This window comes from Diadema antillarum, unplaced genomic scaffold (genome assembly GCF_040938485.1).
Source record: "Diadema antillarum isolate AM-2024a unplaced genomic scaffold, OU_Dant_1.0 scf00000162, whole genome shotgun sequence".
NCBI lineage: Eukaryota > Metazoa > Echinodermata > Echinoidea > Diadematoida > Diadematidae > Diadema > Diadema antillarum.
The window spans coordinates 141,103-213,191 of record NW_027271051.1 but is presented as its reverse complement, the minus strand read 5'-3'; the positions used below and the strand labels follow the sequence as shown (position 1 = coordinate 213,191).

Here is a 72,089-nt window from a genome sequence, read left to right as displayed (position 1 = left end):
AGGACGCAAGGCGTAATTAGAAATGAGACATCACGACTGGTAGGTGAATTGTTGATTTTTTTTTTGGCGGCCGAAAAAATAGTAAATATCAAAAAAGTCGATGCGGCAACTGAAAATCGATGCGGGCGGGGAGCGGGCTGGGACGAGAATTATGAATTTCTTGGTTTTTTCAGCGCCATTTTGAAAATAGTAAATAGTAAACAAAATTGATGCGGCGGCCAAAATCGATGCGCGCGAGGACGAGAAACTGGTTTCTTTTTTTACTTGGCCTTAGTCTTGCCCTCACACAGTATTGAATATGTACTCGTCAAAAGACAAAAGACAGACCAACATACAACAGCAACATTAACGTTAGAACTTCAACAATGTGAGGTGTGGAATAATAACCTGAGGCATGGTACAGAAAAACGCAATTTCTTTCGCTTTTGCCAGATTAACAAAACAGCACATATCATGCACATCACACCATCAGCTCTTTTTCCTCAGAGAGGCACAGCCAACCGACACACTGTTGACACTGCCACTATCGCATTACTTTACTAGTCTCCAATGTCTTGGTTTAGGAGTACATGTACAATTGTAGGTCCTACCCCAAGCCCAATGCAATGACATACAAGCTACAGACAGCTCCATATCATGGGCATGGCTCACCGCAGCAGCGACCCCAATACGTACCCAGCGCCCCATGCCGGGGTTAGGGCATGGCATATAACCCATACCTGTAAAGTGTAATGTGGTAAATGGAAATATGCGGTATGTTATTGTTGCGTCAATGCGTTGAGGCGCGTTGTGTCCATGCCAATGGCGCAATGTGCGTGTGGTTGGCATGGGCACAACGCAACTTTTGTTTTCATGAGATAAGATGACGCAGATTTAATTGATTCTGGACTTTGACTTTTACTTGTGAGACAAACGGACGTGGACATAGTCTCTGCGAGCTCTTTGATGTCGAATAATCAAAAGTTCGACTATATTTGTTATTCTGTATAGAGTCTAGTTATCCTGGCGCATTGGATGTACGCATGAGGATAATACGGAGTAACGGAGTTTATACATGTATCAGCAGACCGAGACTGTTTGATTTGTTCAATAAAATCTATGCAACGTCAACTGGAGACTGCCAGCGTCATCATTAACCCGGCTTACAACAAATGGTGTCAGGAGTGGGATGATGACAGTCTGACGACGCTCATCGAGTTGAAGAACCCTGAGGAATAACAGCCTCGAGTCTGACGGAACAATGGTCCACGTTTCGCTCCGAGGAGTCAAGGCCTGCTGTTTTGACTACACTTTGATAGCGGACAGGAGTATGCAGGAGTGATCTTGATGGTGTAGACCCTACGTTGATCAGACCTGGTAGAGCAACGCTACTCAGTGAGGCAACTTCAAGATGATCAGGCTCGTCGGTAGCAGATTGAAGACTGGAGCAAATGGTGCATCGAGAGTTTGCCGTAGATGTCTATTGATCAGCGCGAGTGTACCACAGGAGCAGCAGAGTGTATACCGCAGGAGCAGCTGGACATCGATAAGGATGTGACGGTTGGAGCTGATGGCATCTCACGCACTGAACAAGACGGTATTTGATAACTTTCGTTTAAACCGAATGGACTTCAGGCAGATTTTGACCTATGATGCCATTTGGGCATTACGTTTCATGTTTGAAAATGACGTGTCTTAATTGGTCAGTTTAACTGCGTAATTATTCATGTGTGAACAGTTTCTTTATAAGGATGTGCAAATTGATAATTTCTCTTCGACATCATTTGGACAGGCAATGAAAGAGTTGTGTGTAAATCTCGCTCTAGGCCATGCACTAATTGAAAAGTTTAGTGGGTATTGTGAAGATGGCACTGAAACACCTTTTTCTAACTGGATGGAAGGATTCAATTTTATTATTGAACCTTTCCATTTCAGTAATGAGGAGAAGGCTTGGGTTTTGGTGAGTAACCTTACGGGGCCAGCAAGAGAGGAGATTCTTTATTGTCTGTCTGACGAGAAGCGGAGGAGTTTCACAGAGATTGTAAAAGCTCTCCGTCTGTGTTTTAGTCGAGAGAATTCTCACTATTTGCGATGTTTGCTCTATAATCGTGTTCAACATGATAATGAAGACTTGGCAGACTTCAGTAGGGATCTCATGCGTCTTTATGCAAAATTGGTAGATGCTGCAGACGATGAGAAGGAAGCTGCGACTTTGAGGCAGCTTAGAGACGAAGCTCTGTCAAGCCAGTTTGTCAGTGGAACACGGGATGAGAGGGAACGAATTTTGTTGAGGCGTTTGCACATGAAAAATAGGGGAGGCCGATTTGAAGTGCTTAGGAGAGAAGCACTGTTAGTTCTCTGTGAAGATTGTATGCTAGAGGGAGATGGGCTGAAAATTGGGAGTGCTGATGCTGGAACACAAGGAGTGTTCACTGACCCGGTTGCTCAGCAGCTAGATCTTTCCTCAGATACAGCTGGACAGGAGAAGGAGGATGCCATATCTACAGTACTCTTTTGGATGGGGGATCGCAGATTCTGGGTTGCGTTGATGTAGATGAGGGTGGTGCAGAAATTGATGCTGGGGGATATGGACATGAGTCATGTGATGAACAGGTTGATGCAAAGGATTTAGATGCTGGGGTGCTTCTAATTGCAAAACCTGTAGGAGAGGGTACCAAGAGGGTTCCCGAATTATCACTTGAAGGTCAGGATGTCCAAAAGCATGCAAAAGTGCAGCCACAAAGAACTAACGTAGCGCCAAAGGAGCGGTCAATTCCAAAAGGGAAGAATATTTCTCATGGTGACATTGTTGTCGATAATGTAACAAGGGAGGCATGCATACCCAACTGTAACATGTGGAAGCATGGATGTCATGTTCAGGGAACGGTATGGGGGCCCTGGGAGTCAAATTGGAGACCGGATTTGGGGTTGGTCGCTGCAGGTTAGAAATCCGCTGTCCGTTAATGGAATTTGTTGTGAGTTGATTCGCTTACAGTGTATACGTTCATGACTGCAGCTGAAACTTGTGTACCATCTCAAGTAGCAATGGATTTAGGAACTATGCGCATTTAGAGATGCAATATCAATGCGAGAAATGATTATCAAGATATGGTTGTTTTAATTGATATGTGATTGAAAAGAAGTTTTTAATGAGATATTGGAATAGTGATATGAAAGTATTTTAAATCACTATTACGTGGAAAAACGAAGGAACTATATAATAGCTATTGTTTTAATTGTTTTGTTGGCAGCTGAACAACATGGCATTCTGACAATATTAGTGGTTGTTCAGTGAGTCAGAAACTTTTGATAATGAGAATAGTTGGTCAAAAATTCATGCTTTGAATGATCCCTTAATTTGTGTGAAGTTTTGTCAATGAGCAAATTGTCGACTGTGACGATATGACACATAAAGCAGTGAAGTTATCTTTATCATTCGCTTGCTAAAGCGGGGAAGCTCATATTTGTTATTATAAAATGGGTTCAAGAATGTAGCCAATAGGAAGCGCTGAAATGAGACACACCTCCTTCCTTTACTTCAGTACAACTGCACTGCCTGTAATCCTATGGTAGATTGCCGATCGTCTGTGCGCGCGGCGGCTCCTTTGATGAATGGCATGCATACGCGTACGCGCTGTCAATCCTGTAAACAACTTCTAGTTCGGGCCGAGCGGCCGGCCTGTCTTCCCTTGTGCATAACATATGTGGCGTACGTACGTATACTGTACTATACGTACACTTTGTACAGTACAGTAGACCAAGCGTTATGGGACCGGACGCGTACATGGAGTCACTTTGAAGAGCAAATCCAACGATTTAGCAGGTTAATTCTCACGCCGTTTTCAGAGTATGTTGTCTAGTAGGCCTATATGAGGAGTCTCTATCAAGTCTTTAAGGTAAAGGGTGCATATTCTATGTAAAATAAGTAAGTTTTCATGCGGGTGTCCGGAAACCCAACCCCCCATTATACTTATACTGTATGTGCGGGACTTCCGCGAGTGCGACGTGCGTAAAAGTTTGGGACGAACATCTTCGGACGTCTTGACCCACAAAGGTACGTGAAAAACGCTGAAAAATGATGTTAGTTTTCGAATTTTCGACCCATTTTATAAAACAAATGATGCACAGGATTATTTCGTGGCGTTAGTGTAGGCGTAGCTCACTCTCGGGTATTTACAATGTAGTGCAACATGCACTCGGCTTCGCCTCGTGCATGTTTCACAATTGTAAATACCCTCGAGTGCACTACGCCTACACTAACGCACTCTATCCTGTGCATCATTTGTATAGTAGTGAATTCTAACATTCCGTGACTTCACTTTGTTTTAACTGTTGCATTTCCTGATATGTGTTATATTGAGTAATTGAGAAATATTACTCTTAGAAAATAGATTATTATCATACGGGTCGTATGATATAATCGCGGGGAAGTTGTCGTGTTGTACAATTTGCATATGTATTAAGAGACCTGTCTATGTTGTGCCTCGATATAAATCTTAATTGATACAGACATTAATGTATGGTTTTATATACGACGCAGAACATGTTCTGTTACGGCACGTTTGACGTTATTCTGGGCTTATATAGACCATTTTCTCGGAGAATCTGTACATAACTGACAATGTGCAACAGCTGAGCTTTACATTGAAGCGGAACTGAAGATAACGTATTGATGTGTTATTCTCTTGGCCCGAACCTTTATGCTATGTATCTGAGTTTGTATGATTTACTGTAAATTTGGAAGGTTCAAGAGTTTCAGCATTTGGCAGATTTCAAAAATAATGTTCGATTTTGTGGTATTAATATTCCGCGTTTGTATATTTGACTGGAAAAGCGGGGAACACACGCTTTCCTGAAATATATTTTTGTAATTATCTACTGTTAATCCGCTCTGTATGGAATTGCTGTAAAGTGTAATGATTTGATGTGAAGAGCGGGGAATTTTTCGTTATGTATTATTGTGTGTAATGGTATGAAAATAATATGATGTAATTGGGATTATATAACACATGGTTGTGTTATATAATCGCGGGGAAGTCTGTGGTAAATGGAAATATGCGGTATGTTATTGTTGCGTCAATGCGTTGAGGCGCGTTGTGTCCATGCCAATGGCGCAATGTGCGTGTGGTTGGCATGGGCACAACGCAACTTTTGTTTTCATGAGATAAGATGACGCAGATTTAATTGATTCTGGACTTTGACTTTTACTTGTGAGACAAACGGACGTGGACATAGTCTCTGCGAGCTCTTTGATGTCGAATAATCAAAAGTTCGACTATATTTGTTATTCTGTATAGAGTCTAGTTATCCTGGCGCATTGGATGTACGCATGAGGATAATACGGAGTAACGGAGTTTATACATGTATCAGCAGACCGAGACTGTTTGATTTGTTCAATAAAATCTATGCAACGTCAACTGGAGACTGTCAGCGTCATCATTAACCCGGCTTACAACAGTAATAGGCCCTATATGGCTACTATATGGCTACATATGGATACACTACAGTACCATCATGACTGTTGTGGACGTGGAGTCCCGGTAGGTAAATCGCACATCCACAATATGTACTTACCCATTTGTGATTGTCCTTCACTCCCTGATACTAGTGATAACAGTAATATAGACCTAGTTGAGTTAGCACTGGTAGTTTGTCCGTATCAAAACTGCATAACCTTTCATCATCAAAACCCGAGCACCAACTGCAGATGCCGGAAAATATGCCCCCTTATATACGGGTAGGCTCCCGTAAGGGGTCTATGGGAAGCCACAGCGGGTGTATGATTAGACAGAAAGATCCGTCTGTCCGAAGGACTCTTTTTATATTTTGCCATTAACGCTGTCCACCGTAGACAGACGGAAGGTACCAGTACCCATTGCTGTGTGGATGTTCTTAACCACTGTCTCTATGGAAAATTGGGTGAGGTACCTCACCCTTCTCGATTGCGTCTAATTCACGGCCCTAGGTCGGCAAATTTAATCTTGTATGATGAAATTAGCTTTTTAAGAATACGTTCCACTCACCAGATTAATGAATAATCCAACATTTTAGGAGAATTTTCTAACGTAAAACACAGCCTGTCATGTCGTCACATTCAAACTGCAGAAACATACACTATGAATCTATTAGCCAATCACATGCGAGGTAGTTTCTACGTGTTTGTTGTACTAAAACACGTACCTCGCATGTGATTGGCTTACAGATTCAAAATGGCAACTTACTGCTCGCGAACGGTGACGTTGCGATATCGATAAAATTTCTGCGATATAACCGAGGTTATGTGAGTATTTCGATTGCATAATGTGAGAAATTTATCCCAAATACTGCTGCATAATGTGTCATGTCATGTCAAACTTGTTTGAATGTAAAAAAGCTGTCTGAAATTTGGTTTATCGTAAAGTTTGATCTGTGCGCGACTGCTCCACACAGGATCCGCAATCATTGACTTCGGTCTGTATACGGAGGGGATCCGTGAAGCCAGACGCAGTCTCCGCAGAACATTCCCCGACGGACAGATACAGACCGATCTTTCGGTCAAGTGTATGATGTGCCCCGCTATAGCTATAGCGGGTGTATGGTACGCCCCGCTATTCCCCACAGGGGTGCTCCTACTACATGACTACCTACTCTAGCTCTGTCATAGATGCCAAGTTCAAAACATTTTTATGAGTGAGATTTTCATGATTCAGCATCTCGGCGCGCGAGCATGTGCGTGAGCGAGTGAGTGAAGCGACTGAGTGATGGGAGGGTGTGGGAGGAGGGTGTCTGCCCTCTCACCACGGTTGCCCGGTTGGGAGCTTTTTCAATTTTTAGCTCTTAATGTTGACCGAAAGATCGGTCTGTATCTGTCCGTCGGGGAATGTTCCGCGGAGACTGCGTCTGGCTTCACGGATCCCCTCCGTATACAGACCGAAGTCAATGATTGCGGCTCCTGTGTGGAGCAGTCGCGCACAGATCAAACGTTACGATAAACCAAATTTCAGACAGCTTTTTTACATTCAAACAAGTATGACATGACATGACACATTATGCAGCAATATTTGGGATAAATTTCTCACATTGTGCAATCGAAATACTCACATAACCTCGGTTATAATGCAGAAATTTTATCGATATCACAACATCGCCGTTCGCGAGCAGTAAGTCGCCATTTTGAATCTGTAACAATTGCTAAGCCAATCACATGCGAGGTACTTGTTTTAATAAAACAAACACGTAGAAGCTAGCTCGCATGTGATTGGCTAATAGATTCATAGTGTATGTTTCTGCAGTTTGAATGTGACGACGCGACAGGCTGTGTTTTACGTTGAAAATTCTCCTAAAATGTTGGATTATTCATTAATCTGGTGAGTGTAACGTTTTTTTAAAAAAATAATTTCACCATACAAGCTTAAATTTGCCGACCTAGGGTCGTGAATTAGACGCAATCGAGAAGGGTGAGGTACCTCACCCAATTTTCCATAGAGACAGTGGTTAAGAACATCCACACAGCAATGGGTACTGCAACCTTCCGTCTGTCTACGGAGGACAGCGTTAATGGCAAAATATAAAAGAGTCCTCCGGACAGACGGATCTTTCTGTCTACTCTTAATGGTGCAAGCTGATGCATACTTAGGGGACTATTTTTTACTTATTTTAAAAAGAAAAGGGAAATATGCCAATTAATTGAATTGCAACTCTCACTAGCTTTATCCTTTATAGTTTAAGCTATGCTCCCAATACGTGAGCAAAATGGGTGTCATGCGTGAGAGAGACCCTAAATGCTTGAGTCTCACTCATAATGCGTGAGACTTGGTAGCTCTGCTCTGTACTATACCACACCAGTAAATTTTCAGACAGCACTCAACACTCACTCCAGTCTCCGTCTAATACTCCAGTGCAGCTCTCAATGCTCATACACGCAGTAGATCTCTCCAATACCATGTCTACATAAATGCAACATCGTCCGGCGGCACACGCAAGGAGGTATCGCTCGATGATACAGTCAAACCTGCCTTAGCGGCCACCTGTCTATAGCGGCCACCTGTCTATTGCGGCCACTGAAAAATCCCCCCGAGAGAAAAGCCCTGTTAAAGACCCTGTGTATAGCGGCCACCTGTCTAACGCGGTCAGCGGCCACAAATTTTGTTTCCCGCGGTAGATTTGAACCTGTCTATAGCGGCCAAAAAACCAATGGAACCGTAGCCGAGCCGATAATTCAGCATGTTTTCTGCTTTGTAGCCGTGCGGGCAACGTTCAGTGACCGCCACCGCTGCATTCATCCCCCATTCAGTCATAATAATGCACTGGTGTTAAGTTATCTTCACGACAATACACATACTACTGTGTAACAATTTCATATACACCGGCATGGTTAAATGCACGAAACACACAGTGTGTGCATACGTACACACATACATGAATATGTAAGGATACACCGATGATACATGTACATGTAAGCAATGCACACAAAGTTGGATTACCTGTCTATAGCGGCCACCTGTCTATAGCGGCCACTTTTTCCGTCTCCCTTGGGTGGCCGCTATAGACAGGTTTGACTGTACCTCCTTGCTTGGTCCACGCAACAGCATCCCAGTCATCCTAATTACTAGTAATTAGTACTCAGTACATTGTATTTCATTTCGTTTTGAGGTGCATCTGCATCTATGTGTTTTCATCTAGCCGTTAGGGCCCTACCGGAGCGGTAACCGCACCAGACCAGCAACCCCAGAAAGACGTTGATACAGCACCCGGAGGTACTAGGGTCTAGGTACCGGCGAGGCGGCAGCGCAGCTCAAGCTGCATCACTGTTTTAGCATTAGCTCTAGAAACTCACCCACGGCCAAAAAGGGCAAGGCGATGATTATCAGTCGACTCACCGCTCAACATGAAAATGGTAGTACTAGTATTTGGTAGAGACCAAACGACTGTTAGTGCGCTGTCATCTGAAATGTCCTCTTTAGATTGTTACGTAAGATTGCCGCCTCGCAGAGTGACATCGGTCAGTTCACACCGATCTTCCACGCTCTTAGAATCACACTTGATCACAACTGACCCATGCCGCGAGCGTGTTCTTCGGTCTTTCGTAACAGCACACGTGGTGTGCGTTCATATCACATACAATCAGCGAGCTAGCTCGATCCCGCGCTGCCGATGGATCCCACGTGACGCGTCCTCTTCCGTCTACAGAATCGAGCTTCAATGTATACTTAGATATTTTGAGTATTCAGAAGATTTATCAAGCGCTTCCAATTGGTTGGAAAAGGAATGCAGAGAACACAGAGGTAGAGAATGATTCAAGTGTTGATGAAATGATTTTTGTAAGAAACGGGAAGAAAATTCCTTAAGAAAAGATTACCTCTAAATATATCATATTGAATTGGTGAAGAAAATAAGTGATGATTCGTTGGTGAAAGATAAAATGAGAAATTTATATCTTTGTGATTTTTCTAATAAATATATGATATATATTTTTAGTAGGATAAGAAGTAGCACTTTGAGTTCTGTTTTGAGGGATTTTCAATTTAGACTATTGCATGGAGCAGTGTACACAAATCATAATTTATTGAAGTTTAAGTTCTTAAATGATAATTTATGTTCCTTTTGTCATAAACAGAAAGAGACGTATAAACATTTATTTTATACATGCGAATTCGCTAGGAATGTTTGGGAAAAATGTAGAAGATTTTTTTTTTTTTTTTTTTTTTTTTTTGGTTAATTTGCAACAGTTGAGTTGGGTAGAGATTTTTTTTTCCGGTATAGAGTTACCAGATAAAGGAAAAGCTCAGTTATAGTTAACCATGTTATAATTTTGGTGAAGAAATTGCCTTTTTTTAGGAAGGAAAAATAAGACACTCCCAACGGAATATTTCATTAAAAGGTCTATAGAGCAGGATAGGTTAGAAGAAGAAAAATTAGCAATTATACGTAATACGTTGTCAATACATTTGCAACTCAAGTGGGAAAACTGGAAAGAATTGAGAATTTGTTTTGCGTTTATTTAATAGAGTATGGTCTGCTGCACATCCACCAGGAAATGCCTTTTCCACGCACTCGTACTAAGTGTTATAATGTAAGTCAGAACACACAGGTTTCAGTTGCTTTTGAGGTTTTGTTGTGATGGGGGTTTTGGAAGGGGGAGGGGGATGGGGTGGGGTAGTAAGAGGGAGAATGGACGGGGGTATTGAGTGGTGGGGGGGGGGTTGCGAGGGGGGTTGTTTTGTTTTGTTTTTTAACAAAAAACTTCAATCAATGGATATTGATATTTTAGGTTGGATTGAATGAAAGCTGAAAAGAAATTATTTTTGGGTAAGTGATTCAGTTAATAGAATTTATTATGTAATGAAAGAATAAAATTGTTAAGAGATTGAGGAATTAGTCATGTAAAAGTAGAAAAGAAGAGATGTTTATATATGGATTGTGTATATGGATTGTGAAAAAAAATGTACCAGAGTGTATCAAAACATGTTAAACCGATGTAAAGTTTTGGTATCAGTTTTGCATTCATTGATGTAAAGGACTATAAAATTGGTCCGGAGATTTTTGTATCAATTTATTTGTATATTACGTTTCCATTGATGAAGAATAAAATATTCTTTAAAAAAAATATATAGATATTTTGAGTATTCAGAAAATTTATCAAGCGCTTCCAATTGGTTGGAAAAGGAATGCAGAGAACACAGAGGTAGAGAATGATATAAGTGTTGATGAAATGATTTTTGTAAGAAACGGGAAGAAAAATTCCTTAAGAAAAGATTACCTCTAAATATATCTATATTGAATTGGTGAAGAAAATAAGTGATGATTCGTTGGTGAAAGATAAAATGAGAAATTTATATCTTTGTGATTTTTCTAATAAATATATTATATATATTTTTAGTAGGATAAGAAGTAGCACTTTGAGTTCTGTTTTGAGGGATTTTCAATTTAGACTATTGCATGGAGCAGTGTACACAAATCATAATTTATTGAAGTTTAAGTTCGTAAATGATAATTTATGTTCCTTTTGTCATAAAGAGAAAGAGACGTATAAACATTTATTTTATACATGTGAATTCGTTAGGAATGTTTGGGAAAAATGTAGAAGTTTTCCTCTTTTTTTTTTGTTAATTTGCAACAGTTGAGTTGGGAAGAGATTTTTTTTTTTCGGTATAGAGTTACCAGATAAAGGAAAAGCTCAGTTATAGTTAACCATGTTATAATTTTGGTGAAGAAATTGCTTTTTTTAGGAAGGAAAAATAGGACATCCCCAACGGAACATTTCATTAAAAGCTTTGTTGAGCAGGATAACTTAGAAGAAGAAAAGTTAGCAGTTATACATAATAACGTTGTCATTACATTTGCAAAAGTGGGAAAACTGGAAAAAGAATTGAGAATTTGTTTTGTTTTTGTTTAATAGAGTAGGGCCTACTGCAAATCCACCAGGAAATGCCTTTTCCACGCACTCGTATTGAAATATGTTTTATAATGTATGTCAGGTCATATGTGTTTTAGTTGTTTTTGAGGTTTTGTTGTGAGGGGGATCAAGTTGGAAGGGGGAGGGGAATGGGGTAGGGTATAATAAAAGGGAGAATGGACGGGGGTGAGGGTGGTCGGGGTGGTTTGTGTTTGTTTGTTGGTGTGGTTTTTTTTTTTTAGAATAAACTTCAATCAATGGATATTGATATTTAAAGTAGGATCAAATGAATGTTGAAAAAAAGTATTTTTGGGTTAGTGATTTGTTTAATAGAATTTGTAATGTCATGAAGGAATAGAATTAAAAAGAGAAAGAAGGATTAGTAGTGTAAAGATAATAAAAAAAAAGATGCGCATATGGATTGTGAAAAAAAAATGTATTAAAATGTATCAAAATGTATTAATTGATGTTAAGTTTCGGTATAAATTTCGTTTCCATTGATGAAAACGATTATGAAACTGGTGCAGAGAGTTTTGTATGAATTTGTTTGTACATTGTGATTTCCATTGATGAAGAATAAAATATTCTTTAAAACAAAAAAAAATATTTCGTATGCTAGTAATCAGTGACGGCGAATCATAAATGTTCTTTTTATGTTTTGTTTTCATTCTATTACTAGCAGACCTATTATAGTAATTGCTTTTCAGTGCATTCCCCATGAACACTGTAAAGAGGCAATTGAATACTGTATAGTAAGAATTGAGATGAAGTGCATTTGAGGCTTAGACATTGGATTTCAGAAATGTTTCGGGCTGATCCATTCATTTAGATCCATACTGTGCTTTCTGCCTTTTCTTTTCCAAGGCAAAATGATGATGCAGAAATTAGTGGAAAATCCACTGATTTGATGAATGACACCATTATGTTCCTACTGTGCGTGTCTTATGATATGGTTCCTAATAATTTAATGGATTTCTTTGAAGACTGTACTCGTTGACGGTAACCGTATACGTCCCATTTATGAAATCTAGAGCTCCCTCTGATCTCTACTCTCTCTTTCACTTGTTGGTTTAAATAAAATTTTTGTATTCTTCTTGGATGTTGTTTCCTTTTTTTCCGTTTCGGTGCAAACTTGCTCATGTCAAGAAATCCGCTGTCATAAGGAATAACAGTGTTCATAGCAGAGCACTGCTCATATTGCAGGGGCAGATCCAAGAATTCCATAAAGAGGGGGCGGGTTTAAAATTAAAGGGGACGCATGCATCCCTCCCCCATTTTTTTTACTTTTATTTCCTTCGTTTCAACAAAAATTAAAGGGGGGGGGGGGTGCGCCCGGTGCCGTCCTCCCTGGATCCGCCACTGATGCTAGTGGATTGTTAGCCCCATATCATTCACTTGCTGCATATTGTTGACGTTAGATGGCTGTAAGTACATTGTACAGTAATTTCATGAAGACCTACCTTCTTTTTTCTTTTTTTTTTTGAATTGTAAATAGCCCATCAACTGTTGAATGTTGTTTTTTTTCCAATTCTAAACTAAATGTATTTCAGCAACCTGGGATGTTTAGTTTTTTTTTTCAGTCCAGATATATCACATCAATTCAATCAACTTTAAATCAATCCTTGCAATTCAGGAACATATTGATGTGAAGATTGTTGAAGCACAAGTGGGAGACAGATCATTTCCTCTATAATTTGTATTGAATACACTATTGACAAATAGTCCTATCATTATCAATTGACAAATATTCCTATCAATACCACAAAAAAAAATTCCATCAATGCTTGAAATGTCATACAGTAATTTCCTGTCACAAATACATTGTACACTATTTCCTTGTGTTTTATATAATACTTTAAAGGGATCATAGCCCCCTATAGTTTTGGTTGAGACCAAACTTCTGGTTTCTAAAATTTTTTAGGGTGAGAAAATGAGAAACCTCTTATGAAATATGAAAGAGCATGTAATTCCAAGAGGAATTCAACATTAATTTGAAGAAAATTTGTTTTGAAATGGCCATTCCAAAACTGAATTTCATCAATTAAGAGCACTGACCTTCAACATTTGAAGGATGCACAGCTTCTACAGAACAATTCAACATTGAATTCCTCTTAGAATGGTATGCTGTGCACTTATTTCATAAGTGGTTTCTTGATATCTCGCAAAGTTAAAAGCCCAATCCTCATCTCCACCAATACTACACTGAATACTATCCCTTTAAATCCAAGAGCCTATCTATAACAGGGAGCTATACATGACCATCATCTCAATATTATCCAGGAAACTAGAATTCTGATGTCTTCATTGTCTTCATATTTAGGAATTTACAGATTCTCAAAATATCTCTTTGATTTAAGTCACTGAGTTGTCCTTGTAATTCCCATAAATTTTGTTCATTAAATATCATATTTTCACATTCTCACACAAATATAACGATCACTTTACAACTCTGATGAGAAAACAACCAGGTATTTGTGTCCACACAAACTAATTAAGATAGAAAAGTTTATTTCTTCATATTAAATACAGAAAAAAAAAACATACAATTATCATACTCATCTTGTAGTCACATTCTTAATACAACATGAAAAAGATAAATTCAAACACCATCACAGGGTAGAATAAGATATTTATAGGCCCTATGTTTTGGTCCCAAGACAACACTGTTTTAATTGATTTATCCATCAGGATATCATTAGGCTGTATAATTTGTTGGAGAAATACTCATTTTAACTGTGTTCTTATTAAATTAGCAACTCTGAATTAAAATGCATATTCTATATTGGAGAAGGAACACATGGAACTGGTAAAATTAACAAATCAGCACATATTCAGAAAACTAGAAATGTCGCTATTGCGACTGGTATGCCTCTGCCATAATGCATGGTTCTCGTAACAGGTCTATAGTACAATGCCTTGACAATGTGTGATGACAGTTTCACATAATTGGCAAAATATTAGAATGACAGGTTTGTCACAAATGTGTTGAATGTTCACTTTATTTGAACTAGGTTTACAGATAAATGGCTACAAGTATATTGTCTAGGAGTGCAGGTATTCGGGATTTGAGGATTTTTTACTTGACTTTTGACCCTTTTATAAGTTTATGGAAAAAGTGAAATTTAGCACTTGCACTTGTTCTTTGACCTTTTGACCTTAACCTTTTGGCAAGAAACTTCCAAGAGAATCTCTATTGGGTAATACATACATGTAGGCCTATGTACATACTGTAAAAGTGGTTTCTTTCGCGTACAGAAACTTTCGCGGTTTCCATCGGTGACAACTTTTTCGCGTGTGTTTAAATTCGCGGTCGGTAATGATAGCGTTGTAACAAGCGACGAGTTCAAAACATTTTCGTGTGATGTTAAATTCGCGGTTCAACTTCAAAGCGCGAAAATAAAACCACCGCGAAAGAAACCACTTTTACAGTACATTAAGTTTCAAGAAAAATCCTGCAGGCATTGCATGGGATGTGAATGACAATGTGGGCGTGTCTCCAAAGACAACAGCTAAAAACATAATCATTACAAACTTATGCTAATATGGCTAGATTTGCTTTCAATACATGTATTTGTATACATCATTTGTTCATAATTATGAAAGAAACTAAACACAGAATATCCCTGACACTGTTCAGAGCATCAAAACCCTACTTGTACTCTGTATCTGTGAACAGTCACCATTTAAGCCTGATGTAATAAATGTGGGACACTGTTGTTGTTTTTTTCTGATTATGGTAATGTCATACAGGGTGCATTATATTCTCTATAATTTCCACTGTAGTTTTCCAGTACTTTATATTTTGTCCCCCCCCCCCCGTCCTTTTTTGTTGTTGTTGAAAATCCTACGTACCACAGACAAAGTAAGAAGGCAAGCTATCAGATAAAGTGTTGGGAAAATATGTAACTTAGAAGATGAGCCGTAGCCTAGTGAAGCGTACATACAATAAGTCATCAAATAAAGCCATAAGTAAACATAAAACACAACAGATTCCTATTTTACAAAGAACTGAAAGTTTGGAATATGGAACATTCTTAGAATTTGACATTTAGTCAAGAGGCAGTTTTGATCTGCTAATTTCCTGCCTTTCAGCCAGTTTTTCAGCCTTTTGTACTCAGCTTTGATGTTTGTATACTTTATCAGAACATTGCAGCAGTGAATATCAGTAAACTGACTTTTAAAACTAATGGTCAGGTTCCACTGTACCATAAAATATATCATTGACACTGCATGCCAGCACAGTCACACTGATGCCGATTGAAGGCGTTAGCACAAGAAATCCCTGATGCCTGAAGTGAAAGAAACTAAAACTGTTGCTATGGCGACTCTATGCTCCCGCTATAGCGTGTTATTCTTCCCAAAAAGCCTACAGGACATCTTGCCAATGTGGCATGATGGTTTCGCATGATTAGCAAATAACCACTATCTGGAAATACACCTGTGACAATGCTTTGAGTCATTTTCAAAACATGGACAAATATAGCGAAGTTGTAGCATTTTTCTCTTGTTCTTTGACCCCATGACCCGAATCTTTCCCTACAGAATCATAGAACCATAGAACTACAGAACCATTTTAACTTACATCAAAGCTGTATGGAAAAATATTGTAATTTTACCAGTAAGTACAGTGTAGTATAATTTTAGCATTTCAACCTGACCTTTGACCCTTGACCTTATGGCCCAAACTTAGATACCTTGAGTCATTTCTGAAATATGGAAAAACACGTAATTTTGGCATTATCACTTGACCCTTGACATTTGACCCCATGTAAAACTTTTTCTAGAGAATTTTTACCTGGTAATACATACATACATACATAATACATTGTATACAAAGTTTCGTGATATGACCTTTAGGCACTCAAGAGAAATGGGGGGGGGGGGGGGGGGGGGGGGGAGAGGAATAGTGAAATTTTAGAACTTGACCTTCGCGTATGACCTCCAACCCGAAAACATAATGCCTCTAGCGGCACTTCATGGCAGAGGCATATTAAAACAGGTGACCACAATGTCCCATACCATAACATACAATTAGCAACTTATAAACATCTTTAAAGTTTGCAAGTATAATGTACATTGTGATGTATGCATGTGCATGTGTGTGTGTGTCAGTGAGACCGTCCTTGATACTGCTATTCCTAGGCACAATGCATCATTAATATGTATTACAATTTTGCTAAAATATTAATGTTCAAATTCCTGCAACAGCTGAATGTGTGAACACATTACATGTGTACGTTTCTGAATATTATGTCCAATATCACCATATAAGAAAGAAACAACTTTCTACAGCCATTATCCTTTAAGATATTTAGATTCCAAATTACATCCTTACCAACATATATCATGTATGACCAGCATACATTCCGTGCATGCATAAAGCTAACACACTTCTTGGTGATAAGGCATCACAGTGCACAATGGTCTACACAGTGACATGTCCGTCATTTCTCATATCCAAAGGCACAAAAGGACATTCATAGTATCAATTCCATTGTACGACACTGTTAAAACAATATTAGATAGGCAAGAATTTAAATCATTGTCATCATAGCAATAATTACAAGCCAGGAAAATATTACAAAACAGTGATAAACCATCATAACTCTTCAAATACATTAATGTGACATGTTTGACAAAATTTTGAATAATTTCACCAGCAGTTTCATGATACAGTCAAACCTGTCTATACCGGCCCCCTAAGGGAGACAAAAAAGTGGCAATTGTGGACAGGTGGCTGCTAAAAAGGGTTTTTCACATGGCTTTTCTCCTGGGGGAATTGTGTTTTGTGGTCACATACAGCAGGTGGCTGCAGTAGACAGGTGATTGCTATTGAAAACAGGTTTGACTGTATATTGACATTGATGATGCAGTGCATTATTGGTGACTGCCCAGCTCAAAACCCACACAGAGTAGGCCAAAATGAATTTCCACTTTTCTACATAAATGTAGTTCAAAAGATAAACTCTATTCTAAGCTTTAAAACTACTGTATTAAAAACAATGAATGTTTGCATGCATTTTAATTTTGCAAATTTCACGAGAGCAAAGATTCATGAAATTAAAATGCATGCAAAGGCTCTTGCCTACACTATATGCATTGAATGCCAAAAATGTCATGCCATGAAAAAGGCCGTCGACTCCAATTCGCGAAAATTTCATTCGACTAAAATATCATGTTTTACAGTAACTTGTTAAAATTGTACCATCCAACCCATTCAAAAAGTGATTGAAATATCTAAAGACAGAGTTAGGATGTGCAGTTTCATAGAAAGAGGAGAAAAGAGGATTTAAAGATTAGGGTCACTAAGGCAAGCTTGAGGGGACTGCATTTTCCAAACCTCTTGAAAAATTGTTGCAATGGGAGCATTAAAATCTTGAAATGTTACATTACATGTATGTCCACCATAAATGACTCACAGAATGGCAATGTTCACAGGGATATACACTTGCAAACAGCACCACATACCATGGTGAGTGCATACAATTACAAAATCATCACAAATTAATCAGTTGCCTTTGCTAAAAATGTGTTGCCTTTAAAGTCAATTGTGCAAGATATGGCCATAAACAATATTGCTCTGGGATTATCACTCCATCTCTACAGACACAAAAATATTGCACTCTACACTGTATACAGTGCACTCCCGTTACAACGAACACGGTTATAACGAAATTTCGTTATAACTAAGTAAAACTTCTGGTCCCAAAATTATCGCCATTAATGTCTATGGTACAAAATTCGCTTATAACGAACACGGTTATAGCGAAATTTTCGTTATAACGAAGTCTTTTCCGAGCCCCACGGACAAAGAAAAACAAAAGAAATGTGCTCCATTATAACGAAATGCAGATGGCTTTCGAAAATTTGTAGCGGAACAAGCATGGGCGAACGCTTCACATCACAGTGTGTTCGCTCCGTGTGTCACGCACAGTTTCCGTCAATTTTATGCTCTCTTTAATGTAATATCCAAACGAAATTTAAAAGGTACAGTGTATCATTCCGTTTAACATATCTGCACGGTGTAAGATGAGTATTCAACAAACAGAATATGATATATGCGTGGTTTCCTTGTTTTTGTTATATATTGTATTTGTTCGGTTATAACGAAATTTCGTTATAACGAAAGAAAACTGCCGGTCCCGAGCATTTCGTTATAACGGGAGTGCACTGTATCTACAAACTTCACTGACAGAACCCAGCCTTCTTTTGGCAATATGAATCAATATTTCTTGAGCACATCTTTCATTTGTCATGCACATTAGTAAGGTCCAATATGATGAAATGGGTCAAATTCTGCTGAAACCCAATTTATTGTTAAATTCTAACACATCTTTCATTTTGCATTTCAATTTGTATATCTTTGGATTTGCATTACAGTAAATATGGTATTGATTAGCACTGAAACAACAAAAACATGGAGGCAACCCCAACTTTCTACATTTTTTGCGTCTCAAAAGGCTCCGTAAATGGTAGCTATAATTAACCCTGAAATATGGCACAAGTTTGGCAGAATTTTATACTGTTCTTGTTCATACAGATTTTCATTCATTAAGGCATTTGACCATATGATGTCCAACAATACTGACAGATGAACTACCAAGACACTATACACTCATGTCCCTTTCATATCAATGTAATGATTATGCTATCAATCAGTAAATATTGTGTTTAGTGTATTGGTTTTGAAACTGTAATGTAAAATATAATATATATATATTGTATACAAACAGTCAAAACAAGGCACCAGATAGTTAAAACAATATCCTCTGCAATGCCCATTTTCCCCTATTCATGACTGTCAGTGATTTACAATAAAATCATTTTGTGATAAACAATTTTCATTTTACATGGCTAATGTATCACTCTTAAATGCATTTGACTGCCCACTCAGAATAGACCTAGTTGTATACAGACACAACATAAACACAATGTTGCAGATATCCCATCAGTTTCACATTTTAACGCGAACTTTCTCTTTCATGTTTTGTAAAGAGATTGGCAGCATCATAACTGTCAGTTGTTTACAATAAGATCATGTGTGAAAAATAACTTTCATTTTAACATGGTTAATGTATCACTCTTAAATGCATTAACTGCCCACTCAGAATAGATCCTGTTGTATACAAAACATAAACACAATGTTGCAGATATCCCATCAGTTTCACATTTTCAGGGGAACTTTCTGTTTCATGTTTTGTAAAGAGATTGGCAGCATCGCAGAACACACAAGGTGTAAATAGGTAGATTTCTTTCCTGCATCATCTGGAAAAATAGTCACTTGGCTCAAAAAAAAAGAAAAAAGAAAGAAACATTAAAAAAAAAACCTCTTATATGTCCGAGCTCCTTTGTTTCTTGATCAGACAGCTGATGCACTTTAAAGATATGAAATATGCAACTCATATACTGTAACATCTATGCAAATAATAAAAATGAGAGTCAAATGAATGTGACACTTTGAATGTTTTTTCTAAACATTTCCTTAATACACATAAACCCTTATATCTCATTACTGTGGGAAAGAAAGTTTCCAGCGAAGATGCATACTCAATTGCATATGAAGGATTCTGAATACAAGATGACACGGAGTGTGCATAGTGCTATTAAGAAAGGAAACCCCCGAGACAGCTTGACAATCTATCAAAGATGCAGCAAGTTTTAAGTATGATGCCTCTGGCACCAGTCCTCAGACATGAACCCAAATATGAACAGATTGAATAATAAAGCTAAACAAACATAACTATCCCAACCCCCCCCCCCAAAAAAAAAAAAAAAAAGTGGTAAAGCATTAACTTAAGTCTCTCAGATTAGATAGATACTTTCCCATCTGCAATAAAAACATATTGACGAATGCTGAAAGACTGTGACACTACATAATACGTAGTTGCATTTACCCTACATGGCAAACACCTCATGCATGATAAACATTTATACAACACATCCATCCTGGAATGCTGTCAGTTTGTATGTTTTATCTAGTACCAAAAAATAAATATAAACATACAGAGAGTAAGAGAGTTGAAAGACAAGTTGTTCTCCCCATATGGTGTATCAGAGTTGATAATCTCCTGAGAGCTGCAGGATAACACAGAAGAAAGGGAAAATGAGCAAAGTCAGTATCTAGAGACTGCTGTCAAACATTTTCTCTATTGTAAAAGGAATCCCTCTGAAAAAAAAGGAGGAAAAAGGAATGCTTAAAACATCATTTGAAAATCGGATTTACATTACAGAATCCGAGCTAGAGGCTACTGGATTGCTCCTTTCAATTGTTGTATTCATCAGTGATTGGACATAATAATCGTTGATCAACCAACCAGTCAAATGATCACTCAATATAAAGCTTAATCAGTCCAGAGAATGCCGACACATTCATTAAATAGCACTTATTGAAGAAAATACTTCAGAAAAGAGAAGTTCATATCATCATTGGCATGTTTTATCACTTTCTCTTCTCCAGATGGTGCTGCTACTCACGGATTGACTACAGACATAATATGTGACAAGTAATGCAGCATGGCCTCTTTCTGTGTATTGGATGCTTCCTGTGTATTGTCATGCTGTTCTTCCTGTGTAGTGTTAATATGTGCATGTATTAGTATTACACACCTCGTATTGTATACACAGAGTTGAGTACTAGTACATTGTACTGGTACATGTATTATGACATGACGTGCACATGTGTGCATGTATTTGTTCACATACAGGCCACTAGTTTCCTTGTCTTTCATTTGCATCTTCATTTTCAATCACTTTTTAAATCATTCAAAATAAGAAATTTGGTTACATGCCTATGCCCTTGCACAACATGTTTTTAGCCACTACGTCCCTCTCAACCAAAGTGTATACCCAGTACGTGTAAATGGGTACCTGGCATTGGTATCACAATAATAATGGCAGGACCTTGTAAAAAACCATGACAACATTGAAGTGGCTACAGTGGATAAAGAAGACCATACTACTACAATTATTGCAAAACTCACTTGTGAAGAGATGTCCTCAGTTGTCATGTATTCGGCCGCCCAGCACCAGCTCTCTCTCTTGAAAGTTGTGCGTCACGATGTAGTGGAATGCAATGTTGGTTAACACCACCATGTACTCAAAGAAGGCAAACAGAGTGTACACTGAAGGAGAAAATCAAACACGGATGAAAATTTTTTACAAAATTGTCATGATATAAACATATAACTGTTGAAGACCAATATGAAAATGCTGCAAAAGTGATTCTTTTATGCCTGTTTTTACCTTTGTTTATGTCTGTCATCTACACACTGTATCACAAATTAATTCTCTCGCCTGTATCAAAAGGCAATCTTGGCTTTGTCATGCATCGAAAGGCAAAGGGTTCACCCTACCAGAAGTGCTATACAAGAAATCTGGTTTAGGCAGTGACTCTACATTACATGTACCTATGCTTACAATTTCATCAATGTAGCACTAAATGAATATAAAATTAACATTGAATAAAATGTACTCAAAGAGACTCTGATGTCACAAAAAGAGACTCTGCTGCCACACAGGACATCTCTATTAACAGAGTAAACACCCCTTGTCACTTACATACGGACCGGACAGGCTGATTTTGCTACAACAGGCATTTCTCGTAGACACTTGTCTGAGTATACTCAGGACTCCTTAACAAGTTAATTTTTTAATCAATATGAACAGGGATATATAGCTGATTAGTAAATGTCTCATACTCTCAACCACAAATCAAATGTAGTCATGACTATGTAAAACCTGGATGCTATCATTGCCTCGCACGGCATGTCTGCACAGCACACAAAGAAACCATCAATTCTTTTAATCCCATCATGCATCTTGCCACACACAGGCATGCACACTCAGGTGCTCTGCTTCATGCTCCAGTCATTAATCAGGCATGAGCAGTCTGGAGATTCAGAGCACTTGAACTGCAGCCAGGTTCCTCTTTTTCCCCCTTTTTTTTTGCCCCAGGTAAAAGGTGGCTAATAAAATCATTTTTTGCTCCTGTCTGTAAATGTGAGTATTTAAAGCGATGGCTGGACACTTCTTACACTCAGTGTGTGCTGCCCAATATCTCATAGATTGATAACAAAAAAGTGGCTAGGGCAGTAAGTTTGAATGGCCTTTCAGATAATTCAATGTTTGAGGTTTGCCTAAAAAATAGAATGAGAAGGCTATCAAAGATACTAAAAAAGGAAGATAATTTAATCTGACTTACTCCCTGGTTCACAGTGATATTCATGTCTGAAGTAAAAGTAGATGGCAATGAGGAATGATGAAAAATTTGCCGCAAGATATATCTTCAAGTATTTGAGGGTTTTCCGCTCCTGCAACGATGAGAAAGAGAGACAAGCAATGTTAGTGTGAAAAATTGTATACATAATGTAATAGATCTCCACAAGAGGTCATTCCAAGGGCTTGATTAAAGAAAATGTTGGAAGAGTTTTCAAAGCCCACACACAAAATGTGTACCTGAGGACATTCACTTTAATTAAAAAATATTCAGAGTAAAACACATGACAGAGAGACTATAAATCAACACAAACGTAAGACTAAATATGAAGACTGTAAGGCTGTAAAGTTTTGTAGATGAACAACAATGAATTTGCTGAGGAATGTAATTCTACAGCAACATGGCTGTATGTGCACAGAAAATCTTGATGTATGATGTCATACCTTCATTACTCTTTCAGAATAACAAACAAGAGACATTTTGAGAGTTGAAGCCATCTTGAAATGATGCTATATTTAGGTGCAGAAAGATGTACATTGAATTCTACATACATGTCTGATCAAATTATTCATGAGATAAGTTGTAATTCAACAGTATTTACATGGTCATTTAATCTGAATGTAATATTCAAAACAGGTTTTCAGTTCTGCATCTACACTTTTACACACAAAGCTAACAAAGCTACATCTTAGAATGTACAAGAAGTTTTGACCCACTGATTTTGTTGCTGGAAAATTGCTGTTGATGGCAAGATTATGCACATAGCACATCAGCACCATAAACAGCATGGAGCCTCCCTGAAATAGGATGAACATTTTCTCATGGATGGCTGCAAAAAATGGAGAGCACACAGTAAGGAAAATTAGATTAGTTCAGTTTGTATCAAACTTTTAACTATTAGACGCTACATCTTAATTCATAAATTACAAGAAATTAATAATTTGGTCTATAAATTAAAAATGGTCTTTATAATGAAATGGCCTTCCTACTATATACACATAACTCAAGAACCTTGAATGCAAACACAATGAATAAAAAAGTGTACAGTGTAAATGTACTGTGCAGTACTTAAGACCTGGGCGTGCAGAATACTCCGACAATTTCTCTTGCATAGTGTAAAGGTTACAAAGACTGTTTTAATTAATTTTTGAAAGCTATAGAAGCATAGATTCTTCAGACAGCACACTTCCTTTATCTGATAGAGTTTTCTTGCACTGAAAATTAACAGTCAAGGAGAATGAAACCTAATAAAAAATGTGGATTGAGAAATTGCATCAATAAGTAGAACACATGAATGAAGTTTGAGGTAAATCTGTCAAAAAGTTATGAATTTTCATAGTGTTTGTGGTGCTATTGCTGGATGAGAAGACTACAACAGTACAAGACGAAGTCACCACAGTCTCAATTTTCCAGCATAAGAAAAGGGCACTTGGCTTTTACCTCTCCCAGAAAGCAGGGGACATAATATTACCCTTAACATGTCAGTAACAAGCAGACAAGATGTGTACTTTTCATCAAAAAGGAAATTCCGAGGAATTCTCCTTATATGTTCTTTGTATAGTTTTCCGGTAGTAACATCACAAACTGTAGCAGTTTTCTCATCAAACAATAATGGTAGCACTGAACTGTAAAACTGTAAAACTTCATCACTTTTGAACTGCTTGTCTGATTTTCCTCAACTTCCCTGATTCATTATAACTAAACTTTGTTGCATTCACTCGATCCAAATATATCTGGGTATCATTCCCCTTTAAATCCAGCTCACAAGTGTTTTAAAATGTACTCGACAATGATGACCTTCATTATATTTTGTCAACACTATAGCTGCTGGTTGTCCTGCAACACTCCTATGAACAAGTGAAAAAACTGAATGATTTCACTGAAAAAAAAAGAGAGTCATTCAGAATTAGCCTGTTATCTGACCTCTGTATCAGAACTTTTCCAAATCCAATCAATTACTGTGAAAGTGGATATTTTCGTGCAACTAATTTGTTGTGCTTGGCCGGATAAAAAGAGTTTCACGTTTTTTAATTCCGCAGTATCAAGACATCAACTATAGGAACATATGGCAAGCAAAAATATTCGCTGCTTTTATTTTCACGCTAGTTTCTGATTGCGCAAATTGCGCAAAAATTTCAACACCGTGAAAATTTCCACTTTTACAGCATATGCGTATATGTAACTTGTCATATTGTTATTCTATACCAGGTTTGAAGGAGGTATACAGGATCATATGGATCCTTCTTGATTTAACTCATGAACAAGAAGGTGCAAGCCCCATTTCATATGCAGATTATATCACTGACAAACTTCAACAGCTACAAAATCAGCTGCACCATTTACTCACGGAAATTCTCTGATGATGGAATGCAGGTGAGGCCGATGAGAGCAAAATTCTCCAGCATCTCGCTGAGGAAACAAATTTTGCACAGCAGTGGGTAGTAGGACACGGACGTCGTCACACTGGCATAAAACGAGTAATGGAAGGAAACGAGGAAAAGGCGTTGGCCGGCAGAGAGGACGATGACGAAGCGCCACACGTACGAGGATGGCGGGACTGCAACAGCAGCACTGATTGATGGGAGGTAGTTTGGCACCTGTAAAAGTGATGAGGTAACCATACTTTCAATTTCAGTCACAGTTCACAATCAGCATATATCTTTGATATGCCTATATTGCTTGACAGTGTCAAAACTCCACAGTGCACCTTGCAGTTGATTGCATACATATCAAACAATGAAAAAGCCATTATGACAAGCCATCCAATCCTACGAGAATCATGGTGTTTGATAACAAATTCGCTAAAAACATATGAGATGATTGGAGACCAGATACTAGGATCCTAAAAAGAAAGCATGTAAAAAGGCAAGAGCATTCTAAAATGCTAGAAGTCCCGTGGGAAGCATCATTCTTTCACATCACAAAGAGTTAAACCTTTTACAAAAATCTCAGAGGTTACAGTCACAGGCCAAGATGAGCCACATATGGAAAGGACCATGATTGTCAGACACCAGCTTATTTAACTATCATATAAGTGGAGCATTATAGGTAGACAGACCCAAAGGGACAGGTCACGATAGCTTGCAATGAGCGACTAAAAGTAGTGCATAAAGTGATTGACAATGTGGTATTCAGCCTTGTCTGATTCTGGAGATTTGAATACCAGATGTCGAAAAATTGTTACCAAACAAAAATATGTGACCCGCTACAACAAAAGGATCCTAGAGTCGCTACGAGTAAGCTGAAAAAATCGAGTTTGAAGTCAGATTTACAGATTTCTGTTTTTGACATAATTCTGTAATCTAATGTACAACTGTATCTTCTATCATCTGCCGAAATTTCGAAGCTAAATGATCAAAGGAAAGGCAAACCCCCCCCCCCCCCCCATTTTTCTGGGCCATGATTTTCCAACTTTCAACAGAACAGAAATGTGTCCAAAGATTTGGATGTAGCGCCGCAGCTAAACTCCACTCCTAGCAACGAGGAAGTGATCTCATTGGTCAATGCGTGGCATCCTAGTTACTGATTGATACACTGGCACTAAGATTGAACTAACATCGCGGAGGTTGCTAGGAGCGTACCTTCTATTGTCAAACGGTGAAAACTGTCTTGCTTCCCCTTGATCATGATACCTCATTGCGTCAGAAGGAAAACTTTGAAGGCGGTTTTCTCGAAACAATGTTTCTTAAACCAGTTAACATGCCCTAATAAAATCCTCAATATCTCTGCAACCGAGTACTTTTATGAGTCTTGTTATATATGACATTAAAGTAGAAGAGTAAGGGAATAATGTCATGCAATTTTCAGAAAATTATCTTTTCGGATCCTTTTCTTGCAGCGGGTCACATATGTTAAGGATTATATCGAACCCTCACAAGGGGCTTACTGGATTAGAAATCCAGTGAATTTTACAATCATGGATAGATTTCAAGTGGAAAGGCTGATTCAGTCAAGGAGAAAACCCTGAAGCAAATATACGAGGAAGAGACAGTCTACATAATTATGCAATACACAGTGTGTATGTCCCCCACCTCAGGACTGGATTATTCATGATACACATCAGTCATTTGCATTACAAAATAAAATATTTAACTTACACCACAGTGAGTCGATGTAGTTTCATTAAAGCTGTAGATTAGAGCTAATACGATGCTTAAGACAAACCCCAGCACCATAACTGTCATAAGGATGGTGATCAGTCGTGAGACAGCTATACGGACTTCTCGCCCACTGGAGAACCTGCCGTCGATAAGAACCATCTTCCTTTGGCCTCAGATAACTGACCTCTCCTGAATATTACAGCAGCCAATGGACTCCCTGTCGCCCATCAGTCGTAGTGTCTTGAGTTTCCACGAGTTACAGTGTACTTCACTCTCTAAATGAAATCCAAAGATTAGTGAAAAAAGAGAATGCATCCTTTAATTCCAAAAAGTATGGTCCTCAGTCACATAATGTAATGTAGACCTACATGTATCCTCCTTGATGACAAGGCTGCATCTTTCTGCATGCTTCAGTAATTCAATACAGGGACCATTCCAGTAGCAAAGATACGACAAGCACACCCATAGAAAGAGGTGTTGCAATCTTAAAGACCTGCATGCACATCACAATGCAAGCTAGAACTTCAAACTATGAAATCTCTTGATTTCTAGTCTTGGCTGATATAAAAAACAAAACTTTATTTAAAAAAATAGACAGGCGGGCAGTGGGGATGGTAGGCCCCTGTCATGACTCACTACTGTTTCAAGTAGGTGAATAGTACTTAATCCTAATCCTAGGCTAGCTCTTGTTTTAATTAAATAGATCTAGTTATCTACAGTGTTTAATATCAGTTTTCTACTTTTGAAAGGGTACATTTTATTGATTAATATCCATTGCAGCCCACAGGCTGAATTGTGGACATTTTACAGGATTATGCACAATTAATATAATTATAAAACATGTACAAGATTGTATAGGTCTAGATCTATTAGCATTTAAAACAAAACAAACACAAATTATGCATTTACAATTTCTAACTTAACTGTTCTTCTTGTGTTAGGTCTACTTCATTTTCTCTCCTTTGAAATTTCTTTATATATTTTTTAAACTTTACATTCTTCTTCATCCACTCCTCCTACTCCTACTTGAACCTCATTTCATTAATATCCAAAATTAATTATCATTTTCATAACCACATATGTTGCCAATCCTTGATGGAGCTGGCATCAAAGATTGTCGCCCCGTCAAAGATTGTCGTCTGGCGACAATCTTTGACGGGGCGACAATCTTTGTCGCAACAATTTTTTTGCCATCATAAATTGTCGCCATCGAGGTCAAAAATTGGGAACTGCACAAGCGTCAAAGATTGTCGCCAGACGACAATCTTTGACGGGGCGACAATCTTTGACTCCAACTCCGTCAAAGATTGTCGCCCTGACTCCCTGAGCCGGGGGCGACAATCCTTGACGTGATTGTCGCAACACACACATTTAACTTTACATTCTTCTTCATCCATTCCTCTAACCACAGCAGCGACCCCCGGGTTACCATTCCTCCTACTCCTACTTCAACCTCAGTTTCTTAAGTTAAATTATCATTATGACACATGACGTAACCACACATATTCAATGTCATTACAATGAAACCACCATTTACACTTTACAACAATCAATACTGCACCACATTCACCAAGTACTAAAATCATTGGATTGGGTTTATCAATATAAACGTTCAATTGTGACCGTGCACCTCAAAACGAACATAAAGTCGCACACACTGACTTTGCGCGAGGACTGAAAATAAGTGAAATGGGTCAACCTAGCCGAACTTCACTTTTTCATATTTTCTGAAAGAGCAGGTCTTCTTTTACATTATGCTAAAATTTGGTATCATGAAACGGGCAGGAAAGTGTATTTTTTTTAGCAGTTCATCTCGAACATTTTTGGTAGAATAGTGAGATTACGTGTGTCTTTAGAATCCCTTTTTCATTTCTGAAAAACCTTGTCCACACTTTTCACTTTCAACTCTAATAACTTTTGAAAGAATAGTGCTACTGCTTTGAAAGTTAGCATTAATTATGGACAGAATGTGTTAATTAGGCATGCTTAATTTCAGTGTAATTTACTAATATGATAATCTCTTCATTGTTGTTACTCTGGTGGTTTACCCCGTTTTTTGTCTCATTCATCGCACAGCCAGCACGGTTTGGTAAAGATTAAGCGCTTGAATAGACACTGTACTTCAGAGCCTCTTTTTTCAGTTCACACTTTTCCTGAGTTTGTGCTTTCTTTCCTATATTTAGATAGGTTAGGAGAGTCCAATTGATTTGAGTTATACATCATTTTAAAGCTTAAAGTCTGCTCTTTCAGAATATGGTCTTAACTAAAAATTCATGTCTGGCGACTTTTTGTTTGTTTTGAGGTGCAGGGTCACAATTATTCAAACATAAAAATGGAAAACAAAACTGACATAGTCTAAGTCTAGGTGGTCTACCGGTGTTTGAATTTCAAGTGACACAGAAATTCAGAAGAAGTGTAGTGTACAATGTAGTAGGCCTACCACGTAGTACATGCGGAACCATCCATCAGCATTCGTAGATAAAACAATCTTATCAATCATTCCCCATGACGCAAATAAGCGGCATACTAGACTGGACTACGTGAGATGAGATGCGGAACCACCACTCGCTCGCCACTCGCCCCTTCCCCCATAGTAGACCCAGCCCGACTTGTTGAGCCAGTCAGACGTCAGCCGATGAGGCACCGTGCTTCTCTTCACAGTTCTCGCCGACAAGAGTCATGTAACTGACTACAAGCTTACCGTACAGCGTACGTACGCCTCCTACGACTACGTGCATATTTAATCGAAAACATACCATATGCTCATCAGAAATAAACGTGCACTAGCGGAAAAAGTGAAAACAGGCACTTTACTCGTTCTCTTACCATTAAAAATAGTCTTAGATTTGGCGAAATTTTCTGCTCTCAAGCTCTGCTGATCGTGATCTGACTGTAGTGTTAGAACAAGAGGCGATGTACAGTAAATCTATGGTGTCTCTAAGGCAGGAAAAGGTGCTGATAATTATGATTTCCGGGACTGTGTCGACAATTTTTGTCGCGACTCGATGTTTAACCAGAAATCCATTCGTCCATTAGGGAAAAAAAAAAGAAAAGAAAGAAAATGAAGATTGATCCGGATTTCTCGTTGCTCTAATTTCTTAAACACATGGAGCTGCAAGTTTTGTTAACCACATTCCGGAACTTTTGATACGCCGTTTCCTTTTTTATGTCTGTAGGGTGAATCGTTTTTTAAGGGCAGACCTATTATCGAGTCAAAGGGAAAGGGGGCATAAAAAAGAATCTTTGTCGGAGACGAGTTGAAACACAATTGCGGTCTCAGACATAATTTACAACATCATACACTGTAGCAGGTAAACACAACCATGAACTATCCCGGATTTTTTTTTTAATTTTTATTTTTATTTTTAAGGGAACTGAACGATGACATCAATAGTAGACACTCTAAAAACAGCGGGTCAGAAATGACCCCAAAAAGGGTCGTTTGGGATCACACTCCGTTCCAGGTCAAAAAATGACGTGGACTTTGGTCATGAAGACCCGGAATGGGGTCACCCTGACCCAATTCACGACTCTGAATTGGGTCATATCTGATCCCATTCCTTGTCATTTCTGACCCGGAACCCTTTTCCGGGTCCCCTTTTCCGGATCAGACTGACCCAGATGTTTTTAGAGTGGAGAACAAAGTGGGTAACTCGGTTGATTAGGTAGAGTGTTAAAAGCAGGGAACAAATGAGGTGCAGATGGAAGGGGAATAAGAGGAATGGAGTTTGCAAACATAGATCGGCCGAATCCCTTTGATAAGTAAAGAATGAAATCACTGACAAAAAACAAAGTTAAGAAGATTGATGACAGAAGGGGTAATAGTTTTTTGCTTTTTTTTTTGGACAAAAATGATATGTCAATGATTGCTGTTTATGCTGTAAATAATCCCATGAAAAATCACGTTGATTTCATTTTCTTTTTTTTTATGAGAGAAGTGGAAAATAAAACGTGAAACTTTACATTTTGAAACTTCTTGAACAATAAATTCGATGATTTATTAGCTGGTCTCGTCTTCTAATATCATGTTTATTATGCGATAAAAACATGTGGAACTCTAAAATTACAAGAAAACTATCACTATGTTCCCGTTTTATTCAACCTTCTAACAATTTTCTTGGTCTTGTGCATATTCACAGTCAGCATTGTCTGAAACTGCACTAATAACAAGAGCCAAACTTTTAGTAGCGAGTAGCTGCCCGGACAAGGCATTGTGTAAAGGTTCCTTCAGCTAGAATTTCAAATCACCCAGCTAAACCTTGACTGTTTTTATGCCACATTGTGAGGTGTCACACTTCCCAATGGTGAGTGCTTAACTTCTTTGGTCTGAAAGTTGAGATAGAGAATTATTTGATGCAGTGATTTTCCATGGAAGCAATATAGATTATTATGAGAAATAAGATTCATATTTATACACCTATGGTATGAGTGTTTTATAGACAGAAAACACACATAATGAAGACATTTTTTCTTGCTGATTATCACATTTTATTCATGAATAATTCGACTTTGACCAGTCCTTCATGAGCTTATTTACATGATGTTGATTTCGTCAGTGTAAGCGCGCTCTGCGCCCATTGTTGACAACATTTTACTCATTTTTCCTTTACATATGTATCATTGATACACTTGTTAGTTTAGATCGATGCTGCTATCTTTTTTGTATCGACGATGTAAATCTTAACTTTTATGAATGACTTTATTAGTCATTCGTTGCGAGATTTTTAAGAGCCTAAGTTACTTTGCACCATTATCCATCAGGTTTCCGTAGGTTGTAGGTTAACACTGCAACGAATATTCCTATGCTTAAAGGGAAACATCTTTCAGTTGGATAAGAAAAATAAATATCTTTTCAAAGGAAATAAATTACACAACAATAAACATATAAAAGTTGTACAACAATGTTTGCGTCCTATAGATGCACAACAGAGAGTGTCAGTCAAGGTCACTTTGAGAATTTTTGATTATTTGTTTTCAAGCATTGAACATTGATAATAGACATGTATTTATGCAATCACATTATCATCATAACCTTTGGAATAACGTCAATTATCAACCTCTCCTCCCCCTCCCGTTAGAGTAATTAGAGTAATGGACATGCCTTCCCGGTTCCAAGACATTCTGACATTATAATTTGCTCCTGCGACAATTGCTCCGATTGAATATCTGCACGCGATATAAGCCGATCATAAAACCTACCCATACATAACTCTAACCTTAATTCTAATCATCATATCAAACTTAACCTAAACCCCTATAATATAACCCTAAAGAAAAGTCCTTGGAGAAAATGAGATCGAAGCAATTATTGTCGCTAGAGCAAAATTAATGTCATGTCACCTGCCTCATCACTCTCTCATGAATATAACCTGCTGCATCATTATGACAAAGTCATATTGTTATGTGTCCCATGGCATTGAAACGTGACCTTTGATATCAAGACGTCATTCATTTGGAAGTTAGGCTATAGCATAATATGTGATAGAGATCATTTTGTGCGCGACAATGTTTTCTAGGCTTCGCAATATTGGATTATCCTACTGGCTGTTTGGCTGTCCAAAAAGTGGAAACAATGTCCTACTTGGTGATAAAAGTAGCATGTCTTTACAGCTTGGAAAGGGGAGAGTGTCGTCAGTGTGTTCGCCCAGGTAAACATCGCACTGTTTGGCCTTGTGCTTATAACTGTTACAACGAAATACTGGTAAGGCCGACAACTCCGGAACCTTTGAACTGCATTAAGCGGATCTTTATTCATAAGTTGAACGGTGCGATTTTAAGTATTTTCTAGCACGTACACAACGTTCAATTTATGTCCTATATACTTTGGAAGTATGCCATTAAGTTAACCATGTAGGTATTTATGATGATGAATTAGGCCCTAATGATTGTATGCATTATTTGTTATACAGATATACGCTGTGATAACCGTTTGAGAAAATTATGCTCAGTAGAACTGGCTGTTGTCTTGTTACACAAATGCAATGAGAATGTTATCAGAGTCCAAACACTTGACCTCTAAGTGCCCTTGATATTAAACAAAATGTTAATATACGATACTCTGCGTGAATAAAAAAAAAAGAATAACAACACGCTATGGGTGTATCGTTTCTTTCATCCAAGATCACGTGGTTGTCTACCACTATACCATCGCGTTTTCTTTGTGCTCTCCCCCTCTCTCCTTTTCTGTTCCTCCCTTTCTCTCAGCCTCTCTCTCCTTTCTCTCTATCATTTTTTTTTTGTGCTTTTCTGAATTAACAGACTTTGGACCCATTACATATAATTCATTATACGTGCTAGAATGTGGTGTGGGCTGGTATAGTGTGAATTTCTTCAGTGCAATTCATGTTCCTGTCGATCTTAACGTTCTGAATGCAACAGCTCGCTTTACACAAGTGTGAATGTGTTTGTTAGAATTTTTAGTTGTATTGCACAGCCATGCACTATAACGAATACGATGAACGTGACATAATGCGTTTTAATGTATGTAGATTGTACAACGTTACATGTTTCGGCATTGAATTATTATATTGATTTGTGCTAAGCAAATATTTCAGGATTATGAATCACATTTTCGCATCCAATTTGTCAGAACCATTAATGATATCGTATACTGCACTTTGTACTTTGGCACAGCATGTCATTTACTTGCGCATCATCTTTTGGTCAATATAAGTGGACCTTTATCAGAGCTAACTTTCAGAATGAAATGACTCCTCACAGTGTCAGTCTATCTAAAAATACTTAGAGGTAAGGCCAATGACCCGACACATCAAAACAAAGATGGTTCCGCATCACTTGATCTCATGTATTTAGCAGATAATCAGTGGCCTAAAATGCACATCACGAAATCATAAACACATCAAAACCAGCACCACATGAATACCAACGTCTGATAGCAGGACATAAACCAAAGGTAAACAATGCTATTGATAATAATGTTTCTCATATCTTGTACTGTTCATTTTTCTTTTTGATATAATGGTGTGCACAGGCAGTCATTCTTTTTAAGAATTGTTGGCAACAATTTATTGTTGATTTATACTCTTATAATTAGATTGTGTTTTTCATATTGTGTTAAACATTATATTATTATTGTACGATATCCAAATATCGCGTTTCTCCCTGTGTAGTCAATCGCAAAAATTCAAAGATGTAAATCATAATCATTGTGATCTTCCTACCCATTAGTTTAGTAGTGTTTTAAGCAGAATGACGTTCTGTAACAAGGAGTTATTCCTTTCTAGCCCTGAGGAAAGTCCACTAACGGACCGAATAAAGCTCAGTCAATGAAAATGCTGAAATCTAGCTACGCCTACCCCTCCTGCCAACTTCTCATTACGTGCACAAATTTATTCAGCTAGTCCTTATGTATAATCAGTTTATATCACAATTTTGTGTCAATTATTCTTCGTAGCATACGCACCAACATCACTAGCTACGTTAGTGGTCATGCCTTTGATACCAGCGGACCACATTTGATTGGAAAGACAGTCGGCAACACAGTCGATGACGTCACGGAGAAGTTCCACGACGACGAATTTCTCGTCTTTCTGGAGGATGGATGCAGGCTGACGTTTGGTCAGTTTCGAGACGAAGTGAGAATGACCTTCAGTTCTACCACTAACTATTATCGGGGAGAACTTACGATTTATATTTCTCTTTTTTTTTTCTCACAAATACATTAAAAAGTATAAGTCAATCTTGTGTGTGTATCGTTTGATGTTAGACAATCTATCTTCAGCAATAATCATAGCGATACGAATATCAATCAACATGGCCATGAAAAAACCCCAACAAAACAAAACAAAAACCCCCATGAAACTGTAACGATTAGATCCTTCAGAGGTGAAGCTGATTCTTCATGATAATTAGAGATAATCTAAATTCCGTCATGCATGTACATAATGCAGTCCTATTGTATTGTTTGCCATTGGATATACTTGCGTGATTTTTTTTCTTTCAATATAACAATGTGAAAAAAGATAGTATATGATTAACATCACTTTCATTATTGCCATGCTCTTAAAAAGAATTATCACTTTCTCTCTCTCTCTCTCTCTTCTAATTCTCAGATGGATAGATTGGCAGCAGGCTTGGTATCGATAGGTATCGGTCATGGTGATCGAGTAGGCATTTGGGGGCCGAACTCGCTCGAATGGGTGCTGACCATGTTTGCTACGACTCGTATCGGCGCCACCTTGGTTAACCTCAATCCTGCCTATTTGACGAGTGACATCGAATTTGCCATCAAAAAGGTTAAAACCATTTATACAGATCCACCTTAAGTGTAAAACACACACACACACACACACACACACACACACCAAAACATAATCCGGAAACGAACTATTGAGTATGTTTAGCTATCTTTCATCGGAATGTCTATGCATTCAGGTATTCTATTTCATTAGTATTCATGCGCACATCATTATGTCTTCTTCATCTTGAAACAAAAACTTACAACCGCAATAATGTGCATCAGACAACGTTCAGAAGTTAATGGTGCTGTAAAGTCAGAAGGGTTACTACAATTTCGCCTTTGCTCTGTATCTCGCCCACCAGTCTATTGCACATCATTTTGGTCCTTCATATTATAGTTTATACATGAAGTCGGAGTTCTTGACGTGTATTCTGTATAGGTTGAGGCCTCTTCCGATACATTCGGGTTCGTTATTTAATGTTTGATCCAAGGAACCACGCCGGATTCCACTTTTGTAATGATTTTGTATTAAACTTTCGATTTGAATGGACACTGAAAAAATTAGACAAGAACAGCCGGGACCATTCAACAATGCACTGACAAACAACAAATGAACAGAAATGTCGCTCAACAACACAACACAAACATGGACAACAGTGTATCGTAGATATGCTGAGAAAAACAAACAAACAAACAAACAAACAAACATACATAAAAAAACAAATACAACAGGATCACTCCCCTCCTTTTGGACAAGGAGATGTCTGTTGTTTCAATTCTTTATTTCCTTTTTATCTTGTTTGTTTGAGAAGTCATAGTAGTAAAACTAGATATATCGCTGCGGCTACTGATATGCCTCTGCCATAATGCATGGTTCTCCTAATAGTTCTATAGTACAATGTCTTGACAATGTGTGATGACAGTTTCACACAATTGGCAAAATATTAAAATGACAGGTTTGACACAAATGTGCTGAATGTTCACTTTCCTAGAATTAGGTTCAATTGGATGAATGATTAAAATGTCAGAGTGCAGGTATTTGGGGAACTGATGATTTTTACTTGACTTTTGACCCTTTTATAAGTTTATGCATTGAGTAATTTTCAAGGTATTGAGAAAAAGTATAATTTCAGTATCAAATGGGAAAATAGCATTATCTAAACCTGGCCTTTGACCTTTGACCTCACAGTTCCAAAGAGAATCACTGTTAGGTTGAACATGCATAAATATGTAAGTTTCATGATGATACCTTCAGTTACTTTCGAGATATGGAGGAAAAAGTGCAATTTAGCACTTTCACTTGACCTTTTACCTTTTGACCTTTGACCTTTTGGCAAGAAACTTCCCCAAAAATATATATTGGGTAATACATGCCATACATCAAGTTAAAAAAAAAACCTTCAGGCATATTGCATTTTAAGGAAAGTAGTGATATTTTGAGGAGTTGACCTTGACCTTTGACCCCTGACCTTTGACCCATGACCCCCAATTTCCCTAGATAATCACTGCCCATCGGTACAAGCATATATACTAAGTTCCATGAAGATACCTTGAACCATTTGCGAGATATGGAGAAAAACATGAAATTTCAATTTTTTTTCACAAAATAACCTGTGACCTTTGACCTTTGACCCTGTGACCTTTGACCTTTGACCCTGTGACCCTAAAATCCACACAAAGTATTATCTCCCAAGGATATACCCTCATACCAAGTTTGATGTAAAACCACCACACGGTTCTTGAGATATCGACAAAAACAAAACGGGACGGACGGACGGACGGACGGACGGACGGACGGACGACCCGAAAACATAATGCCTCCGGCCACTTCGTTGCGGAGGCATAATGATGATGTTATTGATGGAAAACAGCATTAAATATACGAGGAAGATGGTAATGGTAACGGCATTAATAACATTGACAGTATAATGCTAGGAGCTGAAATAACACTGTTTCTATAGAACAATATTGGATGGTTGTATATTCAGGAATCCTTCATTCACATTCAAAACAGGTTGGGCTGAAAACTATTGTAGCGTCAAAGCCCTTCCGCATGCAGAATTACTACGCGATGCTAGCCGACCTGTGTCCTGAGCTGAAGGACGCAGTGCCTGGACGACTCCGTAGCAAACGGTACGGTAACAGTCGTATTAGTAAGTCTAGGTTCCATGGTACAACATTCACCAGTGATCTGTACTCTTTCCTGCTCCTCCAAGCTCCTACACTATAATGTATCGCAAGGTTGGTGATTCGATCTGTGTCTACGAAATCATGACTCTTTTGATAGGCTTACGATTTCTTCCTGCAGAGCATATAAATTATTACGTTTCCGTATGTTGTCGAGTTTCCTCGTTTTCATGAGATCCCTGTTAAGGAATGTCTCAATGGCAAAAAGAAATCGCTCTCATCAAGAGCTTCTAGGTCATGTATACTATTGGGCGCGCTCACCAGCTACATGTGGAGAGGTTTTTAGACGGATACTAACAGATACAATATCAAATGTAATTCATTATGTCGTCGAATTATTGTCACTCAGCCTATGGTTGCTAACTGAAAAGGTTGCGATAGACGGGTGTTCTGTACAGGGTACGTCACAGGGGATGGGTCTGTCCTCACATGGGTCTATCTTCAGTAGGACCAGACCTCTATCGTTTGATAGGAATGAATATGTATAATGACCTAAAATGCAAAATCAAATAGCATCCACCCACTTTTTCCCAGTTGATGGATGGCGGAACCCGGGGGGAGGGGGGGGGGGGGGGGGGGGCTGAACAGCCAAACTTCATACGTTCGGTTGAAAAAAGACGAAAAACAATGACAATGACGCTCCCCTGAGATTCTTCTCGTGAAAGGGAAGGGGAGGGTGTGAATTCGCATTGACTCTTAACTCAACCCACCAAGAGCACTATCCCCCACCAACCCAGCCCCCTCCCGGCCGGATTGCTCCCCCCCCCCCCTTATTGAAAGCGTTCCGGAGTCCCTGCAATTGTCTTCTGATGACTTTCTCCTCAAGCTTACAGGACCTCATAAGAATTAATTCCCATCTACATAAGAATATAGAAAAGGGCAGATTCCTTGATCACTTTCCCCCCAAATACCCCTCAAAACAGCCTACCTTCACTGCAGTCTGTTATTACAATGGGCAACGAAGGCCATCCGGGAGCCTTGACTTTCGACGACGTACTCTCCTTGGGCAGACAGGAGCATTATGACGTCATCCACCGCTGCAAGAAGACCGTCCAGTTTGATGATGCCGCCCACATCGTCTTTACTTCTGTAAGCATGACATGTCTTAATATTGCTTGAGTTTTACTCTTTTCTTCAACTTTGCAAAACACGAATCTGAATCAATCTCAAACCTGTTTTACGCTTGAGTGTAAATTGAGATAGAGAATGTCAGAACAACTTAAACAAATCTGAATGGGCTATTAAATGTCATTGCTCGGATACAAGGTCCCCATGGAGATGCGTGATACCTATACGTAGATAAACTAAACGAACAATCTGCGATTTTAAACGGGAAATGGGAATAATTTATAGCATGTGTGTGTCCAACGGTTTAATGAGCTACTACTTCGTAACTGATCAAACATTCTTAGTAATACATTGCGATGATGTGTATGTGTCCTTTGTGTGTGCTCTTAGGTGAGATATTTATGCTTGTATATGCCCTGTATAGCTATATATGCGTGCATATGCGGTGAATGTAATGTGTGTATGTGCGTGGGCATGCATGTTTTACTATCTAAACAAGCACCATTTTGATTGACGAAATACAGGGTACAACTGGGGATCATCCGAAAGCAGCGTGTCTAACGCACTTCCACATCCTAAACAACGTGAGAATCCTCAACCATGTACGACGGATTGACGACATTAAAAAGGTTAAAGTGAGAATATTATCCTTGTCTTTGTACACACACACACACATACACACACACACGCACACGCACACGCACACACACACACACACACAACACACACATACACTAACACACAAATACACATAAATGATTACGTCCGCGTTCTTTCAGTGGAAAAACAAAGTTGAGTATAGTGTGTGTATAGTATTATAGTTTGTTTTTGCTTGGTAATACAAAATGTGTGACAGGTCTTAATGCAAGCACCATAATTAGGATAATTATGCAGATACCAGAATCTCATCGGAATCATATTAATCTTGTAATGGCGGAAATAAATGATGATATAACTAGGAAAAAAAAAAGATAAAGAAGAAAGTTTGGACATGGTGACTGAGAAGCCTGGAAATGCGATTACATTATTTTGTGATCGAGAGGTATAGCTATAAAAACCTTAGCACGATTCTACCTGTGTCATTTGGGCTGTGATCTACGTTCAGACTGTGATATCATAACAATTGAAGGGGTCGGTGCAATATAGTGCTGTCAAAATTGAGTTACATACATTTTCATAATCCTTATTCTTCACTCTAACCTCCGTGAAAATGTCATATTTGAATTCAACCAATAAGATGGTAAAAAATGCATGCATTCATGTTTTATAATGTAATGTATATAGACTTTCCAAGCATTCAACAGCCATTATTTAAAAATGACTATTGTGTGGGTTAGCACTATATTGCACCGACCCCTTCAATTATTGCCATCATCATGACGGGCCTCTTATTTCATGGAAAGAATTAAGGCAATGTATAAAATTGCCTTCTATAGTGCAATGCTATTTCCTTTCAGGCGGTTTGTCTACCCGTCCCTCTCTTTCACGTGGCCGGAACATTTGGTCTGTTAACCTGTCTGCTTAGAGGGGATAAGACAGTGTTTCCTTCTGCAGCATTCAACGCAAAGTCTACTCTTAGGGCTTTGGATGGGGAGTGGTAATTACAACATATCCGTTTCTGGTCTCTTCCTTACAGGTTTACCACCACTTTGTTGATCGGCAATCAAATCGATGAAATTGAAATGACAGATCAGAAAACAAGCAAATCAGAATCAAGCTGCTGAAACTTTGTGATGAAAAAAAAAGGCCTCATCCACGCACAGATTTACACAACTCCCAGAGAAGCGCTTGAGTTTACAATACATAATATACGGACATACTTTGTTGTGTGACCATGTTCTAGACGCTAATCAGCCAGTTCGGGTTAGCTCATGGGCACATGGGTACCAATGATCTTTGTTCTTTCTCAGTTGATCAGGCACTCTACTAGTTTTCAAGCGACAGAAGGAAAAAGCTTGCCTGATATGGAATTCATCAGTCATGTTCAAACAAAGGATGAACTTGCGTAGACCAGGTGACCAGAATGATCCATCAATTAGCACTTTGGAAAGCATCCATTTCACTATTTTGCATTTAATGTATTAATATTTTTCTGTTGATATTGTCAAATACCCTTTTTGCTGTTAGGTGGATATGCTGGGAAGCACCACTTATAAGGATCACTTGAATAATCATTACATCACAGATGCTTATCTCAGTGAATTTAAAAGCCAATATTATGCTCTGCTGGTACAGATGACCTCTTTCTGCTCATGCTCAAAGTGGAACCCCGAATTGGCTTAAATGCTGGACATACTTTCCTCGTTGAACACATCCTCTTTTTTTTTCCTCTTCAGCTGCGGAACACTCGCAGCTGTCCCGACCATGCTTATCGACATTCTCAACCAACCCGAGACGCCCTCATACGACTTGTCCAACCTAGAGATCCTCACGGGAGCGAGTCACGTGCCAACAGAGTTACGAGAAAAGCTGATCAAGCGCAAAGCCAGGGTCCACGTAAGTCCGATGAACCCACTCGGTAATACCCCCATTCCACAGAGACTTTTTCTTTGTTCTCATCGCTCACTCATCAGAAGCAAAGATTGTTGCTTCCGGCCACCCACCGAAGTGTATCGGGTCACAGTCTTGATGAATCCCTCTTGGTTGGTCGAGTATCAGGTGAGTGTCAGACATGTCGCGCGTGATCCTCATCGGACGATCTTGCCTCCTCGGATCACCACCCGACATGTCTGACAGTGACCTTATAGTCGACCAATACAAGTCGGATTCATCAAAATGCGATGCGATGCACTTTGGTGGGTAGCCGGAAGAGATAAACTTAGCGTCGGATGGGTGACCGATGAGAGAAAATCTGTGTGGAATGGGGGTGGGGTATTATGTCACCCCCAAATACCCCGGTAACCTTTGACACTGAATGCACATAATTATAGTTGCCAACTTACTGTCTTGTGACAGTTAAAGTTTGTGTGTCTCTACCAACCGTGGAAACAAGTATGAATTCCAACTATACGACTCGTGACAAGACTCACTGTTCAGTTACGAGGATTAATGTTTTATTCATATGTGTGAGACAGTCAAATCAGCCCTCATCTGCTTGGCATTCTTTCTTTCTTTCTTTTTTCGAAATAGCGATAAAAATGCAACACACACACACCTTCACACGTATAAAATTATGTATATATACATAATATGTATGTATTATATATATATATATATATATATATATATATATATATATATATATATATTATACATACACGCAAAACAAACACCAACATACACACTTAAACGCAATCTGACAACATACATCTAAAGAAGATGGTAATGTATTATTTGTTTCTGTCGCTATTTAGACTCTGTATGGAATGACGGAGACTGGACTCACTGTCACATTTACGCGTGACGATGATCCTGAGGAGGCAAAACTGACATCTGTTGGAAGACCAGTGCCTTGGGTTGAGGTATATTGATAATCTGATACTATAGGTACACTTCTTTCCAGAACCATTATTGTCTGAAATGAAGTTAGATCTCTATACACTATTGTTATGCAGGGATGTGTAAAGTCACGTTTGGATTACAGTACATCCGCCTATTGCATTTACTTCACACCTGAAAATTTCACGGAGACTTCGAGCCCCAAATAATTATGTGTAGTTCGTTAAATAGCCCTGGGTAAATTTTCGTGAGAATAATCGATATAGTTTACGGGATGAAATAACAATTGGCTCGTCAGTTCTTAAAGGAAGATGTATGTCAAGGATCATGGTAATCTTAGCTGCCATGATTTGTCGCGACGTGAATATTTTTCTTCCGCTGAATTCTTTAGGCAGAGAGTATCGTGTTTGTTGATAATGTGTGTGAAATCGAATAATGTGTGTGAAATCGAAACATCCCTTAACATGCTCCTTACCTTTACTGTACGATGCTCAAGTCTTTCCGTATGCAAATAATTACAAGAACATTGTCATTAAATTAACACGCTACTCATGCCTGGAATTCATTAATTGGTCCTACTGTGTCATAACAACGTTAGGAAGAACATAATACATGTATAGTTGTGCACGTATTGTATGTTGGGCTATACACTCAATTTACGCGTTTCTTGAGCGCGGTTACACCATTCGGATATCCAGGGGCCTGTCTTATAAAGACTTGTGATAGAAATCAATCACAAGTTTCTTGTGAGCTGCAATGCAAGTTGCAATTGATTTGGGGACTTGTGATTGATTTGAAGGCTTTATAAGACGGGGCCCAGATTTCACTTGAAAGGCTATACATGACTTACAAGTTTTTATTTTCTGTTTCTGTTTTATTTTTCTCCCATGCATTCGTGTCTGTCTGACAACACGTTGCGCTGGTAATCAGGTCAAAGTAATGGATCATGCCTCAAAGGAAGTACTCCCCGTCAACACACCGGGCGAAATTTGCGTTCGGAGTCCCTGCAACATGACTGGTTATTGGGGCGATGAAGAGAAGACCAAGCAGTCTGTCGATTCCGCCAGGTGGATGCATACTGGGTGAGAGTGGAGTTTTGGTAAGGGGGGGGGGGGATCTGTGCTTATGTCTCACCAAATGTCAACCTTGTACCTGGAAATTCCGTCGGTGATTGTAAACAAGATACAAAGACACACAGTTTCGATTCTTCTCTATTGCTTTATACGCCACTTCCATGACAGGTCATAGCAAATTCCGCGGTAACCCTATGATGCAGACTTTGGTATTTATGCACACTTCAAGATCCAGGCAGTCAATTGTAGATGTTGGAATTTTAAAGTTTGAGATGTGGCCCTGACATGTAATGTTATGGTGATGGCGTGATGGAAGTTGGCTGGCAAACATACATGTATATCTATATTGGAAATGTTATGATGACTCTTGTGAAACATTGAAGCGTGTGCAAGAATCTTACACCTGTGTATATGCAGTGTACATTCCATCCCAGTTAGCTGATGACCGTGGTGACAGAAGAAGTCCTTCTGTAGTCACGATACACGAATCTCGCTACAACTTTTTGTATAGTTTCAAGGATTTTCAACTTTTTAACACTGTTATAAATTTTAGATGGTATTTCAGATACCTACACATTATAGAGTATAAATTCGATTCGTGGTGACGTTATGTTATCAAATGAGATTCCCCTTTAGCTTTTGTCGGCCGTCATGCTGGTATAGCCCAACTATGATGACTAATGCATGATGATGCTTAATCGGAGGTATTACTGAATATCACTGAATGTGCACCATCTGTCTTCTTCTTCAATCAGTGATATAGGTGTGATGGATGAAGACGGTTATCTCAGCGTAATCGACAGAATCAAGGATGTCGTGATTAGGGGCGGTGTCAACATTTATCCTGCCAACATAGAACGAGTCGTCCTAACCCATCCAAAAGTCCTTAACATCCAGGTAGGACGGGCTAGACATGACATTGTGTTATGGATACCTCGGAAAAAGACCCAGTGTTAGCATTTTTATTGAAAGCATATCCAAGAAATATAGGCCTACGTTTGTCAGCCATCGCAGACATCATAAATCATGGAAACAAAGTAACTTCTAAAACATCAAAAAATGAGTGAAGGATGACACTGAAAAGTCTCCAGGTTTTAAGATATCAAGTCGATAACTGTCACCAAAGTTAAACTTTTAATTCAGAAAATTCTCAGTATTTATCAAAGACTGTTGGTAAAACTTGTTTGGTTTAAACTATATAGTATACAAATAGCCCTATAAAAAATGTTTTCCTCATATTGTTATTTGCGTATCGTAGATCCCTGAGCTGCTCTGTATGCTTTATTAATGGTTCTGTATTGCATTTCTTTGTTAAGAAGCAAGAGAACCCAAAACAAAATAAAATAACACAAAACAAAACAAAACAAAACAGGAGACAGGTGTCATCAAGATGGCAAGTTAGAGTTTCCTCGGCGGTTTGATATTTCTCACCGTTATCATTCACGTAATTTTTGTTTTGTTTTGTTTTGTTTTGGTTTTTTTACACGAAGGTGATTGGTGTGCCAGATGAAAGACTAATTGAGGAACTTTGCGCATGCGTGATGTTAAAGTCTGGTGAAATATGTTCTGAGGATGAAATTCGCGCCTTCTGCAAGGGAAAGGTCGGTTCAAATTTACCATCCTCTCTATGTGGCTTGAGTATTTTAAAGGATAGCATTTCATCTGCACTAGAAATATGTTGATGTTAAGTAAATTATGTATTGCTTTCTAACCAGTGTCGTGAGATGAAAAAAAAAAAACCCAAACAATTTTTTATACAGCGTCATTAGAACGAGGTCATCATAATATACTATGGGTTCTCTTCGCACCCTGGGAAGTTCGAACTAAAACTTCAGTCAAGTAATGGTTGAGATCCTGCAGATTGACCAATAACGCACCTACCGAGGGTAGAAAGAGACTCTTTACTCTATTTTACTCAATAAAGAGAAATTTTCAAGAGCCGCAGCTCGTACCAATTGTATACGATTTCCCCAGTCAGTTGGCTTTTTATCCTGTTATATTCAGAGTTAGATCACTAAAACCATTTTCTATACAGTCAACTCTATAAATGACGCTCTTGGCGGTGGGTTAGCCTCTTTCTCCCCACCCCCCACCCCCCACGCGAAAAAAAAAATGTTTTATTGAGTTTGCCTTTCGTCGAGCTTTGCATTAGACGATGATTGATTTATTAGTTCCGGATGTTATCAAAATAGCATAGCATGCACTTAGAGGCAAAAAAGAAAAAAGAAAAAGAAAAAAAGGACGTGTAAATATGCACGGCTGACGCCTCACGCAACATGCCGGTACTGGCACACACAAAAGGACCCTTTATTCACTTTCGTATTTATTCCTTAACTTTAACTTTAAAGGCCAGCACTATACACTACTCTGACTACCGTGAAGGGCTAATGGCTTTTGCGTTTGACAGTATTGAATGGAAGGATTGCGATGTAATATTCACAGAATAAATTGAGTCAACTGCAATTTTGCGATGGGATTTTTCTTGTCAAATAATGTACTATCATCACATCCCTCTCACAGGTGCAGCATTACATGGTCCCCCGCTACATTCAGTTTGTCGACTCGTACCCCCTGAATCCAAGTGGAAAAGTCCAGAAATTCAAGCTACGAGAGATAATGCTTGAGCGCCTGAATCTGACGTCGTAGGTATGTGGAGTTTAAGAAGGGAGAAACGACTTATGAGCTCATTTTAGCAATAGGCCTCCTGATTGATAAACCACTCAGATTTCTTTGTGACCAATGGTATGAACCCAATGCCGAGTGCTTTCATATATTTTCCTTTTGTCCTCGTGTAGAGGAAAGACACTTCGACTGGGAATGCCCTGATGGCAAGTGCAGGACAATCTAAAATGGTACTATATTAGCAGCTCCAAGAAAATATGAGGCAGTGATGATCAGTCCTTGCAATTCTCGACTGTCGTATCCTCTGAACTTTTCAGATTATACTTAATTCACTCATTTTTCCTATTTCATCTTGTTTCTTCAGCAATTGCATTACTATTAGCGGGCAGGTTCTGATTCTCTGTCCTTCTGTTTTTCATGTTATATTCTTGATAATTAGTCGGCTGAGAGGAAACAGATTTTTTTTTTCTGAAATAATGTAACATTTCTTTACATAACATATAAATTTACATAACATGTATATGACACATAAAGGGAAATTTGTGATGGTTGTATTATATTGTTTAATCCTATTATCGCACCTTGTTTGTGTACACATTGTAGTGGTGGTGCTGATAGAGATAATGACAAATTTCGAGGTAGCCAAGGCACCCTTTAATGACACCACTTTCGCATCGGATAATAGATGTTCATGACCGATAGACGAGAAGTCAATGCGAGTATGTGAATTATTCTAACATCATTGTACGATGAAAAGTACGAAAAAAAATACTGCTAATGATTGTCACAAATGAGTGTATACTTTCCATCGATCTTTCACAGATGAGCTGTCAAGGCATATTATGTATAATACAAACATATTTTGGGTGTATTATGAACGATAAACGAACCACGAATTGTTGCAATATGTCTATCACTCCTATAATCATTTAGGGGAAAGTTTACAAATGATCATCACATGATTGATATACTTTCCATCGATCTTTTACAGATGAGCTGTCAAGGTATATGCAGAATTATTTTGGGAAGTATTATGAATGATAAATACGTGTAAAATAATTCTGTAAATTGCATATATTTCATCAACTTGGGAACAGCATGTGTGGGTTGACATGCCTGGGGGCAATAGCAAATGTCTTACTTTTGCGGTCCTGACGCGCATGTTGTCACCATATTTTCATTTTTCATTTTTTATTACATGTACAGGACAGTGTATCCTTTTGGAATGTTCACTCTTTTTTGTCCTATGTTCGTAGTGTATGTTCTTTATCTGGTCGAATAAATAATAATGATAATGATAATGCAGGCTGTAAATGGTCATTCTTTTTAAAGGATCAAATCAGCTGATTTACAGCTCTTAGATAAATAAAAAAACAACGAACAAACTAGTAGGCCCATATGACTCCTGCTTCCTGCTCTGTGTTTCACTCATTACGTAACTGGTCTCAATTAAGCCTCTTATTCGCATTGCTCTGATTGGCCAAATGCGTTATACACAAAGAATATCAGGCATAAAACAACATATTCTTTAATACGGAGTGTTACTGTACTATATTTACTATATTTTGGATGAGTTTATGATATTCTAGATATTTCTGAAGGATGTGGCACTCTGATTTGAGTGAGAGTAACAGATATCACTGTTACACCAAATTACCACCTGATTTGACGCCGAGAAATTCAAAAGAAATCAATGTCAGGATACATTGCTCATCGTCCATTCGTCTTCCCTCTGGTAATCAAAAGAAAGAGAAGAAAAAAAAAAGAATGATCTATCACGTTCTTTGAGTAATATACAAATTAATGTTCAATATTGCATGGTGAATGAATTATCTTTACCAATCAAATAAAATGTGCATATCCGGTTACAGACAGGAGAATCAATATGCCTATTGAAACCACTTAGTGTAATAACAGTTTCTTACGTATCAATCAATAAGAGGCGTTGTTCCATCCATGAAAGGAAATAAAGAGAGCGGAGGAGAGATTAAAGTGCAGTATTACCTTATTTTTTAGTCGACTCATCGAAATATATATTAAAAAAGAGAAAAAAGGTATAGAATCTTAAAGTTTCGCATGTTTTCACGGAAAGGTAGGCTTACGAAAAACCACACACCAAAAATATATAAATGGAGACGATGATACTACAGTATCCGTCACAACTCTCTCCTTGGTTTCAACGAAAAAAAAAAAATTCTCGGTGGAAATACATGAAGTAAAACAGAGTACGTGTATGATAATGTAGATGTTATCCAGCTTGGATATACACGATAAAATACAAACATAAAACAAAGCGGTTGGTGGTCAGTTTCAATCAAAGTAAGGGAATGCTATAGAGAAAACCGATGGAACCTATAATGAAAATGTGATTTAAAACATGCTTTTGGCTAGAAGTTTACCAACTGTAGCCAGATTCCTCCTCAACCCTTTCTTTGTTATATTATTTTAAGACTACATTTAATACACAGGTCACGACATTTTGATATGATTATTTATCTCATATTTGACAAAACGTAAATTGAGTGAACACTTATGTGCTGATAATTATCATCACCAAATCTACAATTTGAGTATGTCGTGATTGATATTTCTAATTTGTGAAAAACATAAGAAACTTTAAATTACACTGCTTTCTCATTCTAGATTAATTGAGTCTGATTGTATGCTACTCCTCGGTTAAGCTAACTTGAGTAATATGGCGTTGAATATCGCCTTAATGATTCATTACCTATTGATATTCATTACCAAAGACACAACAGACAAGACGTGTCTGGCATAAAAAAACAACAACAACACAATACACCATTCTTTTTCTCCATGAATCAATGAACAATGAACAGAATGAATATTATTGCATGCCTTTCGCAGGTTTGTCGAGTGGTCAACTCTTGAACAAGAATGATCAACTCAGTGTTGGTGTTTACACACGTCATAAGAGGGCTACTTCATGCCCTTCCGTAACCAATGGTAACAGTTTTTAACTCGACTATTTACTGTGCGTTATAATTATATTACAAACCTCAGCCCATATAAATCTCATGTATTACGTATTCGCACATTGCTTTTTTAACACACACACACACACACACACACACACACACCAAAAACCAGACTGACTCCGCGCTGTTATGTCGTATACATCGATGGCAAGCCAAGCCACTTCGAGAGATTTATGTTTTCTTACACATTAAGTCTACAAATTTATGCCATCCTGATGCGATGAATAGATTGATACGTATACGAGAGCTATCTTTTACAACGACTGACATAAAAATTACCTGTTTGATCATTTTTGCTTCTTCAATCGGTATTGCATAGGTACAGACCTTTCGTCGTTCAGGCCGTTGACACCATAGGGGAAAAAACGCTTTGAGACAAAAGTACATCAGAATGAGATTCTGGTAGTTATATGTATTATTTCAGTATTATGTATTACCAAGTCTTCATTGAATATTATTGTATATCAGTGTTTTTTATTCTTTAAGTGATACCTTCCAATGACTTTAGCACTCTATGCAATCCTTACCCGATCTTCTATCTAATGTTATTTAGATTATCAGTAATGATTATTTTGATAATTATGAAACGCAACGACATGCCAGCATAATATTGATTATAAAAATTGTCATGATATTTTGGTACCTTAAACATTCACCTTGTTCACAGAGCCTGAATACGTGTACAAACATGCAGCATTATGTTTGCATTTGGCTTGATAATTGCATAAATCAGATAATTAAAATAGATCTTATTTGGGCAAATATGGCGTTACGACAAGTCACAATATGGATCGAGAAAAGTGACTTAATTCTGTCGCCAATCCATAAATTTGTTCTGATTTTACATAGCGTTGCCACCTGATATAACCACAAACATTATGTATCATAGGGCTCGACATTAGCGGTGCCTAACTGGTCTGGCTGCCAAACTTCCAAAACGATTATCTTTTGGGTACCCAATAGGGCAGCGATTAAAACTTGTTTGTTTTGTTTGCTTTTATTTCAGGTCACCATATTCTCAGATTTAAAGATTAATAGTGGCCAAAAAGGGATTCAAATTGAGCGAAAATATGTCAATCACTGTGGACTTTTCTTGTCTAATACACTGAAATCACACAGCTGTCACGGGAGTTTTCAGACTAATACTAGGTCTGTATAATTAAGCCCCCCCCCCCCCCCCCCACCGCACACCCTCATTCTAAGAGTCCGTTACAGCAATCATAGAACAAATCCCTTTCGTTGATCTGTTCTTTCTCTTAAGTAAATGAATGCAGTTTGTTGATATGTTTTATTGATTTGATATCTGGTAAATCATCTGTTTTAGTTAGAAACAGTAAAAATAGCATCAAATGAAATGAAGTTCGTTTTCCGGATGTTTCGTTACTCTGAAAACGAAATGAGATCTGTAATCCCGGAGTTCCGTTAGCTCTTTTTTTTCTTAATTTTTAGGATTAACGAACCTTCATAATAATGAACCTTATTCAGTTTTCGAACAAAGAATCTTCGGGATAACCTTGCAAATATTGGGATAAACAACCCTATATCATATGCGGATTAATAGTTAATAGGATCTAGTTATCCGGAATGTGTATGTTTCAGAACAACGAACCTTAATCTACTTTCGGATTACCACACACATTCGGAATAAAGAACCTTATTTCATTTTCGAATTTATGAACCTTCGAAATAAAGAACCTTATTTCATTTTCGAATTTACAAGCCTTCGAAATGTTTAAAGACATTATCCAGTGAGTATCTGCAATCAACAAATGATCATTAATTATAATAACTTTCATTACTGTATGCATTTTCGATAGGGAGCACTTCAATGTTACTAAAATCACCTGGTTCCCGTGTAGACGCAACGGAAACAGCTGACAACTATCCCTTTCGCCTCCCGGTTACTGATTAGGTAGGCAAGTGGCTGAAGCCATGTGCACGCTACGATCGCCGTGTCCATGACGTAGTATACTATCACTCCCTCCTCCCATGCTGCAGAGACCATATAGGGGACCCAACACAGGAAAGACAGGATTGTGATCAGGAAGATGGTCCCGATACCTTTAGTGCGACGAAAACCGTGATGAAAGCTACGACTACGAAGTGTTCTTCTCCTCGAAGAATGTGTGCCATCTCGGTCCATTTCCGAAGGCGTCTCTCGTGCGGTAGAATGCACCAGATTGTCTCCTGTTTGCGTTGCGATGTTTTCGGCGCAAATAGCTCTGGCATTTGTCTGCGCTATTCGGAGCAACTTAATATTGATGCTGGTAGAGACTACCAAGATGATGATGATGGGAATAATCAAGGAACACTTCCTGAAGATATTTACCCATCTTGGAAAATGGCAGTCTTTGTCCAACTGGAGAACACAGAGGCAAAATATGTTGTGAGAAAATGGCAAAGTCGGAATCGGGAAAGAGGGGGAGTAGAATATAATCATGAGCATCATTATGATAAGAGCTGCACCTCTGATGCGTTTCATTGTAATTATACTGTAGTAGTGGAGGGGACGACAAACCATGACGTACATATTGATGCTGATGGCACAAACGCAAGACAAAACAAGGCAGTTCGTAACTCTATACGGGACAGGAAACACTTTAGCGATGAGTGCACAGAGAACGGTGTTCCCGCTTGCCACGTTCCACAAGATCGAATAGAGGCTGTAAAACAGGCCATGAAGCAGATTCAGTATCCCGAAAGCCTGGTAGAGCAGCTTCGTTATATCTTGCAGCAATACTTGCTGCTGGATGATGGCAAGGAAAAACGTGTTTGATGATAGCGACATAGCCATGTTAATAGTCTGCGACGTGCAGAAAAGAGTCCATCGTGGGCTGGTGATGTTGGCCATTTTCATTCAGCTTTGTCCCTCTCAGTTTTACTTGGCCTCTCACTTAAGGTACTCAAATGCTCCTATCATATGCCTTGCTATAGGAATTTCCCTGGGCCACCATGTTGAAGAGTATCAAGACGATAGCGCAATAGTTTGTATTTCCGTCTGATGTGAAATGAATTACTCGAAGGAATGATCCCCATTTATGAAAATATTGCGACACACCTTTAACAACGTTGGTTAGAAGTGATTACAGCTGCGCATTACGATAGCAATGTGTTCTGTAATCGACGGTGAATCAGAAGTTGTCCGTCATATTCCAAAACATCAAACTCGTTCTTTTGCTCACTGACTTGTCTTCCTCTCCTTTTCTTTGTCGTTGTTGTCGTCACAGAGTGGAAAAGAAACCCTTATACCCACACTCTCTTGTCGAAGAATGAACAATCCCCGTAGAGGCATTTAACATTTTGCTGTTTTATTAACGCCAAAAAGGTTGACGAGGATTTTGATGTGCTTTTAATCATTGCGTTTGCAACATTGCGTGATCGCTGATAGGCCCACGCGGCACCAGTCGATTGGTTGACAAGCTGATAACGAATGAGAATCTTCTCTGCAAATTATCCCAGCTGTTTTGTGGACGGGTATACTTCGATGCTTCTCAGCTCTTCCAGTAATTGCTTGTGGATTTAATGCTTCTGCGGACACAATCACATTTCGTGAAGCAAAGCTACCTTCCAAGCTAGCACTAAGCATACTACTGACTTTAGCACGTGAAAAGCACATGGGTCATGAACCAATATTACTGAAGACACTTAAAAATAATCTCTGGGAAAAAAGTCTCTCTCCAATCACGATGGGAGATCATATTGATAATTTCAGTTTGTCAAGTTACGCAGCGACTGAGCAAAAAGGTACACCACCATCACTCATCTATAGTCTATGATCGAAACGTGTTTCGTTAGCGATTAAATTCACTTGCTGACATTGAAACTGTGTATTTGCTCAATAAAGAAAACCAATATCAGCGTATAATATATTCTGCGTTGAATACAGACTTGCGGTACAGTTTCGGCCAAATATACTGTTTACAAATGAAAGACGTCATGAAATATATGAGTGAAGAGATATCTATTCTGAGAGAATGTATACTTAGAGTGGTGTTAAGTGTAAAGTGAACATCAATGACATTAACATTAATAATAGGAATTGTCCCTTCGCATTGTATAAACATTGTGATAGTCTTTTCGAGTTTAATGAAACTATTTACTTAAACATTACGTTGTGGTCATTATGTTTCCCTGTCACTTGTCAATCACTGCGTTCATAAAAAAAAAAAAAAAAAATCACTCTGTTCATTTACAATAGTATTTATCATTACGTATTGTAGTGTACCGGTTCATTGTTTGATGGAAATAAAGCTACATTGGCGTGGCATTAGTGTTTTCACCTCAGCGTTTTCACCGGAAAAATGATGAATAATCAAAAATACGGCAAAATCCACGAGGAATTGCTTTTTTGTTTGTTTTTTAGATAAAGGGATATACACTGTATCATAGGCTTTGGATATTCCCTTCGCCGTCTTGAATAAAGACTAAACGCACCGCGTTTAGCTCTGGACAGCATCACCCTTTGGATATTCCCTTCGCCGCCTTGAATAAAGACTAAGACCGCGTTTACAACAGAACACCTGTGGACATACCATGAGCTCCATGGACATACAGAAGACCGTGCTCTTGTTTCTATAGCGGTTAGCCTCGATTCAGAAGTATAGGGATATAAAAACGAGACCAAATTGGTTAAAAATTCATTTGTTAGGACTAAGCTACTCATTTGGAAATGCTATCATAGCTTGATAAGCATATCTATTGCCCAACAAACAAAATGACACCAAAAAGGTATTGCCACCTGAGATTGGTACCAATAACCTATTTTTCGCCTCTTGCCCATGGACTATAATAATTGTTGATGACATCTCCAGCAGCTTTTTATAATGGTTTCGATTGCTATCTCCATGCGCTTTGATATTAGCTTTAGTGATAGTCATCTCAATCTCAAAATTAATCAAGGGATTTGAAAATAACCGACAGTTCGATAATGCGTCAACATTCTCTTTCAAAATGAAAACTTATACAAAACTAATGCTATGATCCTCTTCAAGAGAAACAATAAGACGAGGGCAAAATATTTTTTATATAACACCCATCAACAAAGACTAAATTTGGGAATATAAAAAAAAGTCGCAGGTACTGGCAGACGATTCTGACTAAGTAGCCAAGTGGATTCTGTCACAGGGATGCAAATTACAGTTAAGTCTATCGGATCACCCTTGTAGATACGGAAAGGTTGTACCTAAACAATCTGCCCCTTGTTACTGCAGCATTTGACTGATGATCATACAAAATGGTGCCTATAATATCTCAACAGAAATGAAGGATACACAAAGAAATCGATCATGATTGTTGTTTATTTCTGTGTGTATGAGTGTGCGTGTGTGTGTGTGTGTGTGTGTGTTTTGTCTTTCTGTCCTCGAAGCATGTGATCCTTAGTACTTCAATGTTCATCACATTTCTATTCCATTTCCGCTTTTGATGAACCCCTACCATTATACTTCTGTCAATTTACCGGAATCTATCAAAGTCAATTGAAGTGAACGTGAAATAGTATTATCACCTTCACGGTGATTGATACCTTTCAGAGAAACAACCATCAAATCCTGATATCTCTGGTTATGTTCTCTGACAGTCACACTCTATCACCCTTTTCATAAACTCACCCTCAAATTATCCGCCTAAGAATTATGCGGACATTTCAATAAAAATGCGTTCACAAACTCTGAAAATTATCCGCATTTTTTTTTGTACGAGCGCTCGTCTGGAAAAAGGCTGATAATCGTCATGGCGACTGCACACGTCCCTCCTGCGGGAAAGACAGGTGATCTTTTGACCGCACCCCGGCAATCCGCATAACTTTGGATTTGCGTTCACAAATTCCAAATCTGGTCCCGATGCTGCTATTATGCGGATAATAGAAGCGTCGAAAAAAAAACCCCGGATAATTCTTGCCCGCTCCGATTTTACGACCAAATTGTGCGGATGTTATCCGCATAATGAGTTTATGAAAGGGGTATATGAGTTAAGGTAAAAGTTAAATTTGTGTTTTACTAGGTTTTCATAGCATTTTTATGTTTCTCTATATTGCTTTTTTTTTTGGGGGGGGGGGAGGTTGAGTACGATGTTACGTGTTTTTTGAAATAAGATCAGTTTGACTACATACACTATTTTTGAACTCATAACTTTATCTCAAAGAAATGCATATTCAAGAGACGCATAGCCTGTGGCAGCAGAGCGAAAATTTCGACAACGGCCTTTAAGTTTGATTGTAAATTACCACGTGAACATTATGCTCCATTCCACGTACCCGCAGTATTGCTTTCAGCGCTGCCCTTGTAATCACTGTCTTCCCCCCCCCCCTCTTTAAAGAAACGAAATAAAAGGAAGTTAATTATGTCTATGTGGAAAGAAACACACATTGCGTGGAACACTAAGTCAAATAAATCTTTTCAATATTGATAATTTGTCGCTCATAACTGGGTTGTCTTCACAAATTTCAGCATATTATCTTGCTGTCTGATGGATGCTACTCCCAATGATGCATCCCTTCTCTTCACAACGTTCATAGAGTTCAGGTGGATAGGAAAAGGGATTCTGACTGTTGGCCTACCGGTGTATTTACCTACCACTATCAAATCGCTTGCACTCGGTGACATGCCAGTCAATTATATCCTAGTTGAGGCACGTGGTGGTTTGTACGTAGATGCATTCTGAGTCTTTATCTCAGATCTAGTTTTAGAAATGCATTGAGGTGGGTTTTTTTTTTTTTTGCGATGCAAAGGAAATCATTCATGCACACAAATGATAGAATTAGGATGCTGATTTTATTTGATAACGATACTGATATTAATGATGACATTGATTTAGATATACTCTTACAGGAGATATGGACCTAATCTTATGTCTGTGAATTTACCCTGCATGTTTCTTACAAAGACATCGGAAGAATATGAATTGTTGACTATGAATTGTTACTGTCAATCCAACGACAAACGACAGGAAGCAATTATGAGGATACGTTTCTACCCAACAGAGTACGTTTTGAAAAGGGGTGTATGGAATGTATGAAGTAAAGATGGTTCAGCTGATAACCAATTTAAGAAGATGATTCCATGAGACTGAGAAGTAACACGGTGGACATACATTATCACCTCACCATCATTGACCCTAGGTTAAAGGAGTTATGCAGTCCATGCTGAGAGAGCAGGGACAAATATTTTCACTAAAAAGCATTTATACGCATTAGATATGTATATATATATATATATTTTTAGAATAAATCAAAAACATTCGTATACATGAATCTACGTAATCAGACATTAAGGATGGACAACCCGAAACATAATGCCTCGGCTGACACTTCGTGGTGGAATGCATCCGACATTTTTGTATTACATTTAGGGTTTAGATACATTACATTTAGAGTGGTTATAACATTTCGGGTTAAGATGTATTATATGTAGGGTTCTTATTACATTTAAGGATTGTCTTCAGTTATTTAGGGTTAAAATGTATTAAACTTAAGGTTGACTTGAATGTTACATATAGGCGTTAGAAAGAATTAAAGTTTAGTTTTGCCATTACATTTAGGTTTAATAAGATGTGTTAGATTTAGGGTTGCTATCACAATGATGGTTAAGATGTGGGGGGTTTAGATTAAGGGTTGAAAAGTATTACATTTCAGTCGTGGTTATTACATTTAATGTAAAACGTACAGGTATTGGGTTGCTATAACATTTAAGGTTGACATGTATAGGGTTGATTCAGTTATTACATTTATCATTAAAACGTATACATTTAGGGTTGTTATTACAGCTAGGGTTAAGGTGTACATATATTACATTTAACGTTGATATTACATTGGTGATACAGGGCCCACAATGGTATAGTTAATTTACTGTTACCCTTAGGCATGTGGGCCCTAAGCATTCACTGTAAAAACATCGGTGTTAGATTTAACACACGGGTGTTCAAATCTAACACCGATCAAACTTCACTAGAGGACCACACCCACAGGTGTTAAAAATGCACTGTGATGGTGTTTAAAAAGTGTTCACCTGACACTTCGTGGTGTTCATTTGACACTGTACCTGGTGTTATTTTGACACTGTACTGGTGTTAATTCAAAAATGACACCACATGGTGTTGATTTGATATTTGTTGGTGTTAATATCAATGGTTTAATACCCGTCAGCTTCAATAAGGGACCACACCAGCTGGTGTTACTTTGGTGTAAATATATTTTCACATTTTTTCAAAAATCTAGTATTTTAATGTAAAATTCTTGATCGTCTTGTTTAAATTAAAAATCAACAAGAAGTGCAGTTACTAAGAAACTCTTCAAAAACAGTTTAAAATTTGGAAATGACATCCGGAGGTGTTAATTTAACACCATAAATGAGCACCGAAAATTTAACACCAGCTCGGTGTTCACTATTTAACACCGGACTTTTTGCAGTGTTCCCGTGTGTGTGTGTTTAGTGAATGGTTACACACATAGGCCTACCGGTATTTAACGTGTATATGCATATATTCTTTGTATTTGCATTATGTTGGTAAAACCAAACAAACGAAAACCCTAACACACACACACACACACACACACACAAAACACACACACATATCATATCATCATCATCATCATCTTCATCATAATGTTACCTCATATCAACCTCTTTATACAACTATATATTTATATATATATAGATAGATATACATAAATACATGTATATATAAGGTGAAGCGGGCTTGGTCTCGTACGTTGTGGGTGCTGCATTATCTTTAGGTATATGTGTGACGGAGGAATGACTCGCAGACGTTGCAGTAATGTTTACTATGGCCTTTTATTCTCCCAAGCTTTCGACTCTTTTTCAAGGGCTTGATGAGACATAAACATAAAAGCAGAAAAGCAACCATTTGCATGCATTTGAACAGAATAAGGCAAAATACATGCATTATTCTGTTCAAATGCATGCAAATTGGTTGCTTTTTCTTCTTTTATGTTTGTCTCATCAAGCCCTTGAAAACGACTGCTTACACAGTCGAAAGCTTGGGAGAATAATGGGCCATAGTGAACATTACTGCAACGTCTGCGAGTCATTCCTCTGTCACACATATATACATGTATATATATATAATATATATATATATATATATATATATATATACACACACACACACACACACACAAACACACACATATATATATATTATATATATATATATATATATATATATATATATTTCTGAAAGAAGTAATGTGCAGTTTAATGTTTCCAGGTTAGCGTGCCTGGTCAGTGACGGGGCATTAATCTGCACATTACTGGAATATGAGACCGTTCTAAAGCAAATGATTTTCACACAACAGTAGATATATAATGTACTCTTAAATGAATCCCACAAGGATTGGAACAATCATCCCTCAGCATTCCACTGATCAGTTACTAGCCTGTGATGCGTTTAAGGAAATAACATATATGTAAATAACATTTACATTGCGGCTCTGAAACTCAAACAATGCCTATATCACATATTTCATTAAAGCTTCTACGATAGTGCTGCATATAGAGCAAACACAATGTAATCATGATACCTGAATATGCACAACCAGAGATTTGTCGGTAAAAATCTTGTATCTCTCTCTCTCTCTCTCTTTACACGTATATCATTCGCTGTTTCGTTGAAGCACTCAACTTGTCAAGGGTGTTAGCTATAATGGAAATGATTATCACCTCATTAATGTGTTGTCAATCACTTTCTCATTGAATCGTAAACTTGAATAGGGCACTAATGGCAAGGATTGACGTCTAATGGCAACTGACCCTCATATCCTTTGTATTATCATGTTGTAATTCAAGCTGACATAAAATTTTATATCAAAAGAATTACAGAAGAAAAACACAATGACAAGCAACACAAAATATAACTAATAATTATCACAATTCGTGTCATTTGATTTCGATACCAGTGTATAGTTATCATGTTCTAATAACTCAAAGCATAACATCAATTAATTGCATTAATGACGGCTGAATGATATCGCTCTCAGCAGAAGATGATAAAGTATGAATTCAGCCGGGTACTGCCTTACACTTATACTACGGTCAAAAATAAGGTTCGAAGATTTATGACATTTTATTTGGCTCTTCAGACGCATTCATGTAACATGTTCTGTTTAAAGTTTATTTTCCATGTATTTCGAAAGGACACAGAGTTTTTGATCAAAAGTCAAGGAGACCCCTTAATATGTAGAAACTGTGGTTTACTATAATTACATGGTCTGAACAATTGAACAGCCTGTTTTGCATCAATTGCTGTTGTTGTTATTTTTCTCCGTAAATGTGTCTTTCTTTTTATACCATCCACTGTGTAGAACTACCCGAAAAAAGGAAATAAACATTGCAATAGTCTAACGACAGTTTAACAGTTTAACATGGAATCTATAGGAATCAATTGAAGGGGGAGTTTTGATCAGTAAAATAATCAAGGTTATGTTATCTGATATAATGACAGATAAGACAGAAAAAGAGAAACTAATGGTGTAACAACGTAAAAAGAAATTTTACAGCGTTTCGTCGTAGAACACGACTGATTAAAAAAAAAAAACATTACACTATATTTTAACACTCGTATCTACATATTAGAAAATGGTCAAAGACTTTGAAGCGAACTAGAAACGCGAATAACATGACTTTGTATTATGCACATCAACAAGGACAAAAAGAATGAATTGATACAACTTAATGTACACGTGAAAAATTTAAAACAGAAATTAATACACATCATTTTCAATTTGTTCACAAAATCTACCCAACCTAAACTTCTCCATGATAACATACTTATGCTAAACTATTTTTAAGTAACAGGCAAGAACTTTATATAAACAGCGAAATACAAAGGCTACATGAATTTTATCAGCTAAACTAACTTCTTTTTCACATTTTCAAGGAATTTATCTCGTTACAAAACACAATCGCTGATATCATCTAATCAATACCTGAATACAAGGAAGCGAAATGTTAAATATTGGTAAACTGCAAAGTGAAATAATTATGACAGCCTAATCTACTTAACTCATTTTGAATGCTTAGCGTTATCTAAAAGCTCAACATAGAACACGTTTACCGCATGCAAAAATGTCGTAAGGTGCAATCTCACTTACACTGCATCTACGAAAACGTTAATTCTTCAGGAATACCTAAAGACAATATAACTGATACGCATTCGTAAACAGCAATGTTTATCAAATGAAGCAAAATTCCGCTCTTCGTTGTAGTCGATCTGAACATAATTATTTCCTGAAGGGGTGGAAAACAGGAATTGGAGCTACGGAGGCCTAATCGTTTTTGTTTTGTTTTGTTTTGTTTTTTACTTTTATTCAAACTCCTCTTCTGCGAAATTTTGAAATCTTCATGTCTTTGCACATGGCACATCAATTTTCCCCGTATGCAAAAGGTTATGCCACCTCCATCAAAGAATTGATGCAACTGAAGTTCCTGTTCCACGAGAAAGAATCACCTGAACTTGGTCCTCCATTTTGTTTCTTGTTTGAAATATATATAATGGCAACCATTTGCTGACACAATGTTTTGCATCACGAGATCAAGCCGTGTAATTGAATTTACAAAAAGATCTACAAGGACTACCACTGACTTGATGTTCATACAATGATTATACGAAACAGCAAGATCGGTGTAATAATAGAAAATGGTGATAGTATCAACAACCGATGTAATCTAAAGACACCAGGTTCAACGTGTGTTGTCTTCAAATCAATACAATATAAACCAAACGTAACACCAGCTTCACATAATAGATATGATTACAATTTAAGTACATTGCTGCAGAGGTATTAAAGTGTTACGCACAATGGCTTTCGTTCCCCTTAGGGCCTACCTTTTGCTTATCAGATTATTTACACGAGGTAAAAATAAATCACTTGTAGCACTAAAATCTGATGTTGGTATATATCGATTGTCAAATGCAATGCTAACTGCAATGCGCGGTAAAGGTCTGAACAGAATGATGATTATCATGCTTATACTGATTCATAAGAGGGTTATAAACACCCATGTCTTAGTCCATATATAAGTCGTGTCCTTTGTGTGGCCCTATCTTGAGCCAAGTCTTTTTGAATCTGCATACAACAGACGTTGGAACGAGGACCATTACTATATGTTTTAATACTCTTACAATCACATTCGTAAAGAAGTATTTACCTGAAGAAATTTATTGTTCGTCCACAGCATGAGGTTAACTGTAGGAGCCTTGATTGTGGGTGTAATACACCGCACAACAAGGTCCGCTCATCCTGTCATAGACTACGATCATTCATGGATGTTTACAACATAGTTATAACGAAGAAATCCATACTTAAAATATGCTAATAACCTCCTACAAAAGGGATAGAGTTGATCCTTTAGAGCTCTCCTTTGATGAAAGGAATTCTCAATCGCCATTATCTTTGCTTTCCGACGATGTTACGAAGAAAAGAAATGCATATGCGTTTTGCCTCGCTGCAGGTTACGATGTAAACCAGCGGCTGTATCCAAATGTTGGATGTCAGACCAATGTCCATGATGACGTAATTCAAGTTACTCTCCGGCCAGGACATGGACACTACAAAAGGTGTTAAGCTGGCAAAGGACATTCCCGCAAGTAGGAGGATGGTCACGATCCCCCTCATGCCCCGAGATCTGTGGCGCGTCGTCACGCGTCGGAGGACGTTTTCTGCACTTGACCCTCTTTTAACAAGGCCCTGATTCTTTGGGAATTTGGATGGATTACCTTTACTCTTGTCGGCTTGATACGAATTTTCAACATTACAGACGCTCTCGGAACTAGCTGAGCTGATGTCAGAACCGAATTTCATGCTTTTTCGTGCAATCCTCAGCGATAAGATATTCAAAGTCGTAGAGAGGGTCAGGTTGATTAAAGGAGGCAAGACCAAGGTTACTTTCCTCGCGATATTGATCCATGCTGGAAAGGGACAATTATCTACCACGCATAGGCAGTAAAAGGTATGGGTGATAGGAGAGTTTGAAAAAGGTAAGAAAGGCATGTAGAAGATAAGCGTTAACGTAATGCATATCGCAGCAGCGATCTTAACTCTCCTAGTTGTTACAATAATGTGATATCGAAGTGGTCGACTCACCATCATGAATAAATTGGTGCTGATAGCGCAAATACACGATGACACCAAACAAAGTATGATTCGGCTCAGTGCAGGGAACACCATTGCTATCACTTTACACCATGTAGGATCGGAGTCGGCCAAAAACCACACGATAGAATAGATACACCAGCAAACTCCGAACGACATATTGAAACATGTATATGCCAGATAGAAGAGCTTGGTCGTTATATGCTGTTGCACCTGTTGACGAATGACTGCCAAAAGCAGTGAATTTGAAGCTACGGATAGAGCGATGTTCACTGACAGATATGAACACATTGGGGTCCATTCTAACTCTGTGATGTTTGCCATGTTGAATCGAAAAAGGCAAATTCTTTCGAAAGATAGATGCTTTCTGGAAACCCCAAGTCAAAGTAAAAGATACATCTACTTTTGACGAACAGCACCTCAAAGTCACCTAAAATTATCCCATTATAATAAATTCTTCGTCACAATATTCCAATATTCCATTAGTCCAATATTCAAAGACTTCGAAGTAACATTCTGAAGAATCTAATGTTGACTGATCATCCAGCACTGTGTATTTCAATTCATTTCAGCACAAACGTCAGAACAGACACCGGTGTATTCTGGTGGATCAGATTTGGCAAAAATTTATAGCAACGGACAGGAGGATAGATATGCGGGAAAGCAGAATGAAGTATTTACTAGTTTAGATCTTTCTTAAATGCATGTGCATGCAAATGGCTATCACTCGCATAATCACAGTCGCGGATAATTTCTGTGCCATTTTCTGCAAAGTCACTTTTGATTGGCTGGCGACTTTCATCCATCATTAAAATGGACCGTCAAAGATCATTTCATGTGACGTCACCAATGAAGGGGAGGCATGATATTCGCTTTTACTGCACTACCTATTCTTGCTTACACCTGGCATTGACTTGACAAGTCTTATGAGCAGACAATCACGGGAAAATTCATAATTCTACCCCCGTTGCATGTTAACTGTTGTTGGTAGCTATCAATGGATTGTCATTTTGTAGACAGTTGATAAGCAGTGTTTGACTTAGACCTACCCGTGAAAATGCACGTCAAGAAAACAACTGTAAATTCACATGAATTAACAGGCCCGCTGGATTTGATATACATCGCAAAAATATTTGATATTGGCACAGGTTGTCATTTCTGTATCTTTGGAAGTCATCTTCATAGTAAACATGCGGTCTGTCATCACCAGGATGATGGAATATGGCAAGGGAGATAGCATTCACGAAATTTAGAAGTCTCAAAAAGTGAGAGGTCAGTGGTTCTGCAGCAAAATATACAAATAGAATAATAATCAAAATGAGGGATGGTATATGCACAGAATTACAAGCATTGTAAATGTCGGTGTTATCTATGCTCCTTTTTTTTTTTACAATACCAGCATCACTTTCCTCACTCTTTTCATCAATCTTTTCTTACTTTCGTTGCTATTCATCTCACTGGACGACAATGGCTTTCAGCGCCTCGTTTGCAATTATTCTGCAGCTCATGTGACTGAACCTGATAATTGTTTATATTATACGAAACGGTTTCTAAAGAGATGAATGACAACGCTCAAGAAATTAAATTTGGCTGTGATATCACTGACCCTCCCAATCAATTGAAACCTTCAACACTTATTCGGCTAAAATCACATAAAAGTCCCAATAGATTTGTGTAGAAATGATGACGTGTGTTTGTAATCATCAGAAGCGCGTACAGTTATTTTGATTGTTCATTTTTTATTTGACCACGTTAGTTTCCCCAAGGCTTCTTTTGTTAGTTTCACTGAAACCTCAAGAGTTCTTAGGTTTTTTTTTGTCCTCATCCTTAGTGTAAGTTGTTGCAAAACCCACAAGAATAACCGATAAATCCACAAAACTCATTGATAACGTTTTTACCAATTTACTCCGAGATATTAAAACGGGTTTTGCATTATCAGACATGTCCAATCATTATCCAATGTTCGATCACTTATCGACAGCATCTTCAATATCTAATTAGTCGAAACTACCACGTCCCCAGCTACAAACTGGCAGTCGACATGGTTGAAAATACACCTTTTCGCATTTTGCACGAATATTTAACTGTAGTGGACTGGACTCCAGTGTAAACTAATGGAGATAAGTACTTTGTCTTGAAACATTTTCATCAAGAAAGTGAAGTTATGTATCGATCGTATTACAGGGGCGGATCCAGGAATTCTATAAAGGGGGGCGTGACTAATATTTCTGGTGCTACTTCCGGGTTTCATTTCATTTTTTTCTTTTTATTTCTTTTGTTTTTAACGAAAAATAAAGGGGGGGTCGTGCGCTTGTTGCGCCCCCCTCTGGATCCGCCACTGGTATTATGCCACGGATTAAACAAAAGAAATTTCACCTTTGAAGGGTTCACAAACCACTTTGGATTACGAAAACGTTGTTAAGGCCCACAAACAGGAAAATTTACTTACTTTAATTAACATTCATATCATCATATAGATAATGGGAAACAATGTCTAACAAACGGGTCGACTATTTCATCGAGCCCCAAGCATTTATTTTGGAAGGATCTTTCCAACAAAAGTTTTGCAAATTTGTGTAGCCTCATTGTTAGTAATGATATAAACCAAAGGCTGCATCCAGACGTTAGATGTCAAGGATATATCCGTTATATGGTAAGAAATATTACTGGCAGGCCACGATGCCGACAGGACAAACGGCGACAAGCTGGCAAAAGACATGCATGATAAAATGAGAATTGTTTTCACGCCTTTCACCCGAGAGCGTTTACGAAACGTCCTCAATTGTAATACGTTTTTATGTCTTGTTAACCGGTGATTATCAGTTGGATGAAACTTATGTATTCGATTCCTGAGACAGCCAAGGGAGGAAACTGCTACTCGTTTGTTGTTGGCTGATGTAGCCTCAGTTGCGCAATTGAAGTTGGCGCTTTTCCGTGCAATTCTAAGGGACAAAACATTGAAGGTAGTAGACATCGATAGATTGACCATTGGAGGTAGAATCAGAGATGCTCTCCTCACAATAACGATCCAAGAGGGGAAGCGGCAGTTCTCGTCAAGCACGCACAGGCAATAAAAGTTTTGTGTAAATAGAGAGTCTTTGAAAGGTAACAGAAAAGCATACAAAGAAAATGTTACCAGAATACAAATTGCAACTGCAAGCTTTACTCTTACGGTTGTTATTACAAGTTGATATCGAAGTGGTCGGCTTAACAGCGCGTAGAGATTAAGACTGATAGCACAAATACACGACGACACCAGGCACAGAGTGATTCGACTAAGAGCGGGGAAAAGCGCGACTATGAATCGGCAAAAACTGGGATCTGCGTTACTCTCGTACCAAAGTACCGAATAAAAATACCAGCAAACTCCGAAGCATACGTTCGCACAGGCGTACAGCATGTATAAAAGTTTGGTGGTCCTCTGCTGTTTGACCTGATGCTTAACGATCGTTAACAGCAGTGTGTTCGAAGATAGGATCAGTGCCAAGTTTGCCGTGAGGAAAGAAGACAATGGAGTCCATGTTTGAGAAAACACGTCTGATATGTTATCCATGGTAAAAGAAACTTGTTTCTGAAGCTCACAGCAAGTTGAAAAGAGGGGCCACTGGTGGTCTAATAGGTAAGGCTAAGACCATTTCAAACTGTACACAGGCAGCCCAAGGATCCCTCCCACAGTAAATCCAATCCACGGACAAGACGTTTCATCCACTATGTCCTTCTTAACCAAGTTGTCGAAATTGTTGTCTGGTCATGCTAGCGTGAAAATTGATAGGTTACAATGTCGAGGACTCAAAGAACAGTTTTTGCAGTACAGAGACTTCCCCTATGCGAGAAAAAGCCCAAATCCAAACCCTTCATCAGTAAAAAGTTCAAGCCATGCTTGTAGAAATCTAAATGGATTATATACCAATGAAGAGGTCCTGCACGAGAGGGCTGGATGACTTAGCCATGCACTCACTGTCTTGTGTCATGCTAAGAGTCAACGAATTGTCGCAGGTATGATCATCCATAAATTAAACAGGTATACGTATAGAACTGGTATATATTGGGAAAATTTGTTACCTCGCTAACCCAAGACACCTTGATTCTTCTTGAAGAAAAGAGTCCATCTTTGTATGAGCAGCAACGAAAATAAACCAATCCGATGTTGCTCCAAACGGGAAAATGTTGGTCGAAATTTGATTCAGTGCGATCGACCTTCCTTTAAGATTGGACTATACCCTCAGGTATATCTGTACGAATGAGTATCAAAAGTCATCATAATGACTTTGCGTCTCTGATTGGTCATTGAATCCAGCTTATCATTGGAGGATGATCTGTGTTGCATCCTGTACCAGGTGAATGGTGTAAGTAACATACAGCGGAGTATAGTATGTCGCAGTCGTCTCCCCCCCCCCCTCTCTCTCTCTCACAACCTGTATTTGTGTTTGCGATAGAAATTTTGTGTTTGTGATAGAAATGACATATGTAACGTTAAATGTTTGTTAAGGGGGTGAAGATTGGTATTTTTTTGTGCGTGTGTGATCATCTACATACTTCATATCTTGCCTCAAAGACTTGCTATGAGACACTGATTCAACGATAAGCATGATAAGAGTATCCATTCATTTTTAAATAGTAGGCAGCGGTATTTCCTAGTCTGATCAATGTGAGAGCGCTAGGAGAGATCAAGGACATAACATATAAAATTGGTTTAAACATTTTCATTTTTTACAGAAAGTATGGACTTTTTCTCTCTGACCCGATATGATTGTACAATTATGATATTGTAAGTATAGGAAAAATGAGAGAGAGAGAGAGAGAGAGAGAGAGAGAGAGGGAGAGAGAGAGAGAGAGAGAGAGTAAATACCTTAGAAGCCAACCTTAAAGATATCATAAAAATAGAATTATGACAATGTCAGTTCTTTTTGCCAGTCACGAAATTACACCTAACGTTTGCTTTGAAATCAAACTACGATGAAATTCAGCAAATACAGCTGAAACTAGATTTCATCTCATCCCTAATTGGACGAGATAGGTGATTTGCAACATTGAATTGCAACCTTAAAGGACAAGTTCACCTTCATAGACGTATGGGTTGAGTGAATGCAGCAATATTAGTAGAACACATCAGTGAGAGTTTTAGCAAAATCGGACAATCCGTTAAAAAGTTATGAATTTTTGAAGTTTCTGCTCAGTTCTGCCTGGATGAAAAGACTACTATAGCTTGTGATGTCACATGAGTACAACGATATAAAGAAAGAATAAAGAAAATTCAACATATTTCCATTTTTCTCGCGTAACAAAAGAACACTCGACTTCTCTCTTTCAGAAGGCAGGGGGAATAATATTACCCTTAACATACGTCAGTAGCAAGTCAAAGTACTGTGCACTTTATTCAAAAGGTAAAGATTTGTGAAATTCTCTGTTCATTTTCCTTATATAGTTGTACGCATGTGACATCATACACTGTAGTAGTCTTCTCTTCCAACAGTGACTGCGCAGATACTTAAAATATTCGTAACTTTTGAACGGATTGTCCAATTTTCCTCAAACTTTCAATGATGTGTTCTACTAATATTGCTGCATTCTCTCAATCCTTATGTATATGAAGGTGGACTTGTCCTTTAACATTAGGTGTTTTTGATGGCCATTTCCATCTTCTAAATAATTGATATATGTGGTTGTTAGCAAAGTTCAGAGATGATATGAATTTTCTACTTTATTAGTATTAGTATGATAATGATGGCCTTATGTTGGCACTAGATCGTTTTTTACGTGTTGCAAGGTAAACATGATTCGATTAATTGGTCACATTGTAAATGTTTATGCTAATTTACATAACCAAAGTAGGTTTGCACTAATTTACTAAACAATAGCATAATCATAATAAGCTGATCACACTTTATGCTCATGCAAAATTTTAGCGCATCCTGACTGATAATTTATGAGATATGATACAAAGGGAATATTCATGGATGGCTGTCTATGCGTGCGTGTGTTTGTGACATAAAAATAAGAAAACAAATACACATCTCAAAACATACAAATCAAGCACGAAATGGCATTTCTATGGAGCTTACACACTGTGTGCGCAAATATATTTGCGAAAGGACGAGCTTGCACGGAGTTTTTCGGAAAGTGCAATATTGTCAGTAACTTACTCATAATTGATCAAAAGGTATTACTCTAGAAAAATTGACATCTCAAAAAAAATGCACACCAAGCGGACATAAAATCGCATTAGAATTTAACAGGAGAAATGTACAATAATGAAGATATGCAACATTTGATTTGATTTAATTTGATTTATTCATTCTCTGTACAGCATAACTTACAATTCTTTTTTAAATCAATATGATAAAACATAATACATATAGATATGATACTCATTATAGCTAGTTTCTACAATTTCAACAATTTTCATTACACATACATCTGTGACATAATTACCGTAAAATAATGGTGTTATGAATTGCCATACAGAACGGTCGCCAATAATAGGCTAAAAGCTTGGCCCTTTGGCAATCGATACAACATCGGTATCATTACATTTTATGTTATTATTGGTTTCATATTGAGTTATATCGGTCTAAGGAATCACACATATAATACGCGTATATTCATCACATTATTGACAATTGGATAATATGGTAATGATATGGGGTATAAGTTTAGCCTGGAACTGGTTTACTTGATTGCACCTAACATGAATTTTGTCGACCTCGAATATGTTCGTATAAGATATATGCTCAATAGATAAATCCGTGTGACACATTCTGTCCATAATGATTTGGGTTTTGTGATTCTGTAGAACTCTGGATAACATGAAATTTTGTACGGGTACAGTTTGTTATTCGGAAGGTTCGTTAATCCAAAAATAAAATTAGGTTTGTTATTCCTAAGGTTCATTATTCTGAAGGTTCGTTAATTCGAAAATGAAAAAGAAGTTTCGGTAGTAATTTAGTTAGTTTGTTTGTTGGCTCATGTTCCACCTGGATGGCTGGATATCCAATATTCAGCTGCACTAGCTATAGTTTTCCATATGGTTCCAGCGAGGCAGGAGCCTCAAAATTCGGAGGCTCGTGAATCCGAAAACAATTCCGTTCGTTCGTTGGTATTTCGGATAAACGAACCATATTGCATTTTCGTGTTTGAATACCCTATTACAGTTTTGGAATAACGCTCCTTCGGAATAAGGATTTTTTTTTTCCATTTTCGGATAAACAAACCTTCGGTACAACAAACCTATTACATTTTCATTGAACATTTTCTTGATTCTTCATTCATTTTGTTGATTCCAAACCATGGGAATAGCAAATATTTAGAATAACGCCACAAAGGTTTGGATTAACGAAACATTTTTTATTTTCGGATTAACGAACATAGAGGTATAGGGAATTCGTGTGTTTCGATTTACTGAACCATAGGAGTAACGAAACTTGAGTTCATTTTCAGATTGAAGAACTTTCGGAATATTGAACATCACTGGAAAGTTCCTACCATTGATATTTGAACAACTGAAATTTCGGCATCATTTGCTATTTTAGTTCATATTTGTTTTTCGTTTTTCGTCTTACATAATAATGATTATTCAGAACTATCCGAAAATAGGAAACAAAATACTAGTTCAAAGAGATGGTCTCTTAAAAGAATTGGATAGAATTCTTAAAAGTAAATCCGGGACATGTAGGCCTAATTGCCTTATGGGATGACTAATAAAAAAGTACCAGGTGTTCTTCAAAACAGCGTTACGTCGTTGAACACATATAATTTCAATCAAAACTCTGAACTATCTACACTCTTGTTAATTCTTACGGTTTGGACTAAAAGACTTAAATTTGAAACGAATAAAAAACGCGAATAACATGACATGGTAATCTTTGTAATAAATAATACACATAATTGATCCATTTCAGTGTAATATGAGGAAATAAATGACATGAAAAGTAAGTAAACACCTTTTTAACTGATTGAAAAATTTACTAAACGCAGTATTTTTCACATTTTCTGTTCCTATTCCTGCACTGCAACGAAATACAGAATTCTAAAACTGCTTTCAAGCAACGGGCAAGTATTTCATATGCACAGCAAAAATACACAAAAGCTTAATGCATTTGATTAGTCACACTGGTGTTTTCATATCTTTAAAGAAAATAAAGAAAGATGAACATCGGTAATCACTGTGGTTATGTTAATTATACTTAAGAAAAAACTAAATAAAGAGACAGCTTGATCTACAAAACTCACTTCGTATATAACCAACTTTATATAAACATTATGAGGCATAATATGCAACTGAATGATACCAGAGAAGATGACACCAAGCTTAACGTACGTTATCATGAAAATTGGTGCATTGCTACAGAAGTAAACGTAAATGTGTTTCCATAATGACTACTGTTACTTGCCATTACATTTGATCGGAATATTGTACACGTGATCACGAAACGTCATTAGAACATGTATTATTATATTTTCAGACTCAAACATCTCGAATTACGACTGGCAGGATATATGGGAATGTAAATTTCAAATACATCGACTGTCCAATGCAAAGATAAGTGCGCTGTGTACGTTTAAAGTTACAAGACGGATATTAACACCCATGTCTATATGGCCACCTTCCAGAGAACGTTAGGAAAATCATAAAACTATAAATCTTGTCCTCTTGCAATCTAAGTCCTAGTCTATTTTACAAATATATGATTCAATGAAGGGAACACCGTCGTTATTGCTTTACACCATGTAGGATTCAACAAGGCCAAAATCCCATACGAATTGACACACCGACAAACTTGGAATGACATTTTGAAAAATGTATATGACGGGTATAACAGTTTTATTCATTATGCTCTTGCACCTGTTGACGAATGAGTGTCAGAGGTAGTAAATTTGAAGATACGGATGGAACGATGTTCACTGACAGATACAAACACATTGGGGTCCATTCAGACTCTGTAAATGTTAAGCGTGGTGTTAAATCAAATAAGGCAAATTCTTGCGAAAGAATGCATTTTGGAGAGCCTTAGATTTGAGACTGGAATACATCAATTGCTGACGATTCGAATCCCAATCGCTTCTAAAAATGTATTTTCACTATAACTTAAATTTTCTTAATCATGCGACTAATTTTCAAAGGCTAAATTCTAAAAAGCGAAATTCTGCTGGGATCTTATGTTGATAGTAAATCCATGTACAGCATAGTGTATTTCAATTATCTTCAAAACTGTGCATTTCAATTCTTTCAGCAAAACCGTCAAAACATGTCCAAGTGTGGAAGTTTTGAGCATCATACTTGGCAACCGACAACAAACTGCAGCAACAGCTACCTAACGCATCTTCGTAATAACAGAGAAGCGATTTGGAAATTAGCTATCCTATGCATCCTCGTAAAAACAGTGAGAAGATTTGATGTTAGCCACCTAATGCATCCTCTTGATAACAGTGAGACGATTTGGAATTAGCTACATGATATATTCTCGTAATAACAGAGAGACGATTTTGAATTAGCTACCTAGTGTATTCTTGTAATAACAGTGAGCCAATTTTGAATTAGCTACAAAATGCATCCTCATAATAACAGTAAGACGATTTGATATACGCCACCTGAAGCATCCTCATGATATCAGTGAGACGATTTGGAAATTAGCTACCTAATGCATCCTCTTACCTGGAGACGATTTGGAATTAGCTACCTTATGTATCCTTGTAATAACAGTGAGACGATTTGGAATTAGCTACCTTATGTATCCTTGTAATAACAGTGAGACGATTTGGAATTAGCTACCTTATGTATCCTTGTAATAACAGTGAGACGATTTGGAATTAGCTACCTTATGTATCCTTGTAATAACAGTGAGACGATTTGGAATTAACTACCTAATGCATCCTCGTAATAACGGTGAGAGGATTTGGTATTAGCTATCTAATGTATTCTCATGATAACAGTGAGACGATTTGGAAATTACCTACCTATAGTGCACCCTCGTAACAGCAGTGAGACGATTTGGAATTAGCTACCTAGTGTATCCTTGTAATATTAAACAGTGAGACAATTTTGAATTAGCTACATAATGTATTCTCGTAACAACAGTGAAGCGATTTTATAACTAGCCAATGTATCCTCGTAATAACAGTGAGACGGTTTGGAATTAGCTACCTATAGTGTATCCTCGTAATATTCAACAGTGAGACGATTTTGAATTTGCTACCTAATGCTTACTCGTAATAACAGGGAGACGGCTTTGAAATAGCTACCTAATTCATCCTCGTAATAACAGTGAGACGATTTCAAGCTACCTTATGTGTCCTTGTAATAACCGGGAGACGATTGGGCAATTAACAGATGACATAATATGTGCAATGGTCATAACGGTAGATATGAACGGCTCTTTCCGTGGAACACATCCAATAACTGTATATAATGAGGAACAGCTTCGAACAAGTCATTCAACCGACTCTGATAGCTCTCCTCCTATCCAAGTATTGGAGATCAACTGCCGTATCCTACAATTTCATCAAACCCCAAGTAAGCATTTAATGCCGTCAACTATTTTCCTTTTTGCTGATCATTGCTGTTTTGTAAGGATCTTTGTAACAAAAAATTTGAAAATTTGTGTAGCCTCATTGTTAGTAATGATATAAACCAAAGGCTGCATCCAGACGTTAGATGTCAATGCAATATCATTTATCGTGTAAGCAACTGAACTGTCAGGCCATGCTGTTGACAAGATAGACGGCACCAAGC

The 72,089-nt window shown here is 37.9% G+C and overlaps 2 protein-coding genes across 2 annotated transcripts; one reads left to right on the top strand and one right to left on the bottom strand.

Moving 5' to 3' along the window:
* Positions 1–20,388: 20,388 nt before the first annotated feature.
* Positions 20,389–29,578, bottom strand: LOC139722226 (post-GPI attachment to proteins factor 2-like). The gene is made up of 7 exons (XM_071633536.1): positions 29,495–29,578; positions 26,666–26,943; positions 24,916–25,165; positions 23,285–23,397; positions 22,554–22,662; positions 21,334–21,474; positions 20,389–20,428 (listed from the first exon to the last, which is right to left on the bottom strand). Exons 2-6 carry the CDS (start codon positions 26,825–26,827, stop codon positions 21,350–21,352), a joined length of 759 nt encoding a protein of 252 aa, XP_071489637.1. The 5' UTR covers positions 26,828–26,943; positions 29,495–29,578; the 3' UTR covers positions 20,389–20,428; positions 21,334–21,349.
* A 2,688-nt stretch (positions 29,579–32,266) lies between these two features.
* On the top strand, positions 32,267–45,280 carry LOC139722252 (medium-chain acyl-CoA ligase ACSF2, mitochondrial-like). Its single transcript, XM_071633561.1, has 11 exons — positions 32,267–32,316; positions 34,083–34,263; positions 34,741–34,923; positions 36,883–37,001; positions 37,979–38,144; positions 39,581–39,720; positions 40,460–40,619; positions 41,477–41,584; positions 42,492–42,643; positions 43,390–43,531; positions 45,155–45,280. Exons 1-11 carry the CDS (start codon positions 32,267–32,269, stop codon positions 45,278–45,280), a joined length of 1,527 nt encoding a protein of 508 aa, XP_071489662.1.
* Positions 45,281–72,089: the final 26,809 nt, after the last annotated feature.

What these genes read in the sequence shown, in the direction of transcription:
- LOC139722226 (XM_071633536.1), bottom strand. Translation starts at nt 26,827, where the DNA reads ATGGTTCTTATCGACGGCAGGTTCTCCAGTGGGCGAGAAGTCCGTATA. An exon ending in CTACATCGACTCACTGTGGT is followed by an intron (nt 25,166 to 26,665) that starts GTAAGTTAAATA and finishes TCACTTTTACAG; the next exon opens with GTGCCAAACTACCTCCCATC. An exon ending in ATTTTCCAGCAACAAAATCA is followed by an intron (nt 22,663 to 23,284) that starts GTGGGTCAAAAC and finishes TCATCGTTGCAG; the next exon opens with GAGCGGAAAACCCTCAAATA.
- LOC139722252 (XM_071633561.1), top strand. Translation starts at nt 32,267, where the DNA reads ATGTCTTTACAGCTTGGAAAGGGGAGAGTGTCGTCAGTGTGTTCGCCC. An exon ending in GGACGACTCCGTAGCAAACG is followed by an intron (nt 37,002 to 37,978) that starts GTACGGTAACAG and finishes CCCTCAAAACAG; the next exon opens with CCTACCTTCACTGCAGTCTG. An exon ending in CCCACATCGTCTTTACTTCT is followed by an intron (nt 38,145 to 39,580) that starts GTAAGCATGACA and finishes ATTTCCTTTCAG; the next exon opens with GCGGTTTGTCTACCCGTCCC.